The following is a 61929-nucleotide window of genomic DNA, read 5'->3' on the forward strand; positions in this document are numbered from 1 at the left end:
TGTTCTTTGGACAAAGAACTTAAGTGTTGAAACTCACCACTTAAGACAAAAAAGCAATTCATACCTACTCCCTTCTCTGCTTTTTCCTGCACTTGTTCTTCTCTGCTATCAAATCAGATCCCTGTAAGAAGATAGGCATCTTCTCAGTATCTTCGAAAAGGAATGTTGCCAAAAGTGGTGACACACACAAGTAGTGAGACGGATTCCTCCCTCATATTCAAGCAAATGAAGAGTGAAGTCTAGAGCACACCCACTCCCTGCACAGCCAAACAATCAGAGAACTTCACCATCTACTCATAAAGGAACTACTTCCTTCCTTTTGTTAAATGTTCATACAGTTTCAAAGATGCCATGTGTTTTAACTTCTACCAGTACTTTGTATTTTGTCTTATAAATATTAGGAGTACATGACACAAGGCATTGTTTTGTGTCTTACGTATTCCAGAGATTTCTTAATTGATAGATATGTGACCAATGAAGATGAATGCAGCATTGGATGTAGAAGAATGGTTCATATTTTGTATAAGTAATATTAGTACAACACTGAATAGTGCTGAATTTCAAGGGATATCTTCCTTGACTGCATTTTTCCAAAGTTCATTTTCTGTTCTGACAACATATCTCTTCTTTCCCCATCTCTTCAGCAGTAATACGACTTCTGTTGTTTGGTTTTTTTTTTTTTCAAATGCTTACGTTTGCTGTCTATTGAAATGATGCAGTAACATTCAAATTGTACAGGTGCATTGTTGTGCTGGGCACCAGAAAATCAGTTGAAAAGCATAGACACTACCTTATTGTTTAATTCACTGCACCAAAAGGGCTTTTAGCATCCTGAATGAAATATCCTTTGTTAAAACTTAAGGAATACAATTTCATACGCCTTATTCCTCATTTCTTTCTTTTAGGGGGCTAAACAGTAGGAGCATCTAACCACCATCTGTCTGCTCTTTTGGAGCATCTATCTAACCACTTACCAAAGTGAAAACATCTCCTTTCTCTTTCTAAAAAGTACAAGTTTAATGCTGAACTAGAAATGCAGAAAATAGTGTTGTTCTCCTTTAAAAACAGTACTTCAACAAAGTTAATGGTTTTGACAAGTTGCTTTGTCAGGTTCTTAAATTCTGCAGCTGTGGCATTAACGCAGTTAGTGTAGTTTATTGTTGGCATTTTGGGCTACAGAGTATGTAGGCTGCATTAAAAAATATTGGGGAAGATTGTGGCATTGAGGAAACAATTCCTTGAAAGCAGTGTATCAGTAAAAGAAATGGCCATGACAAGGAAGGAAGGAGAGGCAGACTATATGGTCTGGGAACTCATTTGACAGACTGCCCTTATTTCTTTCTCTCTTGCTCTTCTGAATGCAAGAAAACAAGATACTTCTACCTCATTCTCAAACTGAGATGTTGGAACTTGAGTGCAATGATTTATTGCTTTACCCTTACTAGTATTTATTGCTTTATACTGACTGAGTACGTGGTAACTAGCTATAGAAAGTGCCATATGTATTTGCTAGGACAAATACTTTAACACTGAGTACTACTGAGTAGAAAGGAGAGGAAGAAAATTAAAATAATGTTTTTATGTGTTCTGGACCAGTCAGTATATTCAGGCTAACATGAAAAATGTGCTCTGGTGTACATTGGAACCTGCTGCTCATCTTATTATTTACCTCACCATAAAGCTGTATGTGATGTGAAAAAGTGTAAAACAACGACTGCCTGCATTGCACTGCTTTGCCCTTTATGTTTCAAATAAAAGTGAGGAGAATGTAAAAGCACAAATAGTAGTATGTTAAAAATATTGACTGGATAGCGCAAGCATGCTTTTTTTATTTTCCTAATCTTAATTCTTGGCAAGCCCCAATTTAACCCTGATTTAGTGTAATCTAAATCCTAACCCTGTCTGAAAACTAAGCCTTAAATCAGAAACGTAATCATGGAAATTCATATTGCCGCCCTTTGCAGTCCTCTTGTTTTTTATTCACCAGTGCAAAATTTATAGTATTTTTCTTGTGAATATTTGCATATGAAAATGTGTAGGATGCTGTATCCTCTTTGCTCCAGAGGTTTAGCATTTATTTTCCTAAATATATGATACCTTGCTCTTAAACCATCACATTCTCTGCCTTTGTTTCATTACCTCGGACTCTGAGTCCTCGTGTTAGACAAGGGACGTCTGGTAGAGATGCTTGGATTCCCTACTCTTTTTTTTTTTTTTTTTTTTTTTTTTTTTGAGACACAGCTTTTTGTACTTCCTATTACATTCCAAATGAACAGAACAGACAGAAATCCAAAATCCAAAATTCCAATCATAACCTAATTTGGGCATATTGATATTCAGATGATATGCTCTGGTCGAAGCTATGACACGCCTGTGTACAAATCTGAGAATAAACCCTTATTTTTAGGCTTGTGTTTTCATATGAGTGATGAATCTACAAATGTTAATTCTTGTTGTTCAGATGTCATGTCATTGTTAAAGCAGAGTGAGAGATATTTCACTGTTCATGTGAGTGAGACAGGTCACTTTGGGAAAGGCTTGCAGTCTAATTTTGCAGATTTTGAGAACTGCTGAAAGGTGCAAATTCCTTTTTCTTTATTAGAAGACATCTAATTTCAAAGGCTCAGTGCACTCATTTTTAAAACAGAGAACTTATTTAAAGCTAAATGCTAATAACAGTGAATGTTAACTGACTTAATGCAATGTGAAATTGCTGCTTCAACATTCATACAAATGATAATTCAGTCTAAGTGGCTCTGTGTTCTGTTATATAGACATTACTTTGCAATTTGCAGGGTAATTGCATACAGAGCTACTAAACAAATTTGTTTTCTTTTGTATCAAAATGTGCTTTCACATCTCTTCAGTATATTAAGATACTTTGAAATGCATGGCTTTTGATGGGATGGTATGGACAGCTGTTCTTATGTTGAATTTTTACTGATCATCTTATCAATGTCTAATTCACTTTCCTCGTGTGCTAAAATAGTGTGAAATTAAAGAGAACTCCCAGCCGATACCAAGATCTATTATTCTAGTGTGGCCATTACCCTGCTTTACTGATGTGCAGCATCACTAAGTATCCATCTGTACATAGCAACTTTGAACAAAGGATCCCACAAAATAATTTATTGTGTATTCATAATTACTTCTATTTGCCAAAATTTGCCTTGTAATGTGTTTCAGTATGAATAATGTTTTTTAACTGGCACTTCTCTGATGCTTTATATCTTTTAAATCCAATTTAATTTTTATGTATAATTAGAATTGGCTCTGGTTTTATTTTTTAATTCCTTTATATGCATGGTTCTTCAATAATAGTACAGAATACCAACTTCACTGCAAAATGGTGATTTTAGTTCCTCCACTAGTCTCTTTGATTTTACTGTTCTCAATCCTCCATTCATTTCAGAAGGAAGAAGAATGATTTTGAATAATATGGTCATGATGTCAAAACAGTGCAAATTATATGCTGCTGCCATCTGGAATAGTGAAAATAAAAGCTTTATTTACACTGTTCTTTGAAATAATAAACTTTATTGTGGCAGTTTATCTTCAGTATCTATAATGTATTCTGGGAATGCTCCATGTGTGCCTTTTTATTTTGTGAGCTGCAGAATGACTGAAATTTGCCTGTGGCAAACCTATCAGTGAATCTTGAAATAGATTCACTTTCTTTTCTTCCTGAATAGAGAACCACCTTCCATTTGCACAATAAGAATAATTGGTTTACATGAGCAAAATTTTCAAGAGGCACAGTCAAGTACTATGACTATGTATTTTAGTTAGATTACAGAGATTTAACTACAGGTTAATATTGTGTTCTACCTCCAGATTCATATTCTGGAACATGGATGTTTCAATGGTAAAAATAGTTAAGGTGAAATTAAATACTTAACAAACATGTTAGCCAGTTTTTTTGACAACTGTCTGACTTTGAGTCCTGGTGCTATTTACCTTGCTTTTATAATCCATAATCCAAAACCAAAATCATAACAATTTGCTTCGGATACTTCACATTTATACTTCATATCCATATCATAGTAATATCATCATGTTGTACTGTAACTCAGAAGACTATTCACACTATTCAGTCTTTCTTGTTAAATCATGATTGTGATTGCCAGAGTGATTCAGTAAGGTAGCTACACAAAATTTAAGAGTTCAAAACTCAGTCTGTTTCTAAGAACTAACACTCCTCTTGCTGCCAGCAAGGCCTGTGTGTGATCTGAAAGTAACTTTTTACAGAAAAAGTAGTCAAAATGTTAAAAAGCTGTGGCACAAATCCTTGCTAATTATGACTGTCTTCCTCTTTCTTTAGTTGTGTTGTATATTAGACATGCAGGTTTTACCACAAAGGGTCAAAGCCATTGTACTGAAATCCTCTTCTTTCTTTGGGCCCACCTTTTGTATCTATGTTGTCTTGACAGTACACCTTCATATCTTGGGAAGTTCCATTCCTGAAATTTTCATGAAATAATTACATCACTAAAAAAAAAAAATCTAAAAAAGATTGTACCTTTTTTTGTTAAAATGAGAGGAACTAGAGTTAAGTGATGAGCAGAACAGAGTTTATAATATATAGTTGTGGCACAGCTATGATTTTTTCTGTCAATACCACTTAAAGTTAAGTATGCTTTCTTTGTTTGGTAGAGCATAATTTAAACTTGTGGCTCAAGATACCACACCATCAAAATTACTGTTCACACAAAAACACTGACTTTGAGCCTCTAAATGCTGTTGCATTTATGAGGGCAAGCTCACCTCTAGGACAAATGCAGCAACAAGTAAAATTATACATATTACTTTTGTTTTAGGTCTACTTATATTGAAATCTGAATGTAAAGGCTAATGTGCTTTTTCCAATCAAGTTTCCTGGAAGGGAAGCAGTTGCTAAACTGGCAGTAAGGACATTGTTTATAGAACATAGAATCATAAAATCATAAAATGGCCTATGTTGAAAGGTATCTTAAAGACCATCTATTTCCAAACCTTCTAGAATGCACATGGATACTTTCCGCTAGATCAGATTGATGAGAGCCCTTTCCAACCTGACCTTGAACAATTCCTTTCCAGGTTCAATTCCAGCTTCACCTAGGCCTTCCTGACCTCATCTCTCTACTCTTCTTAGGTCACCACCAATCCTAACTTCAATGGCCTGTCCATTTGCTTCTTTCCCTTCAGTCTGATTAGCAATTCCCTACTCAGTCCTGCTGTTCCCTTGCCTTTCTTGCCCAATTTCTTGCTCTTTGGAAGAGGCCAGCTCTTGCCCTCGGTGGAAGACTTCCTTAAAGATCTGCCAGCTCTGTTCCATTCCCTTCTCCCTGAGGGAAGTCTCCCAATGAATCTCTCTGGCTATCTCCTTGAAGAGCTGGAAGTCTGCTTTCCTAAAGTTCAGGGGCCTAACTTTATTCCTCGCCTGCCCATACCCCTCAGGACTGCAGACTCCTCCAGCAATGTGCGATCACTGCAGCCCAGACTCCCTCCAACCCTAATGTTCAAGATCAGCTCACTTCCACTGGTATCCATTAGATCCAGGATTGTATCCCCTCTGGTAGGGCTGCTGTCTGTTCCTTTGCTCCAGAAGGTATCACTCATGCTTTCCAAGAGTCTCCTGGCTTGCCTGCAGCTTACTGTGCTGCTTTCCCAGCAGATTTTAGGATGGTTGAAGTGCCCCAGCAGGAAAAGAGCCTGTGAGCATGATGCCTCCTGTAGCTGGAGGAAGAAGGCTTCATCAATAGGGTACCTTTGATCAGGGGTCTGTACTTAAAGCCATCCACAAGGTTCCCTTTGTTGCTTTGGTCCCTGATCCTTACCCACAGTCTTTTGACCTGCTCGTGGCTACTCTTCGGAGACAGCACTTCACACTCAGTCTACCTCCTGATGTAGAGGACGACCCCTCTGCCTCTCTCTTTCCTCACCTGTCTGTTCTGGAGAGCCTGTAGCCATCAATAGTCACACTCCAGTCACATCCCACCAAGTTTCTGTAATGGCAAGAAGATCATAACTTTCTAGGAGCACAGTGGCTTCCAGCTTCTGTTTGTTGTCCATTCTGTGTGCTTGGGTGAGCAATGTCAAACTGACTGAATATACAGAGAGTTGAGACATACTAAGAGCCATGATACAAAGCAAGGCAAGATCATTTTGTTAACATTCTTAAGGGCTCATCTGGTATCCTCTCTCTGTAATTGTTTTCTACATTGTTCAGATCATACACTGACAAATAACTTCTGTGGAGTCATGCAGCAATTGGAAATTATACTAGTGCAGTACTAAATGCATTATTTTAATGCCAATAATGAAATTCAGCACCTTTAAGACAGATAACAAATTCAAAGAATGTGGCCTGTTTCTAAATCACTTGTGTCTGTCATCCTAAACAAAAAATGTATTACATGTATAAGTCATTAAGCCACAAGGACAGAAAAGTCTGACCTTTAATGGCCTCAAAAAATGACAGTACCAAATGGCTTTGAGAAGGTCAAGTCTGATTTAAATTGTTGATGAATTGGAAACTAATTGACTGGAACTGAATATTACGTAGGAAGAGCAGTATATACTGTAGTTTAGAACCTAGTGAACATATTAATAATCAGTAAAAATATTTTTCTGGCCATCTCATGTAAAATTGTAGAGGATTCCAATATATAAAAATTTGTAACAGTTACTTTCCTCTTACTGTGGCTGAGATGCCACAGGTTGTTCAATGATGTGATGCTCAGCTTTCTTTCATAGAATGTTTGATGATCTGTCATACTTGGTATCACTAAAGTGTAAAGACAGTTGTACAAATCATGAATAAACTTAGAGAAAAAAAAGTAATTAACATCTTAAAAATGAAATCCACCATGATAAGTCCTCCAATTAGAAATTTCATTATTTCCCTGGTCTATTTGATGTTGTATATCTGGGTTTATTGCCAGATACCTGAAAGCCGGGTTGGATATCAGCCACAACTGTCAAAAAATTAACAGTTCTGGGTATTTGAATGTTAGATTGTGATGTTTCTTATGAAAATTTCATGAAGAGCATTCATTCAAAGAGATTACATGCTTAAGGCAGATGGATGGAATTTAATTGCCCTTATTAAAAATAAGAAAGGGAGGCTCTTTACTACTTCATCCTATTAACAGTCAAGATAGATTATCTTTGTTGTACACTTAGGTATTTGCAAAAGGGACACTAGGATTTTCTGTATAAGCCAAATAGGAAAGATAAGGTCATAAAAATCCTGTTCCGTGTCACAAGTCAAATATTGTCAGCTAATACCAAAGCAAAGACTTTTTTGTAAGTAGATATGAAATACACCTTTTTTTAGGAAGAGCCTGTGGCTGGTGAATAATTTGGAATTTATCAGCTGATTGGTAGAAATCCTAGTTCTGAAGAGTCATGGAAGCTTTCTGAATAGTTGTGTTCACTGTACCAAGGCCCTGGAATTGTTGGTGAATTTGGTGCAGATTATTTCTCCCCTGTTCTTCCTGTTGCAGGTATTAGCCTTGAAAGAAATACATGGATCCTCATGGTTCCATTACTAGTGTCATCACCAAAATGTTGGTTTCCTTGATAATGGGATGGCCTATATATGTGGCACCAGCTTGCTGGATGAAGGCACTAGCTTGCTGGGATTCAGCTCTTTCCAAGGGCGAAGAGATTCTTTGGTGAAGGGCTGGCAGGGCTTATTGATAGGGGTTTAAATTAGATTTGACAAGGGATGGAGGTATCATCAGGTTTAATAGTGATAAGGTCTGGGACATGCCTTCACACACATACTAGTTAGATGGCTGAGCCAGAAAGAGCCTGGAGAAGGTATGCAGGTCAGCAGCAGAGCACCAAGTCATTCCAGCCACACTAGACAGAAAGTCAGCTTCATTAGGGAGCAACTTAAAACCCCTTTGTGCTAATACATGCAGAATGGGTGGTACTAGAGATGTGTAGATGACTGCATGCACACCTCTCTATGACTTTAATTGGCATCATGGAAACACAACAACCTCTCTTATGATTAGAGTGTTGGGAGGAAAGAATGCAGCCACTACACATCACATTAGAAAACTCGTGGCAGTCTGGTGAAGTTCCCACCAACAGGAAAGGGGAAAACATGAGCCCGCTTTTAAAAAGGGAGATAAGGAAGACCAAAGAACTACAGGCCAGACAGTCTCCTATCAGTGCCTATAGAGGTCAGAACAGATGGAACAGATCCTCCTGGAAAATATGCTAAAATGACACTGAAAATAATTAGGTGATTGGCAACAGCCAACATGGCTTCACTAAAGGCAAATCACACCTGACAAATTTGGTGGACTTTTAGGATTGCATTACAGCAATGTTGAACAAGGAAGGGCAGCAGAAATCATCTATATGGATTTGTGCAGAGCATTTGACACTCTCCCAAATGTCATCCTTGTCTCTAAACTGGAGAGGCATGAATTTTGGCAGGTGGAACTCTTGGTGGATAAAAAATTGGCTGGATGATGGCACTCCTTGAGTTGCAGTCAACAGCTCAACATCTAGTTAGAAACTAGTGTCAGCTGAGGGAGGATCCTCAGGGATTCATTTTGGGACCAGTGCTACTTGGCACCTTTGTCAGCAACATGGGCAATGGGATTGAGTGCTCCTTTAGCAAATTTGCCAATGACACCAAGATGTGTGATGGGGTCAACACACTGAAGGACATGGATTGACCTTAACAGGCTTGAGAGGTGGAAGCTGAGGAAGTGCAACAAGGCCAAGTGAAAGGTTCTGTACCTGTGTTGGAGTCATTCCAAATAACAATACAGACATAGTAGAAAATGGATTAAGGCTTACTCTGGGAAGAAAGACAGGATGTTTGTGGGTGAAAAGTTTGATATGACCCTGCAATGTATACTCGCAGCTCAGAAAACAAACCTTATCCTGGGCTGCATCAAAAGAGACATGTCCAGGAGGTCAAGGGATATGCTTATACCCCTCTATTCTTTTGTTGTGAGACTCCCCCCTTGAGGTATTGCGTCCAGCTCTGGAGCCTCCAACACAAGAAAGACTTTGGTTAGTTAGAATGAGTCCAGTAGATAGCCACAAGTTGATGAGACATCTGAAATACCTCTTCTACAAAGAAAAGCTGAGACAGTTGGGGCTGTTCAGCTGAGAAGGGAAAAAGCTCTGGAGACCTTCTTATGCTTTCCAGTAACTAAAGGGGGCCTACAAGAAGGCTGGAGAGGAGCTTTTCAAAAGGGATAGGAAATGGGGATTTGCCCTAAGCTGAAGGAGGGTAGATTTTGATTAGATCTTAAGAGGAAAAGCTTTACTCTGAGGGTGGTGAGGCACTGAAATAGGTTGCTCAGACAGGTTGTGGATCCCCATCTCTGAAGATGTACAAGACCAGATTGGATGTATCGCTGAGTAATTTGGTCTAGTGGAAGAGATTTCTGTCCGTGGCAGAGGGGTTGAATGTAGATTTTGTTTAAGGTCCTAAACCATTTTGTTTTCTGAGTGCAGTTGTATTGGAAGCAGTTAAGTAGCTCTTGAGCAACATTGCACCCCAGGAACTAGAAAGATCTGTAGGCTGTGTTTGCTTGCTATACATTCTTTAAAAGTCTGTAGACTTATCTGACATCTTTGAAGATGTGACACTTCTTAACTAAAGAGAGTTAATGTTGAACAATTTCTCCTGTTAGTTTTATCCTCTAATCAATTGCTTGTCAGTAATGATTAGTCAAGACATTAAATAACATGTGGCTTATAATTAGTGTAGATCCTCTTTCTTTGGTTATTTTTGATTTTCATTTTTGAATGGAATTAATATTATTTTGCAATAAAAATATTTTTGCCATTGCAGCGGAAATGAGAAGCGAGATTGCATATTTCAAGCGGGTTATTTTAGCTATGCAAACTTGATTTCTGAGACATTTCCTGACCCTGCTGTGCTTTCAGTGTTACTTGCTAGCAGTTGTCACATTATGAAGGCCAATTACTCTTGTACAATATTTTTCAATATTTCAGTTATTAATATTAACCACACTAGCATGAGGATTTTTGGCTGTATTTGAGTATTTTAGTAGACACTGTTGTTTCTGTTCAATATCATTGTATCATGCCACTTTATCTTTGCTATCCACAGAGCTCCAGTGTATAGAATTTCTCAGTGTTTTGCAGTCATATAATGTATTCATTTTCACAGCACTCCCCTGTAGCAGTAGAGCACTGTCAAGTCCATCTCTAAGATGGACAATCAAAACACAGGGCCAATAGATGTTGAGAAACAGCAGATAAGTAATAATGATAGAAGCAAGAAACATAACTTAGGTCTTCTGAGTTAGTGGCCAGATCTTACAATGAATGATGATCCTTCCTTATGTACTTCTCTGGTATAAAGAGGAGTTTTCCTTAATGTTGGTAGATTTGATAATGGTAACTTGATATTTCACATAAAATAGTAAGGACTCCTGCAAGAAGGGCAACACAGTGTGGTATGGTACCATAGTATGAGTCCAATGATTGCATGCTAGGTAGTGTATCTCATCTGATTTTATAAAGTTTATAGCCATTTTTAATAAACTTTCTCTTTTGTATCAGCATTTTGATCAATTGTTTGTTGTGTAAAAATAAGTCAGTGATCACTGAATGTTAAGCAGGATGATGATTTGGGCTTTCACGCACCACTGCACAAGTGACACGAAATCCCTCAAGTCATAAATAAATAACTTTCTTTTTATTTATTCTTTATAAATTTCTTTTGCAGAGGATCAAATTCCTCGAGGTTTTCCAACCATTGATATGGGCCCACAGCTGAAGGTGGTTGAACGAACTCGTACAGCTACCATGTTATGTGCAGCCAGTGGCAATCCTGATCCTGAAATAACTTGGTTCAAAGATTTCTTACCTGTGGACACAAGCAACAACAATGGCCGCATCAAGCAGCTACGCTCAGGTAGGGTCTCGTTACTGTTTCCACTGACGCCCACAGTTGTTCTCTCTCACTTTTTCTTTCTTTTCTTTCTCTTCCTTTTTTAAAAAAAATTTTATTTATAGGTAATAATTTCTCTTTTCCCTCTCCTTTTCTGTGTTACTAAGTGTGTTGTCCATGTCTGTGATGTTGTCATAGCTTTCTATAGAGTCTGTCTCTGTGTTTTGCAGCTTCTGTTTACTCCACATTGCTCACTGCTGTGACTGTATTTTTTGATAATTTTTTTCTTTACTGCTTTTTGCAGTACTTGATGGATCCATTTTCTCCTCTTTCTTTCTTCTTTCCTTTTAATTTTTTTTAAACAAATTTATTTCAACATTGGACTTCATTCAGAAATTGCAAGGAGTACCAATGGTTATATTCATCAAAATCAAAACCTGCATTAGACACTTCAATTAAAATCTAAAATGTGTTTATTGCTGTCTTTTCCACATTTGACTTCACCAAAGATTAGCCAGTTTGGACACATCTTCTTTCCTCTCACAAATACATAAAGCACAGTACTTCTTCCCATGCAGATTTATACCTGGAAAAAAAAAAAAAAAAAAAGGAAATGAAATCTTTGGGAAATCTATGGAACAAAGTTGGGGGTTTTTTGCTGGCTGAGCATTTTTCCAACACATTTAGCCACAGTAGTGTGCGTCCACGCTAAAGCTTTATGAATCCTATATTTTCTGGATCTACAGAAGTCTGCTTTTGGTGTAGATTCCAGCTTTTGCTGCTCTCTCTCTCTTTGCCCCTTGCACCTCCCTAGCAGTTCTCTCACTCTCCTCCTGCCTTAGTTTATTCTTTTGCTCTCTTTAGATTAAAAACAAAACAACAAAACAAGAAACAGACAAACAAATCTCTAAATTTATCGAGTTTAACGCTTATCCCAAAATAAGATCAGATCATTGGTCACTGGGATATAATGAGCATTTTTCTTCGACAATTGTAGTAGATATCGTTATAGAATCTAAGTTGTTTAATCACGTGTCTTCCCAGAATTCTCAGCTTTTGACCTGTCCTGTGATGTTAAATCGTCTTGTTAACCTACTTTTTGCTTGTTGTCAGCAGAACTGTGTAAATTAACCTTCTGTTAATGTAAATTAAGATTTTTTTCACATGTGACATAGATGATTTAGTATATAAAGCTTTAACTGAAAACTTTGTACCAAATTATAAGGAATATAATAATATTTTTATGCTGTCTTTCTTCTCTCCGTATTTAAATCTCCAGAATCTATTGGTAAGTGCTTAGTTCTGAAGCGCACTTCACCCCCACTAATTTCCATATTCAGAATATTATGATTATGATTATGATAATTATTATATGATTAGTATTATTATTCTTAAAATGCATGGCATGCATTTTACTAACAGTCAGTGTAGTCACCAGACTCCTATAGTGGCGCACACGCACACCTCCACAGAAATGTTGTCTTATCAGTCATAGCAACACCTAAAAAAAACCAGTACACATGTATCACATAGATCTAGCACAGTAAATGCCATAATCCAGCCTAAACTACAGTGTTTGTTTTGAGATAGACTTCAGTATATCCTCTTTTTATATATATATAGATCTATATATATATATATATATTTAAATAGAATTTTCAATTTTCTCCTAAAATATGTCATAAGTACAGTTTTGTAAAGTTTCCTTTAAGTATTTGAGGCATATTTGATACATTTCTAACCCTATATAACCAAACGTCTAAGAACTCAGATGCTACTCTGAGAATGGCAGTGTAGCCAATTATAGCCTTTTTGCCCTTTGTGGTACAATGCAACTTGCTTTTATAACCTGATAATACTATCTAATATATTCCTGTTTTAACAGTATAGTAATTCAAGTTTCTCTTAAGACCTTATTTAATTCTGTAAATCTAATTTGATTCTTCTTCCAAAGCCCTAGCCTCCTTCTTCTCGTACTAATGCTTCTTCTTTCTAATCTTATTTGCATTCATATTATCCACCCAGGTGGTACACCAATAAGAGGTAAGAGTGCTGAACTAACGTTCACAGAATGATCTTACTCATTCTTTCTGTCCTTTCATCCCTCTCATCTTTGTCCTGTTTTTGGTTTTGTTTTGTTTTGTTTTCCATAAGGAGAAAATAAAACAAAATAAAAACCATGGAAATGTCCATCATCTGATTTTCTTTTTCCTTTGTCCTGTTTGGTTATGATCAGTGACTCTCATATTGTGACCTTTCTTTCTTCTCATTACCTTTTCCTTTCCCCTTTTCATTTGTTCATTAAAAAAAAAAAAAAAAAAAAAAAAAAAAAATTGTGATATGCTTCAAAGAAAGCATATCCAGATCTCCTGGCCATAGCCCAGTCACAGCGTACCATTTGTCCCTCTTTTTTCTTTTTCTTCTTCTTCTTCTCCTTTTTCTTCTTCTTCTTTTTCTTCTTTTTTCTTTTTCTTCTTTTTTTTTTCTTCTTTTTTTTTCCTTCCTCTTATTTTTTTGTCCAACTGGAGCAAAAAAAGATCATTTTTTTTCTTCCTTAGCTGTTCTTTTCCTGGACCAAAGCCAAGATGGTCTGGAGAACAGTAGCAGACATGCAGAAGACAACATGGACTATCTTCTTTTTGTCTTATCTTTCACAAAAGGTTTTTGGTTTTGTTCTTCTTCAATTCTTTTTTTTTCCTTAACTTCATAAAATTGAAAATTGTGTATCCCCCCCAAAAGAATTACAGAATTTTTTTTCCCTTTATTGTGGTTTTGCCTTTTTTTTTTTTTTTTTTTTTTTAGTTTTCTTTTTTTGGAATTCTCTCACCTCTGGATTTTTGGATCTTCTAATGTACAGGCTTTGGAAATGAAAGGTTACTGACTCATTATTCTTGGTGGTATGTGGTATTGTTGGTTTTTGATTCTCTAGCAAAACTGTTTACTCCTTTTGTAATTCTTATTTTGTATTTTTCTTGGGTTTTGTGACACCACACTGCTAATCCCACTTGTGGATTTTGATGGGTGTCTCAGGAGGGGCCTTCTATGGTCCTCAGCAGTGGTTGGTTGGTTCTTCCTTGTTGGCGTAGACCATGCTTTTGAAACTTTTTTGTCTTCTAATTCAACTGCTCTTTGTTTTTCAGCAAACGTACTTTAAGATTGTAAGTTGCGGAAAACGGTCTTTCTTTTCTTATCAATCTGCATGTCTTAAAGGAGTTTTATTTCTTTAAAATAATATTTTGATAATTGTAAATGACTAATACAATTTCTTTTTTTTCACTTCAAGCAGCCTTTTTGTTCTTGCTGCGCATTTTTGGCTTTCTTCAGCAGAAGATTTCTTGAAGTCTGTCCTGCTTTTTTACGAGTACCACCTTTTGTGCTACTTTTGTTACTAGATTGAAACAATTAAATAAAAAATAAAAAATTATAATGACCCAAGTACTTAATCTCTATTGTTTTATTAAAAGCCATTCTTCCTTGAAGCAGTCTCACCCATCTTCATTTAATGGTTTAGGAAGTAGTATTGTTTAGACAGGGTTTTGTTGTGGTTTTTTTTGCCAAATGCTAATTGTTTTTCTGTGCTAGCACTGATGATGTGAAAAAAATAATCTCTGTTTTTTTCATTGCATCATTTTCTGTCTGTGCACCTTAGCAAGAAAATGAATCGACGTTGAGTGGACCTTCGCATACAAGCTTTTCATATTGTTGAGAGGTGTATTATTATGGATGTAAAAAGCCTTCTCTGACCCTCTCTTTGGCAATGTATTTTATATTCATACAGGTGCCCTCCAAATTGAACTGAGTGAAGAATCTGACCAAGGCAAATATGAGTGTGTTGCAACCAACAGTGCGGGTACACGCTATTCTGCCCCTGCCAATCTATATGTCAGAGGTAGGAATGACATAACCCTGGCATCCACTGTTCGTGCAGGTTCAGGGCTAAGATACTCTCAGGATCTATACAGTTACCACTGTAATGATCAAAATGCCATGGTAAATGTGTCAATTGTAAAGCTAATTTTAAACTTTAGAGGAAAGGCTTGGGGTTTTTTTTGTTCTTTTAAAGCACTCTTGAGTCCAGTCTATCCTGTGGGTTAAGGTTTGTAAGTATATGTATATTTTTTGCATTTTAACTTCTGGGTTTTTTTCCTGCATTAAGTTAAATTGTGCTTTGCATTTATTTTCTTGCATTTGTTTTGTTTTATTTTGCTTTTCTTTTCAAACTCCTGAAGTGACTGCTCTGTGTGCCACTAATCAGCTGAGTGTAACCCCGAGGCATTGAGATGTATGCCTACCTGACCTCTGCTGTCTAACTGGAAAGGAAAAGCTTCTAACATTATAACTTTATGTATGCAGAGCACAACTGTATTTTCTTCTTTTCTCTTTCTTCTTAATATATATGTATGTGTATATAAATATATATATATTTATTTTTTTTAGTGTAGACTTGTAAGTGAAGTGTAGTCCTTTAGAATGATAGGAGTCAATTGGCTATGTTATTTTAAGAAATTGCCTTACTGTGTGACAGGTATGACTAATAATAAAACCATTATATTTTTCTGTATGGTGGTAAAACTGGTTATTAACATATTGAAATTTTTTATTTTGTTCAACTGGAAAGAAGGGCTTTGTTTCAGGCAGTATTTCCTACGTCTGATTGATGTAGATTTCTGTAAAACAAAGCCTATTACATACATACATACATATGTGTGTATATATATATGTGTGTGTGTGTGTGTGTGTGTGTGTGTGTCTATAATATAAGGGGATGGGTGGGGGGAATAGGACTGAAAACATAAAAAGCTGTAAACCTTACTGTAGGATGGATGACCTTACAGAAAATGCCTAGCCTGATTTTGAAATTTTTTTTAGAGCTGATTTTTTATCAACCTGATGCGTTTTCATATGGTGTTACTCTTTTGGCTAATTAAAAAAGAAAAAGAAAGGAAAACCTTTCATAGTTATGACATCCGTAGAAATTTATTTGATCTTTTATTTTCTTTCTCTTCTCCTCCAACATACTGACTTTCCTGTACTGCATGAGGCATGTATACCTTTATATCCAAAGGAAAATTTCAAAATTATGCTAGCTATTGTTTCCATTGTAGCTGTGGAAAATGCTAACTTTTCAAGATGAGGTAGGAAGGTTTAATTAGAGCAAGTAGAGATGTTCAAGTAGCAGTTGAAAGCCTTGATATGGCCTTTTTACTCTCTCTGTGTTTCCCTTGTTTTTCTCCTTTCCTCATTTCATTGTGTTCTGCATCAAACCCCCTACATCCCTCAGAGCTGCGAGAAGGTTGGTGTGTTTTTTACTTTTTACCCACCCTACAAAACTATTAATTAAACCAATAACAAAGAATACAAATGAAATGAATGTAGCTGCATTGTGGCATTTTTTCAGTTAATGTTATGTTTAAGCAGAGAATGCTCTGGTCATGGCTTTTGATGAGTGCTGGTATCTAACTGTTGTGCATGACAAGAGAGAATGAACCTGGATGCATGGCAATCTCTTTCGCTTTTAATACTAACGTCTACTAAACTTGGTCAGTGTTCCTGCTTTTCTTCCCTTTTGATTTCTTGTTCATACTGATGCCTGCTTTTGAAGGAATGGTTTCAGTAGTTGCTTTTCCAAATAGCCCATGCATGAAGACTAAACTTCCTTTGTCTATAAGGATTTTGTTCAATACAAGAAGTTGCTCATTGCTTGCTTACTGTTTGCTTTGTGTGGCCTCTGTGAACTGGCCGTTTACAGATGTTTTGCTCTCTGCTTGTTCCCCTTCTGCCTGTCATTCACTCATGAGGCCATTGCAGTAAGCCCCTTCTGAATCCATAGAGGATCATGGAAATTTAACCGAGCCCAGAGGAAAGGTTTCAGATTAATATAGTTTTCCTGTTGCTTTTTTGGTTTTTTGGGGTTTTTTTTGGTTTTTTTGGGTTTTTTTTTTTGTTTTGTTTTGTTTTCAAACTCACTCATAGTCTTATCTTACTTCTAATTTTTTTGCTGAATTAAAACTGTGTTTAATGATTAGCCTCTATTAAGGCCAAATAAATACAGTTTTGAGTACACCATCCAATGAAAGGCCTAAATACAAGCCTACCTCTCTCAGCTACCTCTGTCACTTCCACCTCCTACACGCACACATGTGCACACCACTGAGAATATTTGAAGCAGGAACACTGATCTGTTATTGCCTGGTAATTTTCTCGGTGTTGTGTTTGTTTAAATATTAACTACTCTGTTAGTGAAATGTCCTGCTATGTGTTTAAGGTTGCCACCCCTTGCTATCAATACAGAAATGTCTAATATTATTAATCCTTATTATGCTTTCCCTAAACTGTGAGCATAGTGAAATCCTGAATGTTAAATATTCTGCTATTTCCCCAGTTGCTCTTCCTAGCAGTTGCTTTTTAACCACGTAAATTTAATCTTAAGTTCCTTCCTCAAACGCTGTGCTCCTCTTAAACTCCTGTATCTGTCAGCCTATTCTATTCCCATCACTTTCAAGTTTCCTTTCCTCACCCAATGTTTTTTTTTTTTTTTGTGTTGTTTTCTCTCTGCAGTTTTTACTCAGACATTTTCCTAAGCATGATTTTCTACTGTTTCGGTCATTTGCTTGCCTGCATGACCAAATCCAGTACTTTGTACTGGCTTTGCCTAGTTTCCTTCTGTGACTCTGTCTCTTTTTCTCTCAGTCTCTCTCTCTCTATTTATATATATGTATATGTATATTTATATATATTTGTATATATGTATACATATGTGTATATATATATATTTGAATCTGTGTGCAATTCTATATTTTTTCCATGTTTGTTTCAGTGTTAGTGTGAGGTCTTGAGGCTGCATCTACTTTGAGTCTGAAAGCAAATGAAATTGCACTTTCAATTTATTCTAGGCAGTGTGTTCCAGGACTGTGATGTGACGATGTGGCCTAGCACATTTATTCACATCAACTGGAAGCATGCAGCATTGAAGTTGGTGATCAACTCAAGCATGCTGTTGACCTTCCAGTTTTCTTCTGTGCATATATATATGAATCAGCATAAAAAATGCATATATATATGTGCGCCTTTGTGTGTGTGTGCACGTGTGCGTGTATATCTTTTGCATGGTATTTGTGTATTGTTAGTATGTAGTTAGTTACATGTGGGGCCCTTGTAGGTCTGAATCAACCTTTGTATGAATGTGCCTAACAATATCCTCAAATAAATAAAGAATAAGTCATATTGTGTGCAGACAAAATTCTTGTTTAGTCTCTTATTTCTCTTATATATATTGTCTGGCAGACCGGAATAAACACTAAAATAATAAATTGTGTCTGTACACTGCATGCTGTCCTTATATGAGACTCAGTTTCCTTTTTTGTATATGTTATTACCTTTTTTCTGTGTTTTGTTCCAGTTCGACGGGTCCCACCAAGGTTCTCTATACCCCCAACAAATCATGAGATCATGCCTGGCGGGAGTGTAAATATCACCTGTGTTGCGGTGGGATCACCAATGCCATATGTGAAATGGATGCTAGGAGCAGAAGATTTGACACCTGAGGATGATATGCCAATAGGGAGAAACGTCCTTGAGCTTAATGATGTCAGACAGTCTGCAAACTATACTTGCGTTGCTATGTCTACCCTTGGTGTTATAGAAGCAATAGCACAGATAACTGTCAAAGGTATATCTCAAGCACATTTATTTGGACACAGTTCTGTCTTTTATTTCATTCATTCTGAGCAAACATACTACACTGAAAGGTCTAAATGCCATTTGCCCTCTTAAATCAAGAGGGTAAATATTCTAACCACTCACTAGCATAAGACAAAATACAGGTTCAGACAGCCGTAATAATCACTAATTGAATAATTAATATTTATTAAAATAAGTTAGTCATAATTTTTCGTTATTCTTCTATGTCTAGTTCCCAGCCTTCACTTCAGTTAAAGAAATTATCTTGAAATGTTTTGTTTATTTATCAACAGCAGGAACCTTTAAGAACCAGTCATTTCATTTTTGGAATTGCTGGGTGTCCAAGTATCATATTCACTAAGTAATTGGAAACGAGAGGTTCAAAAAATATCAGAAAATTCAGTTGTAATTGTGAATGGTCTTTCTATAAGATTCCTCTTCTGCATATGGTTACAGATTTATTACAGAAGTCACTATCATTAATTCATGACAAATGAACTGCATTGGACAGAACTTGAAGATTTTCCAGTAGGTTTTGGGGGAAATCGTAATTGACAAAAGCTTGCTCTGAACAGATTACTCTTTGTTTCCATTTCGTTTTCCTGTTTATTTTTGTTTAGTTCTTAGTTATTGTTTGTAAGACTTTTATTCTTATAATGAATGTCTACTGTTACATAGTGCTAACTGTATTTTTTGTTATGTGTATTTAGCCTTACCCAAACCTCCTGGAACACCTGTGGTGACAGAAAGCACAGCAACTAGCATAACATTGACTTGGGATTCTGGAAACCCTGAGCCAGTTTCGTACTACATAATCCAACACAAACCCAAAAACTCAGAGGAGCCATATAAAGAAATTGATGGGGTGGCCACAACACGTTACAGCGTGGCTGGCCTGAGCCCATATTCAGAGTATGAATTTCGGGTAGTTGCTGTAAATAACATTGGGCGAGGGCCACCCAGCGAGCCTGTGTCAACGAGGACTTCAGAACAAGCACCTTCAAGTGCACCACGCAATGTACAGGCCCGTATGCTGAGCTCCACCACCATTCTGGTACAGTGGGAAGAACCCGAGGAACCCAATGGGCAAATACAAGGTTACAGAGTTTATTACACCATGGACCCCACTCAACATGTCAACAGTTGGATGAAGCACAACGTGGCTGACAGCCATATTACCACTATTGGGAATCTTGTGCCCCAGAAAACATACTCTGTGAAGGTTCTTGCTTTTACTTCTGTTGGGGATGGACCACTTTCTAGTGACATTCAAGTCATCACTCAAACAGGAGGTAAGCAAGCAATGAGCAAAATTTGTGAGAGGCTTTCAGTTTAAAATGTTGCAAAAAAACTGCCCCTCAAGTATAGCCAGTTTATTCAGGCAGTTTTTGCAGATAACCTTTCCCAGTTCCGCAGTGCAGGTTATCTTTGCAGAGTGGAAATTACCCCATCATGCTTTCTTTTTTCATCAGTGTCAAGAACTGATCTGCAGTGCAGTTGAAATCTCAGAGAGCCCTTCATCCTGGAGGTGGCCAAATCTCATGGCTTTTGTTTGGCAGTGCTCTGTGCACTAAACCTCCTTGTCAGTAATTCTTCATAGCTTTTTTTGAGGTGTAACTTGTGGGTTTTGGTGGGTTTTCTTTAGGTGACATGCAGTTCTCCTATGCCATATCACTCTAGAGAATATTGCTTTTGGAAATTTAAAATGTATGTGTACTGCATATGTATTCACATAGCTGGTAAGATTCTGAGAACACAGAAAACAAGAGAGCATTAAGTACAACAAACCTTTGTGTACATTCAAACAAGCAGGTTTGTACACTTTGGATTTATAAGTCAAATCAAAGCTGCCCCAACAAAATGCTTACCACAGTGTCACTATTTTCTTGGTTTATGTTTGCAGTTAGGTTGTTTTGTTTTGTTTCTGTCCAAGAACTTTTAGGTCCATCAGTTAGTTTTATTAGTAAAGGACAAGCAAGCACAGTGAAAAACATGGCAGAAAAGTTTTTATGAAATCTAAAGTGAGAAGCTCTGGTAGTGTTACACTGCACAGTGTTTTATTGTAGCAATAAGAAATAAAAGGTCCTTTTGTCTAGCAGTTTAGAGAAAGCTGTATGAAGTATTACTGTAGGCCAGTGATTTCCTAGAAATATATAATAGTGCTAGAATTTTTTAGCACAGGAAAGCTTCCTGTTGCAGAATTTAGCATCCCTCAAATACTTAAAAACAGATCTCTAAAGTATAACTGTACACAGTTGTGTTTCGTCTAGTTTTAACTTCTGCATTTTAGCAACATGCATTTAATAAAGACAGAAATTGATGTATTGTCCTGGAATCATTCTAGGTGTTGTGTTGCACAAAGATCTAGATGTTACCTTTTTCAGTATCTCAGCTAAGTTATGAAATTTTCACTTGCAAATGTCAATATATACATCATAGTTTAATTTTGGCCTTTGCAACCTTTTTCAGAGAACTAGTTTTTATATTGACATCTGACTTCTGATTGAATCCACATGCAAAAGGCTTTGCCAGAAGAAGGTTTAGTGAGCTCCTTATCTGTGTTTTCACTCACAACTGTAAACCTCTTAGATTAGCAAGTGTCTGGCAGTGGCTTCCCCAGTGAAGGATGAAGGAATCAAAATAATGAGCACTGAGGCTCAGCTGGACTGGCTCAAGTTACATTACTTTCTGAGGTCACTTCAGAGAAGTAAGCATGTCCATCTGTTTCTGATTACTGTTGCAATCTGAAGAAATTACAACAACATTTACAGTGCTGGAGGGTTTCTCAATACATTATTTCAATGTTTAATTGTGACTATGTTAAAAAAATAGAAATATTTGAAAAGAAATAATGGGGCATACAGGAAGCATATTTAAGCACTGATACTTTTGCTTGAAATACAAATGTTTTAAGTCTTAAAAGAGCTAGAAACTACAAAAGTCTAATGAAGTTGTCCAGTTCAGGGTATGGTTAAAAACTAAGATTTGCCCATCTCTCTATCCAGAAGTTTCTCTTCAATGAACATCATAAAAAAATGCCCTCCTTGCCCTTTTCTTCCCAATTTGCTTTAATGTACATCTGAATATCATTGTTTTAGTTAAAATCTCTCAAGATTAAACACATTCCAAATATTAAAGTGAATATAAAGTGCCATTTAAGGACCGGGGAAATGGATTTATATGGAAACATTTTAAAAGAGTTAAAGTAGGAATGGGATGCTGATTACATTTGGTTGATTTTATTTTAAACAAATAAGCCTGCCATTATATATACATATTTAGCTTAATCCTCACTTTGGGGACATTAGAGCATATATAAAAGAAAATCTTGCTGACGTGTAACTTACAGGCTCTGTTAGGTGGTTCAGAGTTTTCCTGCCTTAAGTGTACTGTGATCTTTGGAGAGAGATTAAAAAAAAAGAATAATTTCTTATTAAAAATACTGTTCAGAGGCATTTTTGTTTTCTTAGTATAGCAGAATAATTCTTATCAAATGGGTGTATGAATGGCTTCTTTCTTTGCAGATCAGCCGAAACTCTGCTGGTAGTGAAATTTAGATTTCTAATTAAAATATTGACTGGGACCATGTAGTTTGAGGGAAAGAGAAGGATATATTTTTCAGACAAGACACTGAAAAAAAAACCCCAAAAAATTATAGTTTCAGTGTTCAGTATTTTTCTTAAGCATTTGAAGGCAAAGCCATGTCATATTGCCCAGTTGTTTTCAGCAGTGTTTTCTTTAAAAAGACCCAATTTTAACCGATTCTGCAATCAGAAACTAGCTGTGCAGGGGAGCTTTTTGAGTAAAAGGAAACCAATTCCAAAAGTTAAGAAAGTCTGTATTCTGCATTTTGGGCTGGAGGATTAGATTCTGTTGAGGATGGAGTCAGGACTGGGCTATTATGTAGGTTAATTGACTTACCAAATTTTAGAATAAAGAAGGATTAATATACGTTTTCTTGTGATACTTGTTTTGTTTTGTTTTGTTTTGTTCTTTTTCTTGTTTGTTTGTTTTTTACGTTGTTAGAAAACAAAATTTGTTTGTGTGCATTTTAGCTGCTCAGGATGCACTTTTCATAACTCCTTTCTGGGCTTAAACGGGTTGTAAGAGTGTGTACTCTAAGCAACATATTTTAATCTGTGTGTACCAAGAAAATACAGAGTTTTGAACTATCTCACTTTGCGTTTTCATTTAATTTTTAACCTGTAAAGAGAGGATAGCTACTAAAGGAATTAAGTGAATCTTGTTTTTCTTCGGAGTTTAGATAGAAAGACAGGAGAGAGAACACAAGGTCTGTTGGATAGTGGATTACTGGAAAAAGAGAGAGAGGAAAAAATTAGTAAATATTCAGGGAAATGAATGTGTACCTGTTAGCATATGTTTCTGTGGAAAAAATAACCCTAAAACACAAAACATTGGTTTTAAATGTTGGATCTCCATTATTTGAAGACTTAGTTTTATTACAATTTTTAAAGGGTATTTGAAAATAGGAAAAAGGACAGTAATGAGAAGGTCCAGTATCTGACTTGCAGGGCACATAAGTGGAGCCTTAGATTCAACAAAATTAATGTTTCTGGAGTTCATGTGTAAAAGATGATTAGAAATTCAGAGAAAGAGTTGGTAGCAACAAAGTACTGTTCTGTGTTGTAGCAAGCTAGCTACTTTACCAGACATTTAAATTTTTTTCGTGAACACATGAACAAGGAGACCTGATGTCTCTGAAACTCCACAGTCCTAGCCTAGTGTGTTTTGCAGCATTTCATGAAATGGACTTCCACATTAAAAGAGTTGAGAGCATGTACCTAGAAACTCAAAAAGCAAGAAATCAGGTGGGAGGAATCTAGAGTTGAAAGGGACCTCTGGAGATCATCCAGTCCAACTTCTCTTCCAAGGCAGGTTCACCTGGAGCAGGTGACAAAGGAACATGTCCAGGTGGGTTTTGAATGTCTCCAGAGAGGGAAACACCACAACCTCCCTGGGCAGCCTGTTCCAGTGTTCTGCCACCCTCAATATGAAGAAGCTCTTCCTCAGGTTGAGGAGAAATTTCTTTTGGTTTAGAATATGGCCACTTCATCATCCTCTCTCTGGGCACCACTGGAAAGAGTCTGCCACAGTCCTTGTGGCGTGCCCCTTTGAGATACCTACATGTATTGATGCTGAGGTGGGGTATAGGATAGCTTTTTAACTGACTTAAATTTTAAAACTTCCCTCAAGGGACATTTCTGGTCAGGTAGGAAAAACTATTTTAGTTTTTTAATAACTCCCCTACTATCAATGCACAGCTAACTTTTTTTAAGTGTTGTAGTCTCTATTTTACTTAATTTAAATGCTACTGAGATGAGTCCAGCATTGAGGATCTTAGCTTCACACACTGATAATTTATCTCATTACTGTGTTCTTTAGTCATTTAGACAGGACCAGGTAGACTCTTGTCTTTAAGACTGACTGACATGTTTATTTTATTCTCTGGACTCCCACTATGTCAGAGATAATATTTGAAGAAAGTGATTTATGGATTTCTGACTAATTTTCACATAATATAGTATGCTTTTTTAAAAATCTGAAATGTATAGTAATTATTTTGAGTACTGTGGTTCTTTGTTTGATACTGCAAACCTCAGGTATGTTCAGACTCATTCAAAGAGATTATTTCAGTTGTAGCAGAGACGGGGTTAACAGTGCACATATTATTTTATGTTACACAGTGCACATTTTATTTTGTATGTTACCCATTTTATTTTTTAATTATATTCTATTAGGACTGGTTATTTTAAAAAATACATATATGTTGTTTACAAAGCAAAAACTGGAGCACAGTAGCTCTTCAATTGTAGAAGTTCCTCTGTAGAGTTTCATACTTCTTTCAGAGAAATCAGAAGCATAAACTCTTGGTCCCTTTTGGTTCCCTACTGATTGTAAATTCTCTTGGTCAATCTGTTGTCCTTTGCAAACTGGTTTCTTACTGAACTAATTGAGTTTTACTTTGGTATGGGTTCCATACCAGAGTTTATTGGCAATAAATTGTGTTTAATTTCCGTTATTTTGGGTTTCTTTTCTTTTTTCGTCATCTTCTCTTATCTGTTTGGAGCAATGCAGACTTCCCTGTTACCTTTTGCTTCTGTCAGTGTTAACAGCATCAGAGTTGTCTGACTGTGGTTAAAAAATCCAAGGGGAGATTAAATTTTAAAGCAAGATACTATTTTGACAAACAGCTATTGGAAAAGTCCAATTAGCCATCAGCTTGTATTATAAGAAGATTGAGAATTGCAGACCTAGATGACAAAGGGTTTGGGTTTTTCTAAAAGGAATACTTGGAGAATGAGGGTCTTAAAACACGTTGAGAGTCAGGAAATACCCTCAGTTCTCCATCTGCTGCCATATTTATCATAACAGATGGTACCAGACTTCATATGAGTCACTTGACTGATCATTTGCTATGACTGCCTGGCTGTGTTCTACAATTCATGTATCCATACATTAAGTACAGATCATAGCATTACGGGACAAATCAGGCTGGCAGGATGATTATCTGCAGAGGTGTCCAGCCACAGCCACTGCCCAGAGCAGGCTCAGCTCTGGGGTCAGACTGAGTTTCTTAGGGCTTCACCCACTTGATGTGTAAAACACCCCATGGTCCAACCTCCGTGGGCCCTGGCTGCATTTCTGCACTGTCCTGAGCCTCGCATGTTTTCAACTTGTGCCACGGCATCTCACCTGCCGCACTCTGTGAAGAGCCTGGCTATATCTCTTCCATTCCTTCTGTCACTGCTGGGAGTGCTGTTGAGAGCCATCCATTCTCCCAGCTGGACCACTGCCAGCACTGCAGCCACTCCTTGCAAAATTAGAATCTGTCACAAATACTTAGTTGGTGTTTCCTCTAATGGCTCTGCTTTGCGATCATTTCCTCTTTGCACTTTGCAGGACCCAGGCAGTAGTCTCTTTTTAGACTAGACACCTTTTAAAAGAACATGTAATTAGTCCTGTCCCTTTTTATTCCTGTAAAAGAGTTGGTCTCCTTTTACTCTCACTCACTCATTAAAAAAATAAAGTCCACCCAGGAGCTGGAAGAATATACAGCTCAGATATAAAGGTTCTGTTTGTTGGAAGTTAGATATGAAATATCTAATATGCACCAGAATACACAAGGGCAGTGTCCTCCTCAAATTGATATTCTGTAGAAGTCTGGGGAAGATAAAAAACAAAATACCAAATTATTTTAACAGTTTACTCTCTGCAGTTTTTAGGTCTTTTACTGTACTAAACTAACATACTTGTAATGCTGTCATAGAATTCTTCTCTGATAATTGTTTGTGAAACCATCATTATTGTCACATCCTACTTCTTACACCTGTTCTCAGTGTATGCTAAGTACATCTTTTTATTTTTCCCCTGAAAAAAATGAGAGCATGTCGCATTTTATTCTTGAACCGCTAAAAATGCTGTGGAAAACTGTTTTATGCCTTATCAATGGCACTATTAACTGGAAGTAATGTTTTAGAACTTCGGTACCAAAGCTATTGTACACAATCTGATGATGTAGTTATCTTTTCCTGTCTTTTCATAGTCAACCTTATCATTTGCTTCACATTTGAAGAAGTAAATTAGATTTACATTTAATGTGGATAATTTCTGTGGCCATCGCATAAGATATAGTAGCAGAGAATGTTATTGTCTAGTGCAGTCAAATGTATATTTTGCATCTTGCAATTAGAAAATGTTGTCACTAGAAATTCAACTATATTCTTAAATATACCACTCATTAAAGGGTGGAAATACTTCACTTAGTGAGAAATTAACTGAATATCTCTTCGCAGGGTTATAACTACTTCAGGTTAAATAAGCTGTGTTTTTTATGTGGGCGTCTTCTTAAGACCAGGATATGTTTACTTTCATTTATGAGCTGAGAAAAAAAGAAAAAATTAATGTCTGGAAATGCATGTAGTACTTTTAACACTTTAATCTAGACTATTTCAGCTGATCATATGTTCTATTCGCTTTTGCTCATGCACACATGAGAAAAACATTCTATGTATAGTTGTATATATTTGCCATTTCACACATAGGTTATTAGGTTGCTGGTATTCATCACCAGGCATCTCTTCAATGGCATTTCAGCTCTGTTTGCTTTATTTACACTGCAAAAGCATTTATTTTAAATCCTTGATAATTTTTAACAGGTGAATTAAATGTATCATTTTACTTTTTCTGTGCTTAGATAATTTTGTTTCATAGTATTGTGAATCAATTTGTTTAAGTTCAGTAAGATAAATGAAAGTAATATTGCATGCCATATTTGGATAACATTTTAAAATACTTTAAAATATTGAAGTATCCAAGTAAATAATTGGCAACACTGCTCAATTTTCCTTAGTGCCTGGTCAACCATTGAACTTCAAAGCAGAACCTGAGTCTGAAACAAGCATACTGCTTTCCTGGACACCTCCACGGTCTGATACCATTTCCAGCTATGAACTGGTTTACAAAGATGGGGAGCATGGGGAGGAAGTAAGTGGCAAGATTGTACCTCTTCTAAGTCATCTTTAAAAAGTTGGGCATAAAATGCGGCAATGGTTTAAGTTTCATATTTTAGTAACTTATTTTAGTAGAAATGCCTTGATATTAAGGTTTGTTAAGCTCAGCAGTTAGCCTAGTTTCAGACTGAAAGTGTGTAAACAGCAGAAAATGTTGTCAGTGGTTACCAGCCAGTAGAATTTTGCTGTAGAAAGTAATGAATCCTCCACAGAAATTCCGTCCAGTTTCAGACATTGATTATGTCCCTCTGAGCCTGTTAGTCTATAAAGGCTTGGGGAAAAATATTAGGGACATTTCATGGACCCATTAAGCCTTTTTTGAACTTACACCCGAACTTTGAAATCTATTCACAGCCTTAGATAATTTTTGTTTCTCTTTGCCATTGTGTAAGAGAATTCCTGAGATTTTCTAATCTTTCAGTAGTAATTGAGAAGACAGCAGGAGGTTCTTCCTAAAGATTAAGACCTGCAATAGACTTTTTCTGTACCATTACTTCATAAAGAATTTTCAGTTTGTGGGCGTCTGTTGTTTTTGTTCCATAAACTTTAGAATAAACTGTTCTTCTGGTAGGGAAAATGCCATATTAACAGGTGTCACAGAGGGAAAAAAAGAAGCCAGGATTCTCAGAAGGGCACAGGAGATTTTCATCCTCATTGATTTCTCCTGCATCTTCAAGTCCTTGCTGATGTTTCAACTGAGTTTGTGTTTATGGCAGCTTCACACATACACTGTGAATTCATATGCTTATTTTGTCTAAGGGGGCCAGGTCTCTATTTCACTTCCAAATAGAATGCAGGCTGCTGCTTAGTAAGTTATCCTGTGGAAGAATTTGCTTTTAATAATTTAAATACAAATTTAACTACAAGGTTAAACCCAAGGGTAACTTACACTATAAAATCACTGACATAGAAGACAGTTATAGGTAAGGCTTCATTCATGTGGTATTGTCTGAAAAGCCTTTCATACTTTGTATGTAGCTATTTGTTCCTCAAACAGTCAAGCTTTGTTTGTGGCTCTGAGTTTCATCTGTTAAACTGTTGACTTTAAAAAAATAGTTTATTATTGTGTGAAAAGAAATGTATTTGGTTTTGGATTTGTTTAGTTTGGCTTTGTTCTGCTTTACTTTTTTTCAATTTAATTTTTTCTCGGTGGTTTTATCCCAGTACAAAAGCATACAGGCAATATAGGGAATTTATAGTCTCTGAATACTAACCAAGACATTTTCTTACTATCTACATTTAGCAACGGGTTTCCACTGAGCCTACTACATCCTATCGTCTGCAAGGCTTAAGGCCAAACAGCCTGTACTTGTTCCGCCTAGCTGCACGCTCTCCTCAAGGTCTGGGTGCCTCAACAGCAGAAATCTCAGCCAGAACCATGCAGTCAAGTAGGTGTCTTTCCTTTGAATAATTTTTCTCTTTCTCTTTATTAATCTCAGTAACCCAGGTAGGCAGAAACAGAGAAAAAAGCAAAATACAGTACTCATGTTGGTTGACACAGCAAAAGAGTGCTTAAAATATGAAGTTTTGAGGTGTATTGTTATCAGCTTAATATATGAGTGGCTTTTACATAGTTTCAAAAAACAACTGAAATAAACTAGTGTCTAAGGAGGCAATATAAAGTTGGCATAATGAAATTTTATTTTATAATAAGGTGAAATGTTGTACCATGCAATAGGTGTACATTAATGAAAGTCCTCAATCAATAAAATTCCACCTCCCTACTCTGCATGCTTCCTAGGTCATTTCTGCAGCATCCCTCTGCAGTGCAAAAATTTGTCTCAAAAAAGTGCAAAAAAGTGGATCAGGTTGAATATTTCAGACTGTACCAGACATTTCATAAGAACTCTTCTGTAGTATCTTATTCTGATTTTGTTAAATTTTCTTAATCTGGGCTTTTTATGATGTTCAGTCATTTCCACCTCGAGAAAAACCAGTTTGAGATGTAAAAATTTGTCAGGGACTTGTATATGCACCTTAAAACATTTAAATTAAGACTTAACTAAAACAATCAGCTATTCAGCAATGATGTCCAGGAGGATTATTCTTGCCTGATAAGTTATGTCTTCCTGAGAGTTTGCATTACAATGTGTCATTTAAAAACTTAGTACAATTCTATTTGTATTTGTTTTAAATTAAATTGCCTACTCTTAAAGTAAGATAATTCAAAACAGAAAATTCAGTTTCTCTGTTGACATTAGTTTTTTTAATTTGCAGTCATGACATGTGATTACGCTACCATTTCTTGTTAGTGTTATATATTAATATCAATTAGTGTGACTGGAAACACAGTGCAGCTCACCTTTAAGCAAAGCTAAATGAGTTTCTGAAGCATTTCTAATGCGCTTGGAATAAGCACAAAAAACCACATGTAACACAAGGTTAGTTTTAGATATAGTGTCAAGGCAATTTTTCAGTTTAGTAATTCAGAATGAATAATTTGATTAAGAAATAGGTATTTATTTATTCTGGGAGCCATTTCAACTATTTGGAATGCTCATTATCTTATATTGGGTGAAGATTGCTTAGATTGCATACAAAACAAACATCTAGGAGCCAAGGCTGCGTGTTCCTTGTATAAGGACATTGCCATTTTCTCTCCTTGCATATAAGAATGTGTTATGTTTATCTCCACCTTGTGTCTTCAGATAGTAGCGAAATCCAGTTGATTTCAGTGGTCAGATCCAAGGTATTTGCTGCAAAAAGTCCTTTTTTTTTTTTTTAATGTGCAATTAAGAAAAAAATATATACACATTAATAAAACTGGTTAAAGTAGCCTTCAAGTTAGCCTCAGTTACATAAGTGCAATATTTTGCATTTTGAGAGTATAATGGATTAAAAATTAATAAACTTCTGTGATTTTTTTAGCAATATTCACCAGAATGTGCTACTGCCTTTCATCTTTGTATCAGAGGAAGATGCTGCAGTGATTTATTTCTTTTTTGTAAGATCCTTAAGGGACATTTTACACGTGTTTCACTTTCTGCACAAGTTAATGGTAGAAGGGGATCCATTTCTTTTGAGTAGTTGATTACTGAATTAGTCTATAAAAATAACTCAAAATGTGTTAATTCTCATCTGCTCTTCCCTCCACCTCCTCTGCTTAATTGAAATTCTAGTAAATTCTCTCCTGTCTTCCCTTTGGAGGAGCAGTGTACCATACTGAGTAAAAAGCCATTGATCCCTGTAGAAAGAACTGTAGGGAACCGAAGGATACATGTGTAAATGCAGTAGGTCACAGCAGGGTCCTAGGCCTTATCTGTTGTTTTAATTTTGTTTGATGTGATAAGTACATATAAGTATCCATTTGTTTCTTTTTTCCCTTAAGAAATGGAAAGAAAAGGTGGAGAGGGGGATGTAAAGGGGGAAAAAAGATCTTGCGCACAAAGACTTTTTTCTTACAAGACAGGAGGCAGAAATAGGAAAGGAGTTCATATCCCCTCCTTCTGCTAGTGAGTTTGAATTATGGCTCCTTTTTCTGGTGCTCTGAATGATCTGTTAGTAAGCATAGATTTTGGTAAGTCAAAGTGCATTTAAGCACATAAATGCATACCTAACTTTCAGTACTTGATTTGCCTCACTGAAAGCAGTGGAATGACATGCATGCTTAGATGCTCTGAAGCTTGGAAAAGGTAAATATGCTAACATACTCCTTTGGGAACAAATAAGTAAAGGTGAGCATTTCTGCTCTGGAAGACTGGTGATGCTGACAGGAGATGAAACAAAGTCAGAAACTCACATTCTGAGGTGTTGGGCTTGTAAACTCACTTTGTAAAATGAATACCTGCTTTCTTTACATGCTGTTTGGGGTAGTTGTTTTTTTGGTTTTGTTTTTCTTCTGTAGAAATAATATATACTACTGGTAGAATTAATTCTTTGCTAGCAAAGGTGTCTCCAAGAGGAGTTAAAAAAATAAAACTGACAGCTGATCTAGGGTAAGTACAAGTACAAGTTACAGTCAGAATCAACAAGCCTGTCACTTTTTCCTGGTAGGTAAATATTTGGCTAAGACTTTCATCATCTTCTGTGAACTGCATGCTCATAGTATGTTAGCTACAATAAATGCCTAGGTAAATGCTTTCAATTTAAATGTAATTAATGGTTGACTTGTGTCAGGCAGACTCATTAAAAAAAAAAAAACAAAACAGTAATTTGTTTATGAGAATGGAAAGGCTGCAAAAATGGCAACCTATGGAGCAATTTCTAGCAATTGTTGCAAGTTTTTAGACGTTCTGTAAAAGAAGATTTTCTGTCTTAAGGAAAGTAAAACCACTTGAAGGGGATGTCAAAATTTGTAAGCAAATACATGTAATGTAATATGTTATACAGTTAAAGTGTTATAGCTTGCACTAATTGCCAGGATTGTAAAGATAGATCAGTAGTCATAGAGGTATCACATTTTTGTTTTATTTCAAGAAGAATTTTAATTACAGGTAGGTAATATTATTTTGAGGCTTCATTTTCATATATCTCCCTTACATCTTTTTCACCATTTAGTTCACCTGTTCATTTTCAGTTTCCTTATGTTAATAAGCCAAGGTGCATATGATTATCTGACGTTTTGCTTTTTTGAGTTTCTACTTTTTTGTTTATTTATTATTTTCATTTGGTTCTCTTTTATTTATTTTTATTTTTTCTTTTTTGTTCATTTTTTTCAATCACTTCTATCCTTCCACTCAAATCCTCCTTTAACCCACTACTGAAATTAGAGCCATCAGCTCCTCCTCAAGACATTAGTTGCACAAGCCCCAGCTCCACTAGCATTTTGGTAAGTTGGAAACCTCCACCGTTGGAAAAACAGAATGGCATTATCACTGCATACTCCATCAAGTACATTGGAATTGATGGAGAAGACGTCAAGCCCCATGAAATTTTGGGAATTTCCTCGGACAGTACCTGGTACCTTTTGGAACAGCTGGAAAAGTGGACTGAGTACCGGATCTCTGTGACTGCTCACACTGATGTTGGACCTGGCCCTGAGAGCTTAGCAGTATTGATTCGGACAGATGAAGATGGTATGTTGCCTCCACTACATCAGTTTGCACCTCTATGACTCTGTCATCTGCTGTCTTTTGTATAGGCTAACAGTAATTTTTCTGCTCCTCTTTTTTTTTTTTTCTTGAATATAACCAGATATTGTCACCCTTTAAGCTTTTTATTCAAAGACTGTTCTTTCTACACCATTTTTCTATTTGGTATTTTTGTATTTTTTTAATCAGAAAATATTTTTTTGCAAGTGACATGAATCTGCTGCTCCTTTGAGCCCATACATATTCTTCTTGCTCCTCCTTTAATGAAAAATAACACCTAGGGGAAAAACTTCCTGCCTTTTCCTTGATTTTACCATCATTGTCATTTTTGAAATAGTTATGTGTATAAACTTTTTTTCAGGTCTTGGTTTTTTTGGTTGGTTGGTTTTTTTTAACTGTTTTCTTCTTCCATATTATGCTTTTTTATTTGAAGGTTTTTTTGGGTTGTGGGTCTTTTTGTTGGCTTTTTTTTTGTTTTCTTTTTTGATCTTGGAAAACTGATGCTCCACACATTTTCTTTTCTTCCATTCTTGAAAGTGACAGAAGACAGACTTGTAATCAGCCTCCTTTTTATCCTGAGGAAAAAACAAACCAAAATAAAACGTAGAACTTGACAAACAAAAAAAAAAAAGGGCAACTTTTTTTTAATCTTTTGTGGTTTTGTTATTATTATAGTATTATTATTTCAATGATTAAAATCTCTCTTTGTACTACAATGCTTTGAATCTCAAAGCATCTTCCTTGGCTTTTGTACATGTTTTTTTACATGTTTTTACATGTTTTTCTATTTCTCTAATACTCCTTTTTCTTCCATTTTTTGCATCAGTCATTTTTTTGATCTTTTCACTGAAAGCTAGAGCAGATTTGTTGAGCATCTTCATTTCCTGAATGATTTGTATTCTTCAGAGACAACATAGTGAGTCTGCCCTTTCTTAAAAAAAAGTGAAAGACATGGGTGGGACAGGTGGCTGTAATTCTCTTCTGTCCAATGATGTTGTTCCAGTTCCTAGTGGTCCTCCTCGCAAAGTCGAGGTGGAGGCTGTCAACTCCACCGCTGTTAGAGTGTCTTGGCGCTCGCCGGTGCCCAGCAAGCAGCACGGCCAGATTCGAGGCTACCAGGTCCACTACGTCAGGATGGAGAATGGAGAGCCAAAGGGCCAGCCTATGCTAAAAGACATCATGCTGGTGGATGCACAGGTAATTGGGAGACTCCATTCTTTTCAAGGTCACAGGGAAAACATTTTATTTACCAAAGAGTTGCCTTTTGTTGTTGAAGGTATTTGTTCTTTCTATTGAACAGTCTAGCATTTTCTGCCTCTATTTTAAAAACCTTTTTCGGAACACTTGCATTTAAAGGTTCTTGGGCCAAAACAAGACACTTTCTTCTCTGTTGATCTCCATCTAAATGCTAGGCTATGTCATTGTTCTGATTCTGCTAAACCTGGAGACTTAACAGATACTCTGAAATTTTAAAGCACCAGGGTGATCTGATCCAGAGTCAGTGTAGTAAACTGTGCATGGCCTGATCCACCCATCTCCTATTTCAGTTTCAGTGGAGAGCTTAGGATCATTAGAAACCTGTGTTAGCCTGTTATTACAGTGTTTCTCTTATTAGCTTGTACACACCTTACTATATATTTCACAATAAATTAATGTTCTTAAGGTAACTTTAGAAACCACTGAGGTGTTATACTTTCCATCATTCATATCAGGAGCATCAATAAAATGAGGAACTTAGTTTGAATAGGTATGTGGTTATTTATATTGTAAAATTTCCCATCTATTTTAGCAATTATGAGAATATGAGATAATGAATGTTTTTAAACATCCAGTTTAAAAAGCTTCTCAAACCAGGATTTTACTGATTGAGATATACCAGCCCTCTGTAAAACTTAAGATTTACAAAACTCCTGATACTGAAGGGGTCATCCTATGAGAAACTATTATCCCTTATACATGTCTCACTGCAGGCTCACAGTGTATGACTGGATTGACTGGAAACAAAAAGAAATTATTAACTTAAATCAAAGAGTAAAATCTCTTGTAATGGTTTGTAAACATTTTACATAAGTAAACAAATAGGGGGTTGCCTTTTTTTTTCCCCCTTCAGTTTTGGTTCTGAATTTCAGATTTGCAGAGACCTCTTTGGACAGTAGGTCTCCTACACCTGCATTTTGCTCATGACGCTGTTTTCAAAATAGTGTGTCTGTTTCTGGAGGACTTTGCTGCCAGTACTTACTTTCTTATTTTGGAAAACATGGTGTTCTTATGGTTTAAATTAAATGGAGACAAAGATGAAAGTAGATCAGGAAGTGGGAAGGGAAGGGACATGCTAGTGTGCTTTGGTTCTCCTCTTCACAAATTTTTACTTTCAACCTCTCTCAGGTAGGGGATTAAAATGATTTTAAACACTAGAAGGTCAGTAACTGGAGACTAGATGAGATATAAGAGTCCAAATACCATAAAGGCAAAAGTTGTATTTCTTCTTTTGTCAGGTTTAGCTTTGACCAGCCCACTTGCCACTGTTTCAGGAAGGATAGTCAACTCCTTTCTCTTCCCACCACTCCTTCCTGCCTGTAGTACTTCTGTGATATGTGTGATCAAGGCTTGTGCTGGTATGAAGACCTTGATAGTAAAATATCTGTGCGGTTACAAAACTTAATGCATTGAATTAGTTTAGGAAACTGAATCTGGTAACTTGATTAAATAAATCAGGTAGCCTTTAATTCTTCCTTGGTAACTTTATTAAAAACTATTATTATAGTATTATTATACTATTATTATTTACTATTATTATACTATTATTATTTACTATTATAAAATAGTATTACATGGTACAAGAGGATTCATTACTTCTTTTATTTGTCAGTGAAAGAGAAGTAGCTGGATTTTAGGGAAAGCAGGAATGGAATTAAAAACGCCTGGCCTGATTTCATTAACCAAATTTCATGTGATTCTATATGGATAATTCAAACTGTACAAGATGTTTTCAGACATCTTTCATATTCATTCTGCTATAAAGAAGAAAACTTTATCTCAACCAGGCTACAAATCTCCTTATTTTTTTTGTTTTTCCTTTCGACTTCCTTTACTGTAAATTAGTGGGAATATGATGATACTACTGAACATGTAAGTACTTTTTGACTGGACAGAAAAACATTGTGTGTTTTGGTTGAGATTTTTTTTTGTCTTGCTTGTTTGCTTGTAGCACTGTATGGTTTTGTTTTGGGTTGGGGTGTTTTTTGGTGCTTTCTTTGGGTTTGTTTTTTTTTGTTTTGGTTTTTTGTTTTGCAGGGTGTTTTTTTTTATATTTGCACAAATGCATGTTCCTAACATTAAGGATTTTCTCTTATGACACCTTTTTTCTTTGTTGTTCTATTTTTTTTTTTTTTTTTTTTTTTTTTTTACCCCAGGGAGAGTAAGGTTACTGTTGTTTGCCTGTTCTGGGGTTTAGCATGATGCCAAAATGTACAGCACTGATTTGTGTTTTCATCTTTTTGATAGCTGTCACTAACTTTGCCTCACAATTTCTTCTTTACAAGGTGATAGAAAATAAAACAGAAGCGGTTCAGAGTTACATACCAATAGTTGTATTTTTCTGTATTCATTTTAAGATTAAATTTTTTTTGTGTAACTGAAAGTAGAAGTCAGTTGTGCTTTCTTTTGTATAAAATAAATACATGCTATCAGGAAAGCCAGATGCCCTGCAGTGTTTATGCCTAAGTAATAATGTTTGCTGTATCCAAACAACACTTTCAAACATTACATACAGCCATAGCTCTTGTACCATGAAGTATTGGTTGTTTTAGATGAAACCAATGTCTTCATAAGTCTTTCTGTTTTGTGGTTGTCTGGTAGGGTTTTTATGCCTTTTACTGTTTAATTCTGGTAGTGCCAGGTGCAGTTTTCTTATGAAAGATATGAAGTTTTTCTAGTGATTTTGGCCTTACAGCTCAATTAAATTCTGAGATAGAGTCTAAGAAGTTGATCTTTTGATAGTAGATTTTTATGTATTGCTTCATTCTGTTGTTTGGTGGTTTTTTTTTTGGTTGGTTTTTTTTTTTTGTTGTTTTTTTGTTTTTTTGTTTTTTTGGGTTTTTTTCTTGAGCTATTTTGCCCACTCATTCTGATCATTACCTAATTATTTCTGTATTGGTAATAACTGACTGTAAATACAATGCTGAATTCTAATCACATATTTACTAAGCTCATATCCACTATCTTGAAAAATCCATGTACTATGAATAGTCTGGCCCATGATTTTTATATCAACTTTTCATGGCTGTTGCATCTCAGGGATGTGTGATTGCACATTTGCTATTTATTTAGATGTATAAATATACTATCCCTCTGGCAGCATTGAAATGTAGTACAAGTTCATTCAGCCATATGAAAATACAAAGAGTAATCCAGTGGTTACATGCTGGAAGCTGGGGACACCAGGCCCGTCATTTACCTCCAAATACTGTCCTTTTACATTTACATAAAAGATTTATTTATATTATGAGTGTCAGAACTTACTCCTCTTGCTGTCCCTGCACTGGGACATAAGTTTAGTACATTTCTCGTACACCGTTCAGCCTCTTCTGTGTGCCTGTACGTGTGCATGCACACACATATGAAAAGATACCCCCATGCTCTGATATTTACAGTTTGATATTGTTGCTGTAACTTTGCTCTAGCTGAGGAGAGATACTTGTTGTAGCTGCTGTCATCTGAGGGCCATCAGATCTATCCTCTCACCAGATTTTTAGTGGTGTTTTACATAGTCCTTTAGACCTTCAGGGCTAGTTGTTTTTGAAGTCCTTTCAGATGTTGAGAAGCACAGTCTACCCAGTGGCACAGGTTACAATGAAAGTGTTATGAAAATAACAAGGCTTTTTTGTTCAGCTAAACCATCATTACTTACAAAGTGTGGATGTAAATGCACACATTTTTCTTACTAGGCGTTTTAGAACTATACCAGTGATATCCTGTTCATGATTAAGTTAAACTGAGTTTCTCATATCTACATGTGCATGTGTTTCACAATGTCAGTAGTATTCCTCAGGCAAGGTATTTCAGAACACTTTTTTCACTGTTCACACCGCTAAACCTTTGGTCTTTTGCTTTAAAGTACCTGAGGTATACTGTTTATATGTGTGCTGTCCTTTATTGCTTGAGTGAAATGTTTGGCGTTATCAAGTATTTCACACAGTACAGTCTGTTGGTGCACTCACACGCTTGCTATCACTGCCAATAGCTCAAAAGTGTAATATAAATCAGTTTCTAAAGGATTCTGCATTCTCCTGGCACACAATCTGTTTTAAATTAATTGTTCTTATTTTATGTTCTTTCATCTTAGGAAATGTTAATTTCTGGGCTTCAGCCAGAAACCACATACTCTTTCACTGTGACAGCCTATACAACTAAAGGTGACGGAGCACGCAGCAAACCCAAACTTGTGTCTACTACTGGTGCAGGTAATACTTATATACAAATTGAGCTCTAAATGAATCCTTTGACTTTTTCTGCTACTGTTTTGTTCCTACTATTTGGAAGTCTCCTGTTGTGTGAAAATTGTTTCTAGGCACTGGATTTTCTGCTTCAGTATTTGGACCTTCATTTATGTGGATAAAAATAGAGCAGTACCTCCCTTTATCCCTTTTTTAGTTCCAAATGAGGTCACTTTGTAGTTTTTAGTAGCTCTTCCGCTAAAATTGGTGTCTTCTTTGAGAGGAAAAAATAGAAATTCAGAGCTCAGAAGGATATTTGAAAAACTTGTAAAGGGCTTTCATGATCTTCATGAAAGTAGCAGCACTGCTGCCTGTTAGTAAAAACATTGGAAGAACCCATCTGTATGACATTCACAACTTATCTCAAAAGAATGTAATTATTACAGCAGAGAATTGCAAAACAGAATGAAACTCCATCCTGTGAAACGCTGAAGCCCATATTGATTCAGGGGTAATTTTAGGAACAAAGTGGGGCAAAATTCACCCTGCCACTGTGTTCAGCCTGTGTTTGATCTCAGGTGGTGTTAAAGGTTGAATATCTTGACTGCATAACCAATGCAGATGGGATGTGTCTGTGGCACAGCTTAACCCACCACAGGTTTAGTGTCATGCTCACCTACAGATGTTCCCAAAATGTAGGTATTGTGTTAATTTTCAGGGGTTTGTAGTGCAGCCATTAAGGGTATTCTATTACAATCACATATAGCACCATTACAGTTTCTCTGAATAACAATGTATTGTTTATGCTTATAGATAAAATCCAAAAGGTATATATATTTGTATTTATAGTGATTGATTCAATTTTTAAAACAATCACTGAATGCAGGGCACATCTTGTATTAATATCAAAACCATTTATTTTTTTTTTTTTCTTGTTAGATTCCTTGGAAAAATCTCAGTCTTGGTGGCTAGATGTGCCATGCTTCATTTCAGACCTTAGAATACATTCTAGTCATTACTCTTGGCTAATGCTGAAACGTACATTCTAACTTCTTTTCTTTCCTGAATTCTCATACTCTGAGAAAAAAGGTGATATCTGTTTCAGTCATGAATTGGAACTTGATTTAAGAAAAAAAAGGCACTTGATCCATTACTCTTTTTTAAAGCTCAATTCCCAGTTGAAATAAACACAGTTGTATAAATTGAGATTTTATTAGGTCCTAGACATAAACATAGTTTATGCAAATATGCTTGCAAAACTTATAATTTCACTGCATTTACTCCTTATTGATTGTTCATGTATCATTCTACCAAGATCTCTGATGCTTCTGCTTAAAAAAGACAGAACAAATGCTGTGTCCCATATATACTTGATTGAAGAGCAATGGAGAATCAGAGGCATGTCTATAAATGTAATACTGCACTGTTCTTGTTGTTTGCTTAAACCTGTGAACAAGTAGTGTTTGTTCTTGGGATTAATAGCTAGTTACCATTCTGCTCCTTCATACATTCCAGACTGTATGAAATCTCTTCACTTTTTGTTACAGCTTGCTGTGTTTAAGCTGGTTTTGTAAGAAAAATTTGTATGCAAATTTTTGATAAATAAGACATTGAATATAGTCAGTACCAAGAGCTTCCTGCTTACTTTCTGTGAAAATGCATCACATGAGGGAAGGAATGATGCATTAACACCAAAGGGTTGTAGGTCTGTAATGCAGTCACCTTTTCACTTTCAGTCTCCATTTGATTTTTTTTTTCTTCCTAGAAGGGTGCTATTGAAATACTACAGTAAAGAAAATGAAGGATCTGACTTTCTAGTCTAACTTTTAAAGTTTGAATGAGATTGACTGAGATTATATCCATAAAAGATATGAAAGGAGAATAGATGTTTGAACTTTTACTAGAGAAGCTATTTGTAAGGTATTCAGACAATACGTAGCTATTCAGCTGACAAGTTAGTGATACAAAAGCATAATTTGCATTTCTAGGCAGGAAAGATTCACCAAACACAAGTAAGCCTATACTATGGTAACTCAGTTATTAGTAAAGTCACTGAACGTGGTTGATATTTTTATTCAAGAGTGTGTTTTTGTCTTATGTTTGGTTTCCGTTCCTCACTGTTGAAATCAGATGGAACAAAAACTGTCATTGAACATTTCTAAATCAAAGTACTTATTAAATTACTTGAGGCAGAAATTACGAAATGTATGATTAACAAGACCATGATAAAAATGAAGACTTAATAGTCAGTGATATCATACAATTTTTATGAAGATTTTAATCAGACCTTTAATTTCTGTGTCACAGTAGTTGAAGAATCTCACAGGGCAATAACTTGTCCATTACTTGTCTTTTGCTTTCATACTGGACAGCACTCTTAAAATACAGATTTCAGCTAAAAAAACAAAAGTTTATAATAAGACAGTGGTGTACTTTATGTCAGCTAAGAGAAAAAAGTTACTTCAGGTAATTTGGCAAAGGCAGCTTGCATGAGCAAGCCATTGCAGCAGTAATATCTGTTGCAAAGCGGTGTGTGAAAGATGTTTTGCTATTTACTAATGGAAGAGAATTTCACTAGATCAGAGAATATATTTTATTTTATGGACAATTTCACTTCTTTTAGGCTAATGGAAAATTCAGATTATTATCAGAAATTTCTAGAAAGAGCTATTTGGTGATACAGCTGTATATACAACTGCACAGAATCCTGTCATTTGTACTAAAAGACTGTAATATTCATAAGTAAGTAATACTGAAAGCAAATGTTAACTGAAAGCTGTCTGGAAATAAAAAGAAATTTGTCTCCCTTACAACATAAGATAGGCTTTACAGTATTAAAAAAGTGACCATTGTTATTTGCTATTTTTAGTCACAGGGTATTTTATTGAATAAGTAAACTTTATTAGTTCCCTGACTCTGATCAAGAGCAAGTATTAGTTTCTTCCTTTCTCTGCAGTTATCACAGAGGTTAAAATGTCATTCTAATGGTGAAGTCTGCCACAAGAACAAAAAAAAAGGGCAATTTATTACAATAATACTTTAGTTATACCTTCCAATAATCTCTCCTCTAGAAAACTGAAGGGGTATTATTCTTTTTAGGTAAAATATTATTTTCTCTGCTACACTGGTGCCAGTAATAGATAGAATACAGAGAAAAATATGGCCTGCAAAAGGCCTTCACATTCTCTTTGTTCCGTAAAGACTTTTATTTATCATTGAGGAAAAGTCAGAACTGATCAGAGAGATATTCTTTACACAGCAGAAAGTGTAGGAAAACACAAGATTCCACAATAATGCTGCCGGGTGAACTCAACGTCTAAATTTAAATCTATTTGGAAAATGTATATAAAACCTACCTATAATTCTTACAAAATTAGAAGCAATGTCATGACTTATGATGGATGTAATGAGGAAAGAGCTTACTAAATGCAGAATTTTTTTCAAGGCATGCCATTCTTCCCTCCTTACTCCTAATTCTTTATGGTATGGTGGTTAGACCTTCTGACAATAGCAATCTGATTCGCTGGGTGCCTGAGAACTGAAGATAAGTAATAAAATCTATTAAAGTGCTTACGTGAACCAGAGCTCACAGTGCAGCAGTTGCATTCACATGGGAAGGCTTCGAATGCAGATGAAACTAATTAGTCTTTGTTGGAGACTGTGTTGTCATTGCAGTGCTATTCCCAAAACTGTTCTGGTCTCTTGACCTGTCAGGCATTGGTAGGGAATGGGCACCAAATTTCTAAATAGTTATGGATATGTTTCATTATCAAATAAATCACTGTAATAGAAACAGACTTTTTTGAAATTGAGGTATTATTGAAAATATAAATGAAATGTGTGCAAATTTATATGAACAAATAAAAATTAATGAATCTATGAAATAGAACCAGTAAATAAGAATTCATATAGGGACTCCAAAAATGTACACTGTATAAATTCTATAATGGCATTTCTGGCTTGATTAATATTCAGTCCTCTCTGGATTGATTCAATTTAATTCCTCCTCAATATCTGTACCAATGGATACATACCAGTCTGAACTTCTCTAAAAGACAAATCACCAGTTTGGACCAATGGGTCCCAATTAAGGTTGTGATTGTATGTGGTGTAAAGATTAAGAAAAGCTACCACTTTATAGTTCTTCAAAAGAAATCCAGTTCATGTACACAAAACCCGTGCTGGAATATAAATCATATGTGATAAGCCATGCTGTAAAATATTAAATTCCAAACTGCACTACCTCTCCACACTGTGTAGAGGCAGAAGTGCTTTTTTGTATGGAAACTAGAATGACAGGGTTCTATCCTCTCTAGTAATGATTTTTGAGGGCAAGGTTGTTCTGACTTCTACTGCATTTTTACTATTAATGATAAAGTTATGGTAAACTTATCTAGAAACTTGTTATTTCTTCAGTAATTATTTTCCCATTTACAGGAAATATGCCTTGGATTAAATACATGAAAACTTATCACAGTACTTTTTTTTTTTTTTTTTTTTTGCAAACAAGGATTTGTGAGACAGGACCATTCATAAGACGTTTGCAGGAAGTTTTACTTCTTGATTTGTGTTCCTAGATCCTGTGCCTCTGAATGTGCTCTGTATTTAGAAATAATGGCAAGGGAAGAAGATAAAAGCAGTAAACATCTCTACTGTTGCAGTTCCTTATACTGTATTACTAAATAGTGCAGGAGCCAGACACTATTTCTTCATTAGGACAGTAATATGTGGAACTAAGAGTGAGGAAGGAGAAAATATATCCCTATTCCTGCTAAAAAAACTAGCCTCAAGAATTTGTACATGCAATTGTGTTTATATCTATCCTCTTTAAATAACATTGTGCTACAGTTCCAGGCAAACCTCGGCTTGTGATTAGCCACACACAGATGAACACGGCTCTAATTCAGTGGCATCCTCCAGTGGAAACTTTTGGCCCGCTGCAGGGTTATCGCCTGAAGTTTGGTCGCAAAGACATGGATACATTAACGACCATGGAGTTCTCAGAGAAGGAAGATCACTTCACGGCCACAGACATTCACAAAGGAGCTTCTTATGTCTTCAGGCTCTCAGCTAGAAATAAAGTGGGCTTTGGGGAGGAGATGGTTAAAGAGATTTCTGTTCCTGAAGAGGTACCCAGTGGATTTCCCCAAAATCTCCACTCGGAAAGCTCTACTTCAACATCAGTTCAATTAACTTGGCAGATGCCACTCTTGGCAGAAAGAAATGGCATTATCACCAAATATACCCTCTTGTACAGAGATATCAATGTTGCTTACCAGCCAGTTGAACTCCCTGTTGTTCCTGCTGATACCACTATGACACTTTCTGGCTTAAAACCAGATACCACTTATGATGTAAAAGTACGTGCCCACACAAGCAAAGGGCCTGGTCCATATAGTCCGAGTGTCCAGTTCAGGACACTACCCGTGGATCAAGGTAGGATTTGTCTGCTTATGGCGTTGACCTTTAAAGGAGTGGCGGTCTTTGGATATCAGTGTATTTGAAGGTGTAAATAAAACTGACCGGCCCATTCATAAAAATAGGTTCATCAAACACAAAAGGTAAAGTATATAAATCTTAATATGTTTTGGATGCCTTAGAAATCAGTTGTCCCTTGCCAAGCAAGTTCTGGCTAACTTCTTCACAATATTTTCAGGTAAGGAAAATGTGTGTATTGAGTTGCACTAGATAAGAATGAGAACGAGTTTAAAGTGATACTTAAATATGAACTAACAGGTAGGAGAATTGAATTCTTGTTGAATTTTTGATCTAAATGGAAAGCTAATACTCCCAAGTAGCAATGGAAAAATTACAAGACGTAAGCTCCAAGATGTTGTTTATATACAGTGTTTCTTTTTTTCCAGCAGTGTTTGCAAAAAATTTTCATGTTAAAGCAGTAATGAAGACTTCTGTTTTGCTGTCCTGGGAAATTCCAGAAAACTACAATTCAGCTTTGCCTTTCAAAGTAAGTTACTTTCCATTTGTACAAGAGAAAATAACAGAAACTAGACAATGTGTTCACCTGATTAAGTAGCTTACTGAACATGAATCATAAATATGTATTGGGGTATTGCAGTTTCTAAGATCGCTAATTATTCATTCACCACTACAGTATTTTAAAGAAAACAGTGGAACAAAATAAAATTTTTCTTCTTTTTTTCTAGTCCTTTAAATAGAGAATGCAATTGAGTGACATTTTGGGTTTTGCCTCCTCAGTGTACAAAAGCATGTTTTTGATTTGCCATTCTTTTACTCCACTAGCTATAGCTTTATCCAGATACAGAGACCCAAAGTAACATCCAGTCTTGCCTGGAATTTCTTCTGCTTCATTCTTAATCACTTGTGTCATCTCAGGCAGTGGCAAATGAAGAAGTGTTTTGAGAAGTAAATAGTACAAAAACCTTTCTAAATAAGGAGTGTGAATGAAAAAATCAAAGTACTTTTAACAAGAGTACCTTGGTATAAATTCTGGGTTCAAGAAAAGCTGCTTACTTTGAAAAAGTGTATTGGATTTCAGGAGTGTTTACATTGCTTTATATTGATGTAATACTTCTGTTTTTCCCCTGAAAGTAAAAAGTTTACTTTCAGTAGTGAATTCAGTACTGCTTTACACCCTAAAATACCCAAATAAATTAAAATTAAAATCAATTATTTAAATTTATATCTAGGTTGATTCATTCATTCAGTGTGACAGCATCATTTGCTCTCTCCTAATAACCAAAACTACTGTTGTGTATTAACTTAGATCCTTTATGATGATGGGAAAATGGAGGTTGATGGACGTGCTACTCAAAAGCTAATCACAAACTTGAAGCCAGAGACATCATATTCATTTGTCCTGACAAACAGAGGGAATAGTGCTGGGGGTCTTCAGCACAGAGTAACCGCAAAGACTGCACCAGACGTGCTTCGCACAAAGCCAGTCTTCATTGGAAAGACCAACTTAGATGGAATGATAACTGTGGAACTTCCAGAAGTACCCTCAAATGAGAATATAAAGTGAGTGAATGACATACTATTCTTTTTAGCTCCAGAGAGATGATCATTCTAACTCTTGATGGTTGACCATGGCTTTATTTTTTATAACAGTACAGAGACTACAGTGCTCTACAGTAGTTTTTGACCTAGTATTGGTGTAATATTTGATATAGTAAACTGGGAGGTGCTGTTGTCTCTCTCATGGGACAAGAGGTCTTACAAAAGGATATAGGTAGACTGGAACACTGGGCAGTCATGAGTGGCATGAAAATTAAGAACAAATGTTAAATTCTGTTGTAAAGGTCCTTGAGTGCATTCAACAGGGGGCAACAACGACGATGGAATGACTGAAAGGATTGTCCTGTAAGGAGCTGCTAAGAGTTTTGAGCTTGTCTAGTTTTGAGAAAAGAAGGGTGAAGGCTGACCTCCTTGCTCTCTGCAGCTTTCTGAGGAGGGCATGTGAAAAGGGAATGGCATCCATTTATAGAATATAAGACAATGCTTCAGAGCTGCATCAGGAGAGGTTCAGATTTATTAAGAAGCATTTGTTTACTGTGAGTGTTTTCAAACTGGAAGAAGCTTCCGTGTCAGGTGGTTAATGTCCAGGCATGTCAGTGTTTAAGAGGTATTTGGATGATGCCTTTAATTTGTTTTAACTTTTGATCAGCCCTGAAGTGGTGAGGTAATGGGAATAGATGATCACTATATATCAGTTCCAGCTAGAACTCTTAAATTTGTCACATAGACAAGTATGTAAGACTTGTATGAAGACTGATTGTCCTTCAGTTTGTAGATTTTTCTCAGAGTACTTTTGTGTTTCATCACAGACTGCAAAATGAGGGATGCAGAAAACCAGTTATATTTTAAACAATATATCATCTCAAAAAGAATGGATACCCATCAATGCCTAATTACCCTGCTGTAGCTCCTTGAAGTACTCAGACTCAGTCACTCAAGAATTATATTGAGTTTTAAAGAATTGGTACTGCACTAAATTCAGATTAGTTATTTCTGATAGTTTTTATCAGGATAAAAATACCTTGTCCTCTCCACTGGTCTCAGAAAGAAAACAAGAGTTTGCTAAAAAAGTCGGAAATTTTCCAGAGGTTACATAGATTTTGGAAAGGAACAGGTAGTGTGGAAATTTAAACAGAAACAGGACTAAAGACCTGAGAGCACATGGTCAGCAGGGATTAGAAAGGTTAGACAATAAAGATTTGCCAGGAAAACACGAAGCATAATACAATCAATAAGTGTTATTGCTCTGCTTATAATGATTCTGGTTGATCTGTAAGGTTCCCATATGTAATGTAAAGGAAATGGGAAGGAAAATGAGCCAGTCACTAAATGATGGGAATTCAACTTGTCCTCTCCCTGGTGGATTTTTACAGCTTGCTAGAAAGCTGCCCCCTTTTTCATTACTTACTGAAGAATTTGAGGCAGGTAAGGTCAAGAAATAAATGACTTCGAAACATTAAAAGGATGAAAAACTGAAAAATGTAGTCATTATCATTAGATTGAGTAAGATGCGGTCAGTAACAAATGCAGCTAAGGAAGACTGAAGATGGAATGAGTCAAAAAAGATTTATGAGGCAGAGCATTCACAGAGAGAAAAATGTGCAGGATAGCTGATCAAACAGCAGCAGAAGGTAGCACTGGAATAAAAGACAATTCCCTTCTTTTTATATAGTATAAAAAAGTTAAAGAGGCTAAGTGACATGAGAAAAGGTACATTAAATCTAGAGGGTCCAACTGCCAATTTTGCAAATAATGTATCTCCTATTTGTGCATCTATTTTCTAAGATTTGATCTGGCTTGATAAAGTAAAACACAACAACAAACACAACACTCACTTGACCCTTGGAGCAGACATACCAAAGCAAGTACATGCTGAACAGAAAGCCTGACCTGATGCTTGCACTAATAAAATAAGTAAGGTCATTCTGCATTAGTCTTTATATGGGAAGAACAATTTCATGTATTAGTCATGTTCACATTTTTAGACATGCTGCTCCTCTATTGGTACATTATATCCTCAGGACTGTCCCTGGCTTACCATGAAGTACTGAGAATTTTTCAATAATACTAATTACACAGAAAGGGAAACAGGTAATAGTTTGCTGTACTGGGGAATAGGTAATGAGATTGAGGGTAATATTATAAATGCCTTTGTAATATTTGTAATTAAAGAAGTAGTATTTATCAATGTTTGATGGTGATGCAGCATAGAAATTGGTGCAGAGCTCACCTTATGAGTAGTAAAATAATCTCTTTTGCTCAGCTTAATTTTTCTTTCTTTTAGTATTTTTGGCTATTTCCAAAGCAATTTTTATGTGTAAAGGACAGTTCATTTTTGTCTGAATCTCACATCTTTGAAAAGTCTTAAGTAAAAACAGAGTTTTGTGGAAGATTTTGGCCTCTCAAATACTCAGTAGATAAAACAATATCCAAATAAACCCTTTATTTCTCACCCTCCTCCCCCCTCTCCCCCAGAAAAAACTCCAACCTAAAAACAAACAAGCAAGTAATGAAGTAAACTATAAAACGCGTTTTTCAGGAATATGCTATATTTTACATAATTAACTAAAAATCACAGAATTTTGTTGTCCTTCACAATTTGCAGCCCTGCATATTGGTGTGAAAATTTTCATTTTTCTGCTTACTATTGATCTGCTTATTCTTTCAGTTCAAAATACTCTGCGTGTGCTGAAAGTCTTAGTAGATTTTCAAAGTTATGAGAGGAACACTTTCATGAGGGAAGTGAAAAAGAGTGTGAAAGTTACAATTGCATGCTGGATGTTCCTTGATTGAAAAGAAAAATGTATGAACACTCCATTAGCTTAAAAAATAAAAAGATGAAGAAAAAGAAAAGAAAAGAAAAGGATAAGTATATGTCTTAGCTGTTTGAACATATAGAGGGGCAAGCTCTCACTTCTTTTTGTCTTGATTCTCAGACATCTGTTAAAGAAAGGGCATGTCAGTCAGTGTTTACTAGGATTTGCTGTTCAAAGTATTTTTAATAGACCAATTCAGGTTTAAAACGTGGTGTCACCCAGTCTCACAGTTTTTAATATTTTTAAAAGATGATTTATAATGCTGTCACTATAAGAATGTATGCCACAGATGTTTTTTGAAATATTGGAATACAGCAAGTGGACACTTATTAAAAATCTGTGGGCAACACTGCTTTGCAGTGCTCCTGCTGGAGCTTATCATTTCCACAGAAAATTTCCTCAAATTTCTTAACACAAATATTATTGAATACACTTTCTATAGGAGCTGAAAATCTAAAGTTTTGTTACATTTCTTTTATGGGAAAGAGCTTTAAATAAGAAGAGATTATTAAAATGGATCAATGGTCTGCACTGGTATGGTAAGAAAGATAGTTTAGAGTTGGCTTAGATTGAGATGTTTTTTAGTCAGTATTAAGGCAGCTCCTTTTCTGTAGACTCTTTGTTAATTACTAAGGATTTTCAGCTGCATTTCATGAGTAAAATTAATGGTTTTGCAGAAGGTTGAATGGGTTGTAAAAAAAAAAAGCAGACTGGAAGGAGAGATGACCCATGAGACACTAAAATTACATTACATAATGAGACCCAGAAACATCTTAATAAGGTTTTGTTACTAGAAACAAAGAAAATATTTCTTTCCCTCTCCCCTGATATGGAGAGTGCTTGACTTTTTGACAAGTGTGTTTATCAAGAAGACGTATACTACCCTGCATGTCCTGCTGTTGTGATTCCACTGCTTCTTCCCTCACACTAATGTGAAGTTATGGATCTGCCTGACACATATCCAGGCTTTGTGAAGTAAGCAATGAAAGTACCAGATCTCCATCACACTAGAAAATATTATTTACTAGTCTCCATGGGTGGGGGGGGGGGGAAGAAAATATTATTAGAAAAATATTTCTGAGGAAAACTGATAGATGTAGTTTGCAAATCCTAGAGAATATGTATCAAGCTCTCTTACCTACAACTGTGAACAGGATACCTTTGTAGATAGAGCAAATCGCATTTGGTTGTCAAAAGGAAAGAGTAAGGATGCAGTGTAGGTCCTGTTTGCTTTCTTTTCTCTTTACTATGATACTGGCATTAAAAAATACATTTTTTTAAACCTACTATTCTGATTATACATTAAAATGGGGGAAGATGGGTTGGTAATTGAGATTTAAATATATGGTAATATATTTCAATTTAGGGCTTTGTTTTTTTTTTTTTTTTCAATGTGATGGTGGCAGGGCATACATAACCTCTGGTTCTTGTATTTCATGTCGGCATTTTAGTACATTGTAATTAATTTTTTATAAATATTTATATGTTTGCACAAAAAGGCAGGTAATTGGTGCCATTTGTTTGTCAAATGCTTTACAGCTGATGTTATTTCAAGAGTGTGAACATTTACAGCTGTGTTTGGAAGGCTGCAGTGACATACTAATGTGCAGAAGTTTATTCTCAACATACCACTTTTCTCTTAAGTTCCCCTAAACATACCTGCTCTATCAATTTATCTGTTCCTTTTCATTCAACTTCTCTTTTGTCCAACTTTGTCATTTACAGAGGCTATTACATAGTTATTGTGCCTTTGAAGAGGTCTCGTGGAAAGTTTATCAAACCATGGGAGAGTCCAGATGAAATGGAATTAGATGAGGTACTGTATGTGGTTTGGGTTTTTTTTCTCCTCTTTTATTAAAGAAGCAATATCTCTACTGTTAGGTAATTAACTCACCAGTTTTAAAATTTTTTTCAGGGTACTTTATATTCATATTTGTATTAGCCTGTGGAGACTAAAACAAAAATTCAGATTACTTAAATGAGAAAACAGTAAAGACATTAAGTTGAAATAAAGAACACAAAGTGTCTTATATTTGCTGACACTAATATTTTATTCTTTTTCTATTGTAAAGAGTGATGCAAAAGTGCAGGAGGTGAAACGACTTGTCAGCAAAAATTTAATCACCAACAATATGAACTGTAATAAAGGTCTGGTTCATTAGAGGGGTGTTTACTAAGACTGTAACAAATGCTAAATTGCAATTTGCACCGCAGTTTAACATTTGACCTTCTGGTGGTGTTTTTACCTGATTGTGATATACTGTAGTACTTCTGGTGAGACACAGCCTCCATTCCACCAACAGTTTGTGATCAGAAATAAATGCATGAACAAGGAAGGAAAGGGCAACATTGTGTCATCATTTGAAACTATAAATTACGTTAATCCAAGGGGAGGAATTACTGTCATTTTAGAAGTAAGCCCAGCAATGCTGGAAATCAATTCAGTATATTATTGATATAGTAATAATTCCAGGAAATACAATATTGACCCCCATTTTCTGTTTTACTGAAGGACAGTATAGCTCATGCAAACTTGTCCTTCTTTCAATCTGTAAATCTGTAGTAATGCTAATTTTCATTATTTTAAAACTCTTTCAAGGGCCCCTTATGAGAGACTTTTATAAAAAACAGGTGTCATTATTATTCTCATTGTATCTGGCCAAGATTTTAGATAACCTTTAAATGCCGTGATGCTTTATATGTGTAATATGTCTGCAATTCAAAGACCAAAATCAGGATTTTTTTACTCCTGATATAGTGTTCTTTTGACTGTATCTATTTATTTTTCTATTTCCTTTTGTTGGATTCAAGAGATTTATGTTACAGAGATAACCTCACCATATGCTTCTCCATAACAAAGTTACTGGGAAGTGTTGATCACCTGCAAGCAAGCATAAAGGTTCTTTTCTCTAATGCCATTGACAAAATGGATATAAATATCAAACTTTGCCCCAAAATATAGGGAAGATAAAGATCTTCACCAAACTAACAGTGTTGTAGAATGTAAATGGAATTATTTCAGTCCTTGTCACAACATCAGGCAAATCCTTAATCAGAATATTAAAAACAACTAGGCATGATGACTAACTGATTCAACCCTCTGTTTCTTCTTGACCAGTTTCATTTATGCGATCATCTTTCATCATTCAATTGCAGCAATGTCTCGCTTTGATCTATTAACTTCTTCCTTTTAAAAGAACTTGGATTGTAAATGCCATCAGCTCAAGATCATAGTCATAGGTGACATCAAATACAGTTAAAGAGTGAAACTCTGACAGCCACGTCCATACAGTAATAGAAACTGATTGAGTATTACTACTCACTTTTAACATCCAAAGGCTGCAGTCACATTCAGCAGCATTAGGTGCCAGATGACATTGAACTTTCTGGCGATTAAATTCTATGGTTCCTGCTGTTTCTCATAACAAAGGGTCATTTTAATCATCCTGCAAGTTGTGTTGCCTTAGTCGGTATAACAGATTGATAAAGAACATTTATTAATTCAGAAATATTTGTCAGGATGGGTTGTTTCCCACTTCTATTTGTATAATTGAGACGACATTGTAGGATTAATGATGGAAGAAATAAGATATGCATTGACTGGAAAATGAAGTTATTTCTGATAAAGAGCTAAACCCCTTGATACATCTTTTACAATCGCCACCAATACATATCGCAAGAACTGAACAGGGAAAAACATTAAAAACAGGCAGCAACTGCATATCATGGTAACTCATTCACATTCTATTACTTAAAAGACTGGTTTGCTCCAGCTTAGGAAAGCATGCATTTTTTCAAGTGTGCTGTTCCTAACAAGTTTGTGAACACAGTGCCACAATAATTAAATTTTGGAAACTCTGACAACAATACCAACATCCCACACACACCCAAAAAAAAAAAAAAAAAAAAAAAAGACCAAAAAACAACACCAAAAAAACAAACAAACAAATAAAAACCACAAAAAACACAAATAAAACCAAGCAAAAAACCCCAACAAACAAACAAAAAACCCCACACCATCAACCCCCAAAAAACCACTACTCTCTGAGCAAATAGTACCTGATGATCAAGTGAGGATACTTGTACATATTTATATTTTTAGTGTGGTCTCAGATATGTGTCTGGTATTAGAAATGTTTGGGCAATAGATATTTCAAAGAACTATGTTCCAAATACTTTGCTTAGATTGTCAAAGGAAAGTATTTGCTAATAATACAGCTCTTGAGTATAACTCCATTACATAACTGAGCAATCCAAAAAGACTCTTCAGCCTTATTGTAGTTACCTAATCTTCCTGTTCCTTGAACCTCATCTCTGAAAGAAACTAAGATAGTTTTAAAAGAGCAAATAACAAACTAGATGTTTGACATCTGAAAAAAATTATTAAAGGTACAGTCTTTTTTTACTAACACAAAATTTCTCTTTTTTTATTATCATGAGGTTTAGTGGCTTTAAATAGACACATCATGCAAATAAATGAAACAGAAAAAATATTATGATTTGCAGTAAGTATTACCTAGTAGGATTACTTTAGATCTGTAAGCAGTAAAACCTAAAGGCTGCCATGTTAAGTCTTAAATTAATTCAGTAATTTTATTGAAATCTGTGTATAGAGTACAATAGGAGATAGATGAACAAGTAATGATATTTGGCAACAACCCCATTTCCATACGAAACATTAATGAGGCTGCAGGTTCACCTGAGGTCTACTCAGTCATGTGTAATCAATGTTACAGACAAAGTTTTTATCTACACACAAACACACCAAAGTTAACTGGCCTTAGGTGATCTATAACCACCTTTGAAAAGTTTAACTAATTTTATTTTACTCAGGCTAACTAACTTCTAGCATTCATAGCCAAACTCAGTTTCTGATCACTCTGATACTGTACTTCATCATTCCATTTTCTTCCAATGTACGCATTTTCTGTTACTATTTCAAATGCAAGAAATAATCAAGATCAAACATTTTTCTTTGCCTCTCAATCTTAATCTAATTTTGATTGCAGTACTTTGACATTTTATTATGAGTTATTTATAATCTAAATTGTAAATACACTGTAATCTGGAAACATATGATAAAGAATAAAGAATTTAATTGAGGCAGACACATAACTTTAATTCCAGTGGAAGTGGAACATGGAAGTATCAGCTACCCTTGGGGATAGCACAAGCCATATACCTCTACTAGAGCTGTTGTGCTTGTGGCTCCTGACTTTAAGCAAGCAAGCAAGCACTTTTACTACCCCAATACTTACCTTCATGTTTTGGCAGACTTCCAGATAGCCAGTGCTCAGCCCTCTGCATAGCCATTGTTATAAAATGTGGCATCATGCAGACAAACTTTTCATAGTGCTTCCCTCAGCAGATCCTATAAGGGCTGATCTAACCTGGAACTAACTTCGATTATTCTCTGCCTCATGTTCTGCATTTAGTAACACTTCTCGGGGCATAGGAAGCTACCAACAGATGTGAGAGTCACCTTCAATAAAGTAACTAAATAGAAAAGTCTTCAATATTATGGTTCTCTGCTGCCCTCATTTTTATACCACGCAAATAGACTCTAGCTGCTCATTAAACTGTTTAGGAAGAATGAAAGAGAAATATGGACTGCTGATTGGAATAGTGTCCTTGAGTAATGAATAATGATTTCTAGTCTCAAATTATGGCCAGTTCTTTTTTTGCTCAGGGGATCCATTGCACTGTACCAGCTTTTGTGTTCTGGCATTGAAATTGATAGAGGCAAATGGATGTAAAATCTCTGCAACAGGGCATAGACACAGCATTAGAGCTGGAAAGCCATTTATTGCATAAATGTTTGAAGATATAACATCCAAATGCCCTCAGCGTTAAGGAAGTCTGGACTGAAGTGGCACAACTTGCTTTCATATGTATCTGCAACCTTAAATCTAGTCAGTAAGAAGGGGTATCAAATTATTCAGTATTAAAAGCTCCTTTCTGAGTAGCAGAGTGAATATTAGGTTGCTTTACATGCATTGGAATTGTTAATTGTGTAATTGCAGAATAGAAGATCCTGTGAGAGGAAGACAAAAAGATGTGCTCACTAAGCTGTGGCCTAAATAAAGAATGTATTGAAGATGGTGAAGGGCCTTGAGGGGAAGCCATATGTGGAGTAGCTGAGATCACTTGGTTTGTTTAGCCTGGATGAGACTGAGGAGAGGCTTCATTGCAGTTACAACTTCCTTGGGAGGGGAGGTGAAGGGGCAGGTGAAGGTGACCAGTGACTCAACCCCAGGGAATGGTCTGAAGTTCTGTTAGCATAGGTTTAGGATGGATCTTAGGAAAAGAATCTTCACCCAGAGGGTGGTTGGGCACTGGAACAGCTCCCCAGGGAAGTGGTCACATCACCAGCCTGACAGAGTTCAGTGCTCATAGGCATATGGAATGACTCTTGGGACTGTCCTGTGCAGAGCCAGGACTTGTGAGGATCTCTTCCAACTCAACATATTCTGCGATTCCATGATTCTGTGGAGAGCTTCCCTGACTAAATATGTACTTTGAAATCAATATATATAGTTAGGATTGGATTTTAGTATCCTTTTTTTAAATCTCCTTCTCACTCCAGAGATTTGTCTCCTCCTCATAGAAATTAATTTTGTGCTAATCTACTATATTAGAAGTGTTAGTGTGCTGAAAAGACTAAAGAGCTACTTAGAAAAATTTGTGATTTAACTATAAGACTATAGGACCTTGTATAAGTTTCATAAGCAAAAAAAAAAGGGGAACCACAAATAGATCTTAGAAGTCGTAATTTATCACACAGGAGAAGTTCAGACTCCTTGTAATCAAATCAGGCTAATTTTTGTGGAATGCCAGTATATGTAAAGCAAAACAGTATTGAAGAAACAATGTCTGGTTTGTCTGATTTAATAAGTAATTAATGAACGATTATACTAATAGAGATTAAGTTCCTTTATTAGTATGTTTTCCAAGTTTGAGCCTAGCATCTAATCTTGTCACAGATTTACTGGTGTAAATTTTAGCTTTGTTTATCAGAAGTGATTCAGTTGCCATTCCTGGAGGTATTTAAAAAGATGTGTAGTTTTGGCAATTAGAGACATGGTTTAAGGATGGACATGGCAGTGTTAGATTAATGGCTGGAATCAGTCTTAGAGGTCCTTTCAAATGTAATTGATTTTATGATTCTATTCTATGACTCAATATAAAGATAAGTAGATAGTTAGGTAGATAGATAGATAGATAGATAGATAGATAGATAGATAGATAGATAGATAGATAGATAGAAAATATGTAATATGTTATGTGTATTTATATGTCCCCAGAGAAAATATATTGTTTTCTTATCCTCTCCCAACCTCCTCCTAGACACAACAGTATCTAGAAGTTGTTTTATGTTTGTAGTCTAGGCAAGGCAATTGCCTCCTAGTGTCTTATCCTAACAAGAATGTCAAGAATTTGGAAGATTTTGCAATAGATTTAGTGATACTGATATATCCCATGAAATGTGGATAAATTGTTTTTTGTAGTTCCTGGTCATGCATTAAAATTTCTCATTACACTGTCAATAAGTTATGTTAAAATTGTTTACAGTTATCTTTCTGCTCATGCTTGCACTCTCTCTCTCCCCCCGCCCTTTCTTTCCCCTACCTTCGTTTTAAAGCTGCTTAAGGAGATAGCTAGGAAACGCAGAAGCATTCGTCTTGGGAGGGAAGTTGAATTAAAGCCATATATTGCAGCTCACTTTGAAGTTCTTCCTACGGAATTCACACTGGGGGATAAGAAGCATTATGGTGGATTTGAGAATAAGCAGCTGCAGAGTGGTCAAGAGTACGTCTTTTTTGTGTTGGCTGTAATGGAGCACTCTGAATCGGTAAGTTAGTTAATGTTTCTCAATCTCAAAATTACCTTACACAATCATGAAAACATTGTTTCAATGCTTATTCCACTTCCCTAAAGCTTTTTTTAATGTTACATGTCAGAGCATCTTTAAAAGTGAGTGTTTCCTTACTCAATGCCCATTAATTCCTTGAACTCTTCTATTCTGTTTGCACCTTTGTGTATTACTTCAGTGTATAACTGAAACCTAAAAGTCACCTTTTATTAGCTGTGTCATGATCCTTTGAAAATTACATCGTGTATTATTTTTGACCATGGACACAGCTTCTGAGATGTGAACTTTACAGCAGCATCTTTCTCTATGTATTTAAAAGAATTTAAAAGCTGTCTTTTGATGCTACCTTTGAATAATGGTGTAGAATATACAGGGTTCTTGGAAAGATCAATTGAACTAGAGACATGCACTCTCTTTAGTTACAGTCATTCCATAACAATTTTATCAGTAAATTTTTAGAAAGTTAGAAAATAATTCAATGACAGGGAAAATTCCTGAGGTGAACTAAATAATGAGCTGTCCTTTCTCTTTACATAATTCGTTTTGTAGTCACATCCCTTTATGCATGAATTAATCTAATGCATGTAATGTATTAAAAAAGAAAAAAAAAGACAGATGTAAGCCTTTTGAAAGATGCAATACACACTAGCCATTTAACATACAGTCTGTAACACAGTATGTTTCTAATTCGTAACTTAACCTGACAGGTACATTTGCAGGTTCAATCACTTGAAACTCCAACACCAATACTCTGAATTCTAGTCAAATGCTTGCAGTGTATAACACTGCGATTTCTTTCTTTGTGTCAGTGGAATGTGCCTACTTAAGCATGATGAGGAGGTAATTCCACTTTGAATACTTTTAGACATGTAGCTTCATTTGAAAATAAAGTAAATGCCTCCTGCAAGCTCTAACATAAATCAAAAGTTCTCTTTTCACTTTTTGACATGGGCTGCATAGAAAGATAAGGTGTTGCATCAGAAAGGTTCAGAATGGAGAAGGTAGACAGCTTTTTACTATAAAGTTAAGAGGCCATAAATCTGTATGTCATAAATTACCTGTACTAAAATGGATCTTCTCAATGTAAAGTGTGGTTTCTTGTGTTTTTATGTTAATTAAGGTATAAATGACCTAAATGCATTGCTTTGTTAGAAATCAGGATGAAAATAAGGAAGAAATAGGTTTGCAAACTGATGCATATGGCAAAATGTGTATAGGGTCCTACTGCTGAAATACTTCAGAAGGCATTACTGAATTTAGGCTATTGATAAGACATTTCAGCATGCCATCTGAAACATTTATGTGGTTGAGAAGCATGAGGAAGTCACAGACTGTGAAGAATTTTTTAAGGGTGTGTGAGATTCAGCTTTCAATGACTTTCAATGCTCCAGTGTATCAGCTCCCAGCATACATAGATGGTTTTCCTCTAGGACTACAGGTTCTACTGATGTAACTTGCAAGGGATGTTTTTCTTGATATTCAGATGTTACATTTTACATAAGGCTTCTTATTCAGAGAGCACAAAATTTCTCTCTTGATTGGTAGAATAGAGAACTTGAATTAAAAGAGGTCATGGGAAGGTCTGAATTTGTTTAACTTAGTAAAATGGGAGCTGGAGAACTATGATTAAAATCTATAAATATGTTCAGAATGTCATCAAGAGGAAGGAAAAAATAAGATAAATTTTTTAAATAATAAATGAGTTTAAATTTTTCATTAATTCAGGATGGTTTAAAATTGACAGTCAAATCCTGTTTATTGAAGAAAAGGTAGTAAGTGTTTGTACTGTTGCCCTCAATATCCCTCTATATCTTTTTCAAGGCATTTTTGCTGCCCACTCCAAAGCAAGAGGGGAAATACAGAATTTCTTCTTGTACCAATGAACCTTTTTTTTTTATTTCTTGGGAGTGCTAAACCTGGAAAAAAAAATCAATGTACTTGGGTGGTTCAGGAGTGGAACGTGAGGACTCCTCAGTTTCCAATCATCACAGATGTAGAACATAGGGAGGTTTTGGTGTTTTTTTACTGCACCAGATGCCAGGTGGAGTAAAATAATTGGAGATTGTTGGCATAGGTGTTAGCTCAGTAACACTAAGTGCCTCAGCTTTGCCAGTCCTAATCCTGTCTCAAACCCAGACACTGTCATAGCCCAGAGGCCAAAAGAGGGCCAAATGAAGTGTAAAAAACATGTCTTCTTTGATAACACTTCTTTGTCCTGGCTTAGGGCATCTTTCAGAATATGGTGCAAACATAAATGGAAGCTAATCTCTTCTCCCAGTTATCTTATTCTGTTTTAGCTGACATTTCTGATCTACTACTGAATCAAGTTTTAAAGTTTTTTGCAAGAGCTGTAGTTGAAATCCTAGTTTAGTGCTGATGAAGACACACTAGCACAAACAAGAAATATGTACAAACAGTTTTGCACTTCTGACTTTTCTATAAGAGTACTTAAAATGATCCAGTTTAAGCAGGCTGGCTCTTCAGTGTCTCGTCTGTAATTTTAACTCTGCACTCAGCCGTAGATGAAACATCTCAGGTCAGACAAGAATAAAAAAACCCTCTCTTATCACGGGTTTTATCCTAGGCCAGCTGGCTTTACATCATCTAGCAAACCAAAGATTTTCAACAACCTCTTTTGGTTCATAATTCTAGTTTCATCCTTATGAAACACTGAGTGTTTAGCTTCCCTTCTTATTCTACAATGAATTCTCCCATTTTTCAGTCTTAAATTCGAGTAATCTACACCTTGTGTAGGTATAGTCTGTCACACAGTTTTTAACTGGTCAAAATGTACTATGAGTGCTATTGTTGCAAGACCCTTTTCAAGGAACCTCCTACATTCAGTCCCCTTTATTTTTATCTGTTGCAGTCTTGTTATGTCACAAGTACCTTTCATATTGTGCAGGAAGAAAGTGTTAAGCTGGTATGAAACTAAAAAAAACCCAAAAATTGGTAACTGGTGGGGTATATTTCTCAGTGTCCTATACATTTTTTCATTCTCTGCTTAGGTTGCAAAGTGTTCTGCAAGGACTATGCTACATGATTTGTCTGCAGGTCATTGCTAATATGTAGAACACAAAATAAAGATGATAATAGCAACATACTGTTCAATTTGCAAGTTTGTGTATTGCCTTCAAGAAAATAGCATTTACTGTATTCATTGCATCATTACCTTCTATACATTTATTTTAGATGTGGGATAGTAACATATTAATGCATTGCTTTGAGATCCAGTCAGAATTATTTTTATTTCTACAGACCATGTATGCAACAAGCCCATATTCAGATCCTGTTGTGTCAATGGATCTTGATCCCCAACCAATTACAGATGAGGAAGAAGGCTTGATTTGGGTTGTTGGACCAGTTCTTGCAGTGGTGTTTATCATCTGTATTGTTATTGCTATACTTCTTTACAAAAGGTAGGTTTACCTTTTAGTTTTCTTGCAAGGTATGTCATTTCCCCTCTACACTGGTCACTTTGTAATACTGTTCTACACTGTATTTTTGTGCTACAATATTAACTGTCATTGCTCTGGAACATTTTGAAATTTATTAATGGCTTCCAGAATGCTGCAGAAAATGTTGACTGAAAGTTTCCAATAATTAGAGGTATGTGAGTGCATTTTTATGCTGATTATACTATATTAACACTATTGCATTTAAATATTTTTTCCACTTTGCATACATTTGTGTGCAAAGATACATTTGTATGCGAAGAAAGTAAATATGTGCTTGCACATAAATATGTATGGAATTTACACATTTGACTTTTTAGAACTTGTTTATAGATGTATACTAGTAATGCATTAGGGGTTACATTCAGCTTGTTGTTAAATGTGATTTTCATCTCCACTCAAGTAATTTGAATTTCAACTTTTGACAGTTGGCCTCAATTTGGCAATGTATCTATATGAATTTGGAGCTCTGATCTGAGAAATTAAAGAGATATCAAATAGCTGTTTTCTACTAATCTTGCAATGATTAATCTTGCAGCGATTGCAAAATTTCACTCATTCTTCTTTCACTATGACACAGATTTAGTTTTGCTATTACACAAAGGACTTCCCTCTGCCTTACAACATACTCAGAGAAAACTGTGTATGATGCCACAATTTATATGTAGCAGCATTTTGCAGTGTAAATGAGTTAACACGGGTCAAGATACTAAATCAAAACTAAAGAATAAAACTCAAAAAAATTTTTTTAATCTTTATATTTCATTGCTAATGCATTTTTGAAATATATTGATAAATTAGATTTGAGGAATATTCCAAAGATGCTGCCAATTTCTGGGGAGGGGGCACAATAGGAATAATTTTCTAAAATGAAGTATGTCTTCTAAAACTAATGGCTATGACATTATTTCCTGCATATAAATATTTAAATCCAAGCCTGTATGCTCTTCCCACCTTTGGTGTCTCCGTTCAAATACCTCTTAAGTTTTGTGAAGAGAGCTCCCTTCAGATTTTAGAAAGAATTCTCTGTTTGGCAGTAAATAACCACTCCAGGGTTAACTTTACCTTTGGGTTCCAAATAGATATGCATTTATAGAATGGTTTCAGGGCTAGAATCATACAGCATCTGTTGCTTGCAGATACTATGTCTCCTGAACGTTTCTGGTAGTTCACAGTGTTTCAGCCAATCAAATTAGTCACCAACTCTGTTTCTGTCAGTCACTTAAAAAAATGGTCATTGGAGATGTGCTAAAAGTGAAATACTCCTTTCTTCTAATTATTTTACAAGTAAATCTCCCATACTACAAAAAAATCTGAACAATAACATGTTAAGCAGGTGTGCTTAACTGCTTCGAGAGTTACTGGTTACATTCATGGAACCAAAATAACAGTCTTCTAATCTATTACCAAAAAAAAAAAAAAAAAAAAAAAAAAAAAAAAAAAAATTCCACATACGAGCAGGTAAAATTTGATCATCAGTAGTATGAAGAGATTGTCATTTGCTGAGAATGGGGGACATGTTTTCCATCTGTTATTTACTACTTGTACTAGAACTGTTTGGGCAATTGTCCATATGTATTTATTTATTTTTTCTATTTTCAGCTGTTTACTGTAATTTGTTAAACTGCACTGATTTGGCAAATTACCTCCAAGAAATTATGACTGCAGTTTTAGCAGTCTGTGGTCCTCTATGAGCTTTTATTTCTGAAAAAATGTAGTATATAATTGGATATTTTTCCAAGAGTAGGTAACCTGAATGCAAACTTACTGCTAGATTTTGATAGATTTGCTGACTGTAGAAGAGCAATGACAAGACAGATGGGATATTTAACATATTGCTTCAAGAAAACAGTGAAGATTAATTTGTGAGTTAAATAGACTTAATGTGGCTACAGGAGTTAGGTGGGAAAAATATATTAAAGAAACAGGCAAACAGTAATTTTTGTGGATACAGAAAATTTTACAGGTATATTTCTAGAATATATTGGTGTATAAGTGCAACAAGTATGACACTGAGAAAAGAAAATGAAGGTAGAGGGCATCAGTCAAGTTATGAACATATATGCAAAAAATCTTACACAGGATTTTGTTAAAGAATGTGCAGTGTAAAGAGGATGACCAGTAAATGACTGTGTCTTCTGAAGTGCAAAGAGTAGTAACTCAAATAAAGGTCAACTATGTTTAATTCCCTTTGTGCATAGAAACCTTTTTGATCAGACTTGGACCACTAAGCTCATGATTTACAATACTACTTATACATTTTAATTACAATCACAGAGAAATTATGACTGCAGTTTCCAAAAGAATAATTTTATGGAGAGAATTCTTCCTCTTCTTTAAAACAGACATTATTAGATAGTGTGGATAAGTTTCATGGGTTGGTTTGAAATATATTTAACTGTTCCAAAGACAAGGAATGCATGTTTGAACTATTTATTATTTGTTGTTAAGCTGTAAAAAGCTTATTGCCTCTCCATTTACTTTTCTTAAAATCTGAAAGCAAAGATATTACATGGACAAGTTCTTGGATCATATATTGGAATATAGCCAAAAGGTCATTGCGGCTTAACAGGTAACAGTAATAGATGAGAATAATATTGAAAAGTACCTTTTCTTGTTATTTGGCATATTATTGGTATAATAGCCAACAGAGCTGAGGCCAGTTAACATCCTGTGTGCAGAGGAACTCACAGATTCACAGAATCAAGGGGCCATACCTCTGGAGTGTGTCTCTTCTTAGCCCTGCTCAGACCATGGTCACCTGCAGTTTGTTCAGAGGCAAAGTTTTTGTATAGATAAGAATGGAAACTCAGTGACCTTTTTGGGCAACTTGTTCTCATATTCAACTATCCTCACAATAAAAACTATTTTTTCCTGAGCTACAGTTGACTGTGTCTTGGCAAATGGAACTGACTTGGCCATTAACCAGTTCAGTGTTCTCTGTCCTTGCAGCAGTGAAACCATCCTGCAGTCATAGTAAACGGAGACACCTATTTTGGAGCAGATCTTTCCATCTATTAAACTTCATAAACAATCAAATCAAGAGATTCAAGTAAATTAAATAAATCTTGCTTCCTTTTTGGCCATTTTCTTGTTGACAAGAAAATAAATATTTTCTTAGTTTGAAGATGGAGTATCTTATTCAGCACAGTCAGATTTGTATCCAAAATCTCAAACAAAAGCAAGTCCAGATAGATAGATGGTGTAAGTGTTGTGATACGGCACGAAATG

The 61929-nt window shown here is 35.7% G+C and overlaps 1 protein-coding gene across 1 annotated transcript; it reads left to right on the top strand.

The window, feature by feature from the left end:
• Positions 1-10737: 10737 nt before the first annotated feature.
• On the top strand, positions 10738-58666 carry LOC121344043 (receptor-type tyrosine-protein phosphatase delta). Its single transcript, XM_041419710.1, has 15 exons — positions 10738-10906; positions 14661-14771; positions 18282-18551; positions 19273-19854; positions 26934-27067; positions 28337-28481; positions 31803-32108; positions 33127-33320; positions 37468-37585; positions 42407-42994; positions 43426-43523; positions 44304-44557; positions 49096-49186; positions 55013-55222; positions 58502-58666. Exons 1-15 carry the CDS (start codon positions 10753-10755, stop codon positions 58664-58666), a joined length of 3420 nt encoding a protein of 1139 aa, XP_041275644.1. The 5' UTR covers positions 10738-10752.
• Positions 58667-61929: the final 3263 nt, after the last annotated feature.

This window comes from Onychostruthus taczanowskii, unplaced genomic scaffold (genome assembly GCF_017590055.1).
Source record: "Onychostruthus taczanowskii isolate IOZ18803 unplaced genomic scaffold, ASM1759005v1 scaffold109, whole genome shotgun sequence".
NCBI classification, from domain to species: Eukaryota; Metazoa; Chordata; class Aves; order Passeriformes; family Passeridae; genus Onychostruthus; species Onychostruthus taczanowskii.

Bases quoted from the DNA above. Each gene is read 5' to 3' on its own strand.
- LOC121344043 (XM_041419710.1), top strand. From the start codon at position 10,753: ATGGGCCCACAGCTGAAGGTGGTTGAACGAACTCGTACAGCTACCATG. The intron at 28,482-31,802 runs GTAGGTGTCTTT...TACTGAAATTAG, and splicing joins AGCCAGAACCATGCAGTCAA to AGCCATCAGCTCCTCCTCAA. The intron at 42,995-43,425 runs GTAGGATTTGTC...TTTTTCCAGCAG, and splicing joins GACACTACCCGTGGATCAAG to TGTTTGCAAAAAATTTTCAT.